We start from the raw sequence: 72089 nt of genomic DNA on the forward strand, positions 1-72089 counted from the left end.
AAAAGAGTGTTTGTTGACAGCCTAAACTGATATATACTAAATATATGCAGAATTTGAACTTAATCAGTTGTGGCTGATGTGCTGAGCTTTGAGAAGATCTGCTGCTCCCTTGGCTTGTGCTGCTGATGGAAAATCACTTGCCATTATGGCACGTGTTCTCAACTGTACACAAACTGCACATATAACAGTCAAATGAGAAGCAAACACATTTTGGATTTATAACTATTTTTCCTTAGCAATATCACACCAATTGACATATCAATAGATTTGTATTAACAACTTAAATTACATTGCGTGCACATAAGTAGTGTATTGTTACCATAGTTTTAAAGTTATAGCTGTTGTAATATCCAGGTACCTGCATCTTCACCACTCTTCAAAATGATACCAGCCCAGCTTCTGGCAAACTGTTCCAAATGAGAGCAAAGTAACACCAGCCTTGTGTATCTCTTCTCATGACTTACAGGTAAAAATTATAGCAAGTATGCCCATGCTACCTTGCTTTTCCCAAGCTATGAATTCTGCTTTTAGAAATCTTTTACTCTCTTATTCTTAGGATATATCATTTCTGACAGTCGATGTTGTTTAAGAGACAGATTTAAAGTAATGTACACACTGGCAGCGATTGTGAGTTTTAATGCAGTACTTATACTACCCATAATTGAATCTCATCTCATTGGAAAGCTGCTTATTTTATTTTTACCCATTTGCAATTTGTGAGAGATACAATCCATTGGGAACTCACAGTCATGATAGGGGATGAAAATTTTACTCTCAGTTTTAGATTTTCTTTGTCACTTTTCACTGCAATAAGAATTTTTTTTTTTTAATCACATATTTGACAGAGACATGATCTATAATTCATATAACACCTCCATCTCATTTTTTCTAATTCTGGTTTTTGTTCTCATAATTTCTGCTAAAGGATTTTTCTCCTGGGCTGTACAAAAAATGCATGACACCATAAGCATTGCTCCAATAGCAAGGGCAATTGAATGAACAGGACTTTCTGGTTGTTTTTGCTGTGAATGTCTTGGTTAACTATAGGCAAAGAAAAAACTACACAGCGTGAACAATTAATAAGTACACAAAGTACACAAGTGTGTTTATTACATTTTTGCAAGCACTTTGTTCTACATTTCAAAAACGCCACCATCAAGCTGTTGGCACATTTATGTACAAAACAGATTAATTGTAATGCCTGCTACAAAGCATTCTTTGTGAAAATACAAACTCTAATACCAGAGAAGAGCCAAAAGCATTAACATCATTACATGAGTTTAAAAGACATAGTTTTAAAAATCAGCACAAACGTTTTAAGACACAAAACTGAAACACTACAATATAGAATCCAAAAGAGGTTCCTAATACTTTTTGCAGAACTGTAATACTGGTACTGCACATTATGAGAAAACTGTTGACCCTGTAGGACAGCCTAAGTGTAAAAAAAAAAAAAAAAAAAAAAAAAGAAAAATTTTTTTTTTTTTTTTAAAAAAGAAAACAAAACAAAAATTAAACCAAAACTCCAAATCAAAACCACAACCAAAAATCCCCAAAACAAGCAAAAGAAAAATAATCAATCAACTAATACTACCTAATGCATTATCATGCCACACAAATAACTATAGTAATACCCTCTACTTACTACAAGAATTGTTAAAAATTACTGATGATGCATGACTAGTAATAGTACAAAGAAGAGTTTTACTCAAGAAGTTTTATTAGAAATGCACTTACACTGAGAGAGAATTCACAATGGTCCAATAAGTGCACAAACTACCTAAGTTTTTAACACTGACAAAAATGTCTTGTCAGGCTACATCACTTTAAAAGACACTTTACAGCATTCTTGTAGCATTAGAAATAGGCAAAAAAAAAATTAATTAATTAAAAAAAATCCATCAAATTTGGTCTGATAAAACTGACTTAGTTTAAGTAGGGCTTTTTGTTTGGTTGGTTGCTTGCTTGCTTTTGTTTTTGATACAGGAAATTCTTTCAAATTAAGATGACTTATCTTTCTGATAAAATTTTCCTATCAAAATAAATGTTCAAATATATTACTACACTTTAAAATAATAAGCTCTGTAGTGGTCTTTCACCCAACTTTAACGTAATACAGGTAAACCAATATGAGTAGGAAAGCTAGAAGCCAAGCTACAACATTTATGGAAGTCTCCTTTAATATATCTTGTACAGTTCAGACAGGTGCAATCCATTTAAATTTTTAAAGCAGGTAAAAAGACTTCTGATTCCTACGATCACTGTATTTTTGATATATTACTTTCATAAATGTAGCTAAGCAGTAATTTCTCACATCATCACATGAACAACTCCAATTTAGCATAACCATCATTGAATTAAAGAGAGATCATTCTGTAAAAAACTATGGATAACTATATCACTTAAGTAACAATTGTCTATATACCATAACTCTTTAACAGGTAACCGTGGTATTGAACTCCTTCAAAAGGCAAGTGTCCATGCATTGTTAGCACCACGGTCGGCATGCTCACAATACAAACAGGAATTATCACCCATGGAACTTGGAACAAGAGAATATTCTTTAAAAACATCAATAATAATACAATGTTAACAAAGATAAGAAGCACTTTTTTCTTTTTTTTTTCTTTTTTCTTTTTTCTTTTTTTTTTTTCCCACTTTTTTTTTTTTTTACCCACTATTACAAATTTAGAAATTGCACCTTTGATCGTTTAAAATGTTCTCAGGACCTTCGTTCAAGTTGACGAGAGTCCGTCTGGCAAGATTTCCAAATATAAAGGAAAGTCATCAGTGTTTTCTTTATATATTGTACATCATGTACAATGGTCCCTTTGAAGTATACCTGTAGTTAAAGTAGTTATTGAACTCAAAACTAAAAAGTATAAAAAGCTACCTTTTTTTCAAAAACATATAAGAAACAATGCAAAAGGTGTTATGCATAACACATACAAAGTGATTAAAAAAAGCAAACACATTTGTATTTGACAATAGTTTAGTATCTTTCATCTAGCGGAACTAATTAGCTGAATAGGATTCAGGAGAGGCTATATAGGAGCTCTGTGGTGGAGAACGATCACAAAAAGTAAAAACTAATTTAGAAACCAAGTGCTAGACAACCAAGAATTGCACATGGGTGATATGTAAGTCACCCAAACTATCTTTTGTGAGAAGCACTTTCAATTGTTTTTGAAATGGTTGGATGGCCTTGAGTTAAATGACAAAGCATTCACGTGTTAGAAAGTAAAACAAGGTTTCTTTTATGTGTAAGCGTTGAGCCGCTCTTTAGAGCGAGTGGAATGAATGTCATGAAGCTCTTGCTCCTCCTTTGACTTAATATCCTCATATTTTTGCATTCTGCAGGCATCTTTCACATAGGCCCAGTTGGCAGACAAGACCATGAGATAATGGACCTGTAAGAGAAGTAACATGCAGTTAAGCATCAACAGACCTAATCAAATTCATGTTCAAACTTCAGAAATTACAGGGCTGAGTTTGTTGTCAATTGTGTTACTCTTGAACACTTACTGGTCATCATTTAATATACAGGAAAAAGAAATCAAAGTAAATCAATCCAAAAGCTGGCACCATGAGTAGCATCCAGGTCTGGGATTACTAGATCAAATGAGAGATGATGATACCCAATTTCCACAATCTCCATTCAGATTAATTGAATGCCTTACCTTTTTTTTTATTTTATTTGTTTATTTATTTCTTCCCCCACTATAAAATTCTTGACAAAATTCGAAGAATGTGACTGGAAGTTCTAATCATTTTGTCATCTCAAACAATTAGACCATTGCTATTCTTTGGACAGTATGATTTCAGTTGAAAAATGTAATTTGAACCTCTCAAAAATTATACCTGAGCAGGTAGACAGATGAGAATCCTACAGGCAGAGAGTATCTGAGTGTTCTTACAACTTCCTTTTTAAATCCACCAGCCAGAAAACCTCACTGCTGAAGATCATGTGATGAAAATGGGACCATGTAGGCCCTGATTTCTTGACACAAAGTATTTGGTTAACATTGCACAATGATGCTAGAGCCTTGCATTTTCAGGTGGCATTTTACTTGGCTTTTAAAAAGTACAAAAAGCCAGACGAACTACTCTTAAGATACATTGTGCACAGTTGGGCATTCATTTAACTCCAATTTTTCTCTCTTCTCTCTCTAAAAAAGTTACAGAACCAAAGTTCTGGCATAGCTGTTGAAATCTCTTGCATGTCCACTCACTGTAAGTAGGTTGACTTTCCTGGAATAACTACTAATAACTACTACATCTAAAAAGAAAAAAAAATCTCAAATAAATGTTTATGCTACATAATTACATATTGGTTAAAGAATCCACCACCTCTGTTTTTTTGTTTTGTTTTGTTTTTGTTTTTGTTTTTGTTTTTGTTTTTTTAATTTCACACCAAGTTCCCAGATAACGTTGACACAGGGAGGAGGTCATCTTTAAGTGGCTGTCTAATTGCATTTCACACTTCCCTGACCCGAATAGCCTGAAGCCAATGGGGCCCTGTCAAGGCTTATTCAAATTGAAATAGGGCAGCTTCCTCAGTTTGCCTCGGGACGTTTCAATTACAGGCATATGCAAGATAGTACAGGGTCCTTCCGTCGTCTATGAAACATTCTTGCTTAATTTTCTTCCGAAGAAGAAAGTACATTTTGACCTTTCAGATCTGTAGAATTTGGAACGGATTTTTTTTGTTTGTTTTGTTTTTTTTTTTCTTTCCCTCTGGGACATTCCACGATCTCAGCAGGGTAGAAGTCTGAAGAACTTGCTTTTCTCCTCTTACCTGCATCTAACATCCTTCAAAAGAACACAATTCTATTTGGCTACAGGAACGAGCCTGCTTACGTATTTCCCTGACTCTTGTTTGACGTTTTCCTTCTCTATAAGTTTTCCCTGCCATGTAATCCTGAGAGTATATGAGTTTTTCTATGCTCCAACACTAATTTACATACTTTTTGATTCCCAGAGTGCATTTCCTTTTGGAGACTAAACAGGCAGCTAATTAATTGAAAATAATAATAATAATAATAATAATAATAATAATAATAATAATAATAAAATCCATGTACAAACAAAATAATAAAAAAAAACATCTATGTACAAACCTGAGACCAAAAGAGAGATTAAAGTAATAGCTATGGAAAAAACATGACTTGTGACCACATGGTTTTGCAAATTCTAACAATTTTTTGCTTGTTTTTGCAATAAATGCTTACATTTCTCTACTACATATATGTTTTTAATCCAGATTAATGAAAAATAACTTACTCACAGATGGTCCTGACATGTACAAGCAAACTACTTTCTCTGGAAAATTTCACAACACTTATATCAACTAATTTGGGTCTTGCAAGTGTATCTCCAGAAGTGATGAAGTGAAACATATCAATGGAATGATCAAAATGTCATTTAAAAGAGGTGATTTTAACCATTTCAGTTGTTCAATTGAAAACAACTTCATGGATAAAATAGCGTTATTGCTGAATGGTAAAAATACAAAATGCTTACTACTTCAGTCAGATGAACTACTCTGTTTTAAAGTAAATGTCTAATAAATGTTTTCAACTTGCAATGAATTCATAAGCTTTCTCCTTTGTAAAAGACTAATATTTTGATCTCATTTTTCTGTTAAGAAGAACTAAATTTCACAAATGTAGAGTTTTGCTACTACTATGGATTCGTACAAAGACACTAGAGTAACTTCAACTTAGCATTGTTCTGATTCTTTTTGCACACATGAAGAAGGATGTTGATTCTCCAGTGACTTAAATTACCCCTATGCAACATTTTTGATACCCTAGCCCACTGTCAACACCTTCTGATTTGGAGCACAGGATCTTTCTTCGTACTGATGAGGCATTTCGACAGAAAGTACAGACAGTACAAAACCTCCTTTTTGTGGTTTAGCATCTAAGCATCAAACAGCTGGTCAGTCGCACCCCAGAGATGGTTGGGGAGAGAAATGAAGGAAAAAAAAGAAAAAAAGAAACTCATGTGCTCAGATAAAGGCAGTTTAAAAAGAGAAAAGAAAAAAAAAAAAAGGCAAAAAAAAAAAAAAAAAAAGCTAAAAAAAGAAGAAAAGCTCAGTCCTCCTGCCCAGCTCCTCCAATGTTATTGTTTTACATGACACCATATGGGGTCAGCTGGTTCTGCCCCCTCCCAGTTCCTTGCATATCTCCAGTTCCCCACGGGCAGGCCAGTATGAGAAGCTGAAATGTCCTTGCCTCAGTACAACCACTGCTCTGCAACAATAGAATCACAAAAGTGATTCTAAGAGAGCAAACAAACAAACAAAAAAACAAAGTATGGCTGTAGAATTCAGTGACAAAATACTAACTGCAATTGTGAAGCACACACCATCACTAAAAATTCTCAGAGGTAAAAATTCTCATCAGTATCAAGTAATAGTCATTTTTCATTCTCTATACCAATTTTTATCAGGGTTTCAGTAGAGTACATCAGTACAGGGAATACAGTACAGAATCCCCACTCTAAAAATATCTTGATATTTGGACAGACACTGCAGGCAAAAGGCAGAAAAGCAGGGCACTGTCTCACACACTTTTTATTCCTTGGAACATTCTCACTGGCAAAAATCGCAAGTAATCTTTATTATAAAAGTAAAAATAAGTACAAAAGTATAAAAATATGTCCTAAAAGAGAAACTAAAATATTCACATATATGCACAGAGCAGACAAATAGATGTAGTTCATAAGATAGCAGCATCGTAAGCCTGTGAATATCCAGAAAGGCATTGATCATAAATGGATTTGGGTCACAAGAAAGACACACAGATTCTTACACTTGTCTGAATATAGCAATAAAATGATAAAAATTCCTATTAGGTACCCAAAGGTGTATCTTATTCAAAGTAATCATGACACTCTACTTAGAAGGTAATCCAGCAATAAAATTTAAATTTACGTATAGGTAGTAGTATTGAATTACAGAATTATATTATACCAATAGGCACACAAACTGAATAAGTAACAATCAGAACGTATTAGTGATTTAAGTGACAAAAATAGAATAGAATAAAATAGAATAAAATAAAATAAAATGGTGTGCAGCTTACCATAGCAATGACTGCTGCTCCTGCTCCAGCGAGTGCCACAATGAACAAGTGGAATGTCATGTTTAGCTGCAAAAAGGGACAAAGAAAGGGATCTTTATGCATTTAATGCTAAATGGAAACAGAACAAAAAGCCTAAATAATGCAGAACAAAAGACTGCAAACCTGGTACCACTGTTCTACAAAACTGGTGATTACTAATACTTCTTACCAAAAGATTGAAATTACAACGTGACTTTGTTACAATACTCATATTAAGGACAAAATAAATAAATAAATAAAAACAAATATTTAAAAATTAACAGGACTCAAAAAATAGTTTACATTTGCAGTGATACAATATGATAGTCATTATGATACTACCTAACTAGCTTTTCAAAACTTTAGTTTCTCTAGTGGCAGAGAGAGCCTAAGAATTTGTTTCCCTCTGCCAGCTGTAGCTTTTCATATACTCATTTGCAGATTTTCCTCCAAATTTTGCCAATAAAATTTGTTTACAGTGATATAATATAAACAAACTTAAATAATCCAAATTATCTTCCCCACTCTATCCCAAACTAAATGACTGCATCTGTTTTTCAGATCAGTGATCTGGTTTACACTCACCATACTGACTGTACAGCAAAGGTTGCATTTTCTTAAATGCTTTTTTATATAAAGAAGGGTGATTGTGTAACTGCATTCTAGAAGATTTATGCAGAGTAAGACCATGTGATACACTTAATGAAGCACCCTCTGACTTCAGATTGATCAAGATTTTATTCTCTTATAGTTTTAGATATACATTTTGTTTGCCCCGTTTTCTGCCTTTATCATTTAAAAACAGAACCAAAGATCTTAGTTGTACTGAAGTTGTGGTCTTTGCCTGAGAAAAAAATAAAAAGAGGTGCATTTATCCTAACCCGCTGCAAAATTTGGTCTAATCCATTTGAAAACATTATTCTGTCACAACAGCAACTGAGATCTTCAAACAGTAATTATATATATAGTCTTCTTCATTGTGCAGCAAGGTGCATTAGCGTTCAAAAACACGTGCACCTTGTTTATTTCTTAACAAAAACAAAATACAAGTATGCTTAAAAAAATAATGGCCAGAGAAGATGCAGTGGCTAAATGCAGTATTGGTAAAAAAGCAGGAAAAGTACTTGATTATTGTATTTTCCACTTTCCACACCATTTTATCATTCTAGCTAAAATCAGAACATAAAGAGTAAGAAGAAAAAACACACACACCAGTTACTCATGGATTTGACAAAATATCATCACATTTACTCACCTCATTCGAGTCGCACATCTTGATGAAACTTTCTGATGTGGTACAAACCTTCTTTTCCTCTCCAATTGTTACAATACCTAGAGCAGAAAAAATATTCACACTATTTAGTTCTCCTAGTCCATAGCAGTCTACTTCATGTGTGCCAGGAAAGCTAAGAAATACCAATTTTTGCCTCCTACATAGAAATCTAGTTAATAACAAAATCATTTTTTCCTAATTTCAGTCCTCAAAAAACCAAACACATCATCTTAGTAAAAATTCTACTAGGAAGCACGTGGGCAATGATTTTTGTGCCATTAAAAAAAAAAGTCTTTATTCTACATCTTAATCAGCACAATAATTGAAACATTAGGAAATAATTTGCAACCAGTGTGTACACATATCATGCTGGATATTCATAAATATTCTCTACCCTCATGTTGAGAACTGTGCTGTATATTGTATTCAGATGTGTTGACCTGGTGGTACAAAGCTTCTTCCGAAACTTATAACCAAGTATTACTCAAACACATATTTGATTGTAATAATAGTTTCTATCAGCAAGAATAACCAGAATTTATGCTGCTTGCTTCAGCTAATGTTGAAGTCTAAACTAAATCAAAGACAGCTTGAAGAAAATCCCTATAAATCATTTATCATGAAAACCAGTAATGTTCTTTCTTATTAGAAACAAATAGTTTTAAAACAGAATTTATAGGAAACAGATATATTCACAGAATATACATTTTACATGCTAGTGCTGTATGCAGATTTTAAATAAAAATAAGAATAAAAAATAAGTATGAACAAAATAAATATGAGCAAAAGAAAAGCTAAGATAAAGAAGAATGAATACTTTGGTGAGATCTGTACAGATAACTGTCTTTTCAACTCGCCTATCATGCTGGGGGGGGGAATTTTTTTTTTTTTTAAATAGATCACCCCTGAAAACAATAAGGTGAAGTATTTTGTTTCAGGTTAAGTTAAATATTCAATATATTCACTCCTATGCAGTGCAGCATTTTTTCTATCTTAAGACATCAATTAAAAACGCACCACATGTTTATATTTGGCTAAAGAGACAAAGGAATGAGACTCACAGAAGTGTCCAAGAGGAATAAGATTACCCAAGGCTCTGCGGGCTGAGAAACCACAGAGTGCAGAGTATCTAGTCTCAAATCAGTCTTATGAAAGAAAGGAATCAATATCAAATCCAAGAATTCTCAGACTTCTATAAAATTCCAAACCACTTTATGTCTAAATTCTCCACCCTTCAAAAAACAAAAATATTTCCACATTTTTTAAAACTCCACAGCTCATCCTGTAGCCCCAGATTCTTTCTCCAGAAGCCTCTTAGAAAGTTCCTATTTGTATTGCTCTTCACCTTCACCAGGCCTAATAATGCAGCAAATCTCTGATAAACTGCCTTGACTTGTAGGTAATAGCATAGAGACAGGTTTGGTTTTCTTTTTTGAAACATTGGTTGGAAACATTCAGATACTTGGAAACAAAGCAACATGATATTTTCTATTGTGAAACCTTGCTGTATTTAGTATTCCTCACTCACATACCATACTGACGAAGATCCAAGCAGAGATTAGTTCCATCCACTAAGGTGGCATTTCGGCAAATGGTCCACAGATTGAAGTACATGTAAACAGGCAGAGAAGTGAAGGCTGTAACTCCAAGCCAAGCCAACATAAAGATGTATGTCAGCATAATAAACTGTAGTAAAAGAGGGAAAAACAAGTAAGTCAGAATTTAACTGATACTCAAACGCAAGAAAAAGAGAATGAGAAGAGAGAGGGAGAGAGAGAAAGAGGATTTCTGATTGTTTTTGTCTCTTTCTTTGTTAGTATTATGGTTTTGGTCTCATTAGAAAAACAGAGCAGTTACACTTTCAGAAATGCAAGCTTACTCCACACATTTCTGTCACTCTTGGGTCTGTGATCGTTGCAAAGCATCCCACCTGAAGTACTGACAGAGCTGCACACTTTTAGAAGAATATCTCTACCTATCTCTAATCTTTAGTTAAAACAAGAGGCAACAGTAACTGGTTTTACTACTATTGTTCACAGTAATACATATATAGTGTAATACTATATTATGCTGTACTTGCTTTTGCTATTAAAATCCAGGTCTTAAAAAAAAACCTAATCCGTAGCTACTGCAAAATTTCACTGGTATTGAATGAGACCATCTATCTGTCATTTTGTTATTACATTTAAAGAAACCTGAGATCAAAAGAAATACAAGGGAATTCATCACTGTGGACAAACTAGGGTGCTTACCTCTGTTAGCAAGGAATTAAACTACATGTTTTGTAACACATTTCCCAAAGGGTCAACACATTTCCTTTTTTAGCCCTGAGCCTCGAGAGTGTGGCATTTGTTACTTGTATAGCAATACACCTGTAGGAAGCATTGAACTCTATTTGCCTCCAGGGCTGGTAGTTATACTGGCACAAAGCATAAATATAAAATAAATAAATAAATAAGCATTCCACCTCAGACAACAAGAAGACATTCATCAGTAAACTTTTCATTTTATGCCGTGGAAAGGATATGAAGATGCTACCCTGCTAAATGTGGAAGAAAGTCAACCTCTAAATGTTGAATCCAAACAGTCTCAAGATTTGATGGTTTCAGAAAGGTTGATGGATCTAAACACACTGCTGAAACAAAAAAATATTCAGCACACTGACATTTTTTGAGCTGCTTACCACAGCAAAAAAAAAAAAAAAAAAAAAAAAAAAAAAACAACCAAAAACAAAACAAAAAAAACCAAAAAAGTCCAACAACATGGAATCTGAGAATAAAAAATAAGACCTATTTTTGAAAGCAGAATAAGCTAGTCCACAGAGTGCTTAAAATTAAACATTAGAGAGTAAATAAAGTGAAAATTTAATTTTCTAGTTATTCTAATGAAAGATCTCATATATGAGGTCATAAAGGAAAAAGCCTAATAAAAATACAATTTTTAGTTCTTGAAATCAAATAATATCAGATATAAAGGGTTGTAAACGGTACTGAAAATTGCTCCAGGCATAGCTTGTCCACATGTACCTGTTCAGGAAAAATAAGCCCAAGCAGAAACTAGCTTTGAATTTCAGGTGAGATAGTTTTATTACTTTGCTGGTATAGGATGGACATTCTCAAGCCATATTAAAGAGACTGTAATTTGATTTACCTTAACTTACTTCCAAATAATATTTAATAAAAGCCATTTTGCTTCTGAGCAAGTGTATTTACATAAGATTTAATGTAGCTTAATTAATCCAGTTTAAAATTTAAGTCAGATTGATTTTCCCGATTGTCCCTTGGTAGATGAGTCTTTCAGCAGTATTTTGAAAAGCTGGAGAATTTATAGCTCTAAAAATAATTATCAGAAGGATTCAAGAAACAATAAGGTAAAGTGGAACAATGAAGAGAAACATTTTTTCTTTGTTCCATCTTACAGTCTTAAAGCTGATGAGGCAACATCTGTTTGAACCTTGGGCATTTATTTACAAATAACTACTCAGAAAATTACTTGGAAATGTAGACTCACTTAAGGACTATGAATTCCCAATTAACATGCTATGTCTGATCCTCATTTATTATCATGCTAAAGAGTTACATGCAGAAACAACCAATAGGAAAGAATGTTCTCTGTGTGTTCTCAGAACAGCCTTAAAAGTCTCCCTTTACTATTTTATATTCTATAGATCACTGTTTTTTTGAAGCATGTTAAAGGAAGGACAGCTTCCTTAGTATATATCCTATGAGTGTGCCAAACACAGCTATATCTGCAGCCATACTTTTTGAGCCTCCTTCCATACCTTATGAACTAATCAGCATTTTAAACATTTAGCATAGTGCTCAGTGTAGTACTGCATAATAATATGACAGAGAGGACAGGGAGGAAAAAGATCAGCCTTAGTATGAGCATTACAATCTTTGTTTAGTATTTGTGAATTTTTTGATCTGTAGGAGGAGTGGATCTCTCTGTAGCATAGAACAGGAAGCCTGCTTAAAAATCTGTGCTGAGATAACACAAAGCATCGGCATAGCAAAGAGGAAAAAGCAGAGCTCGTTAGCCTCTAATGAAAAAAAAAAAAACCCACAAAAAACAGCCTGCCTCTGCCTGGGGCACAGAATAAGAGCAGCAGAATTCTGTTAGATGAAGGCTGGGAGTCATAGGAGCTATTAACTCAGAGAGAAACGTCCGCTTGTTTGTGGAAGGGATTCTCTTTTGAAGACATGATTACTTGTTTTAGTGGCGCAGAAAAAGGGAATCAAATGCTGATTTAATTTTAAGAAATAATTTAGGAAAAAGAAGAATTTCTTTTTTTTTTCCTGCCAGCTTTGACTGAGGAGCCAGTGGTCAATTATGTGCTCAAATTTTTGTCATAATACACTAAGCACAAGGAAAAGATAGATAAATTTCCTTCATCTCACAGAATAACTGAAATGCAAAAAAATCATGTTAAATCATGGTAATTAACAGTTATCCCTGGAAGATGCCATCACTGACATCTGTGAGGCAAGCTTTGTAATCTGGACATTACAACAATTTCCACCCTAGGGGCAGTAAAAACCAAAAAAGTTAACCTTGCTCAACAAATTATTAGTTTCTGGCAAAAGGAAATGTTACAAATTCCTTTTATTATGGGGTGAAAATGCAAACATATTTGTTTGAAAACCATAGATGAAGGACTAAAGTATTTTTAAAAATAACTTCCTATGCTATGACAATCTACCCTCTGCTGCAGACGGCTTGTAAGAAATGCTTAAGGAGCCTGTTCACTGCAGGAATTAAATTCAGAACTTAGTCTCCAGAGATTCAAAGGGATCATTCTGCTTTGAAGTAGCATTCTGCTATATGACAAGCCAAAGATTTATGAAATAGCAGTACAACATCTTAAAGAGGTACCACAGTTTGTTCTTTACTACTCTGTGCATTGTATTTATAGTGATGATGTGGTTCTCTGGTCATCTCAATTGTCTCTGTAAGAAGGCAAACATACAAAACAAAGTGGAAGTGATGGAGAAATTCATTTAACTAGATCATAGTTTCGAAACAGATATTTAATCTATGTAGCAGTTAAGTTCTTGCACCAAGTTCTTGCTCTGTGACTGGTAATACCTTCGGGCCAGATTTTACAAGCTTTTCATTGGCAACAAGGGCTGTCTTGAATCATGATGCATCAAAGTAATCAAGCCACCAACCCTTTTGGAAGGCTTTTATGATAAAATCTGTTTCGCAGATCAGCATCAGGAAGCAGAAATTTCACTGTACATTCTAAAATAACACCTATATGGCAGAACAGCTTTTATGGCAGTCACAGCTGGGTAAAATCCTGTTTCCATTGAAAACATTACCAAACTCTATCTGTTTTAATAAGATCAAGATTTCAATTACTGCTTTCTTTTTAAAACATATGGATACTGGTCCCATGAAAAGCACTTTGATTGACTCTCTAATAATGTTCTTATTTTAGTTTTGTTATAAATATTTTAATACTCTTAAAACAACATTTTATGACTACTTCAGTCACCGTGGAGACAGACTGCAAAGTCATGTTTAAAAGTTCTGTTACTACAAAGAGACGAATTGAAATGGAAATAGTGAACTCCAACTGTTACTCTAGTCATTTTATTGCATGAAGAAATTTCTGCTACCTATTACATATATACAAATATAGCAGTAAAATCAGAAGTGCCTGAAAATATACTTAACTCTTAAAAAGCTCATGGTGCCATGTAATCTCATCTGTTTGAAAGCACTCATATTCTTGTTTTATATGAACTCCCTGACATAAAGCTTTACCACAGAGTTAGGAAAAGAAGTACACTTCGCACTGTTTATACCTAATTTACACTTATTATCTACTGTGACACATACTTAATATTTTTTATTTTCAGCTTGGCAATCTAAGGCATTCCTTCCAAACTTCTTCCCAGACCCAGAAATTATCATCGCAGTTTTTGGTGGCAACTCAGAAGGATGAACAGGAAGATTTCAACTTCTTCCTAAAATGTTCTGTCTCTACAACACCACATTTGAATTTGACTACCTATAGATCTTATTTCAATGCTAATATAACCTCACCGTACAGATATCTTTAAACTCACAGATATATCAATGCTTAAGTGGTTGCAAATCATCCTTTGTCATCCTAGCCATCCTCATTTTCTCTTTTTACACCCAGTTTGAAATATAAATATAATAAAAGAAGGACATTTAAGTAGATCACAACCTAAGGGACTCCTCTTACATTCTTTGATCTGTTCTAACTAGCATCTCCTACGTTCATGCCTCATGCCCCACTCCTGGACAGAAGTACATGATGAAACATACATTTTTCAACCTCTCTTGTTTTACAAACAACACTGCTGGAAGAAAGAGCCTGATGTTCATACATTACTACTAAATTTGCTACAAATCAAAGGAAATACACACTTGTAAAGACTTTTCTGCTTGGTCTAGAATATTGCACTCACTACTCCTAGCACTAACTTGTTGGTCTTTATTATTGCCTCTACAAAACATGTTCATCCTCTCTCTCTCTGACATGTTATATGCCTAGGCACAGCTCCAAGACTCTTGCTGAAACATGGATACATTTCATGCTATGTTATTACTGTTCTGTGGTTAATTCTTCTTGGCTGGCATTCAAATCAGCTGCTTCAAGAGAAAAAGAAAGCCAATAATATTACAATATTGGTCCAAATTTCTCTTAATAGCAGGACAGACTCTGACAGTCAAAATAACTTCTCAAGTTTGCCTAATTGCGATTCATTTACACACTAAATACTAGCCAAGGAGACATTCTCTAGATTCTTAAAAACTGTTAATGATGAAATCCTTGAAATTTAAACTTTTGAAGCATTCTTTTTAAGGAACTGATTTTTTTTTTTTTTCTAATTTTTTTTTTTCTAACATTTAACTTTTACGGATAGTTTAAATGGATGAAAAACTCATCTTGTTAAAATTAAAAGCAATGATTATCATTACTGTTCTCTTTTCATTTAAATGTATATTTTTCTAAAATTCCTTTAGATGTGCCTTTCAAGGCTGATATTCTATATGTGATATCTGACAAACTGAAATATAATTAGCAGCCTATAAAACAACTGTTTAACTTTCTGATTTACTGTGAAATTAATTTATTGGCAGCGGTAGGGGAGAAGATTTTCACAGCTGCATTACAAATACATTATAAAGATTAATTAATCAATATTTTGAAATTAAATAGAAAAAATTTTAAAAAAGAAAAATTGATATTTTGAAATCCACTAGCTATGAGCCACTCAGTTTGAAGAATACATCTTTATAATGACAGATGAATAGGTTTTCCCTGAAGATTTTAAAGTTTATCTGATACTTTCTTGTAAACCAACCATACCCCACATTTTATTTCTGAATTTTCTTTATGATGTTGGTGGTTTTGTAGCACTAGGCTGCATAACACCTTTGACGTTCAGTATTCCACATGTTTTTTAAGCAAGACAAAAGTCTTTAAATCTTATCTGGTATTTAACACCAACAGAATTTTTCATCTAATTTTAAAATCTTCCAGATAGGATTTTTAAAAATTTATTTATTTTTTTTAACACGCTGGTGTTTTCAAAATGTCTCTTTCTCATTGACCATTTGAAATTTGGAAGTTCTTTGCCTCAAAATGCGTATACTTACTCTCAAACCTTTCCTTCTCCCTTTCTATCTCTTTTCAGTGATGTTTACGAAACACATAAACTTGAGTCTGAATCAAGAGATATGGATTTTCAGTGAAAGTCAGTGATTTGGCTATTAATCTTATGGTAGATTCTAAACATGTGACCATCCAGACTTCTGAGAAGTATTACCTTTCTGAAACTGCAGAAACTATGGTCAACTGGCCAAACTGCTAAGATTTCTTTGCTAGCTTCTAGGTCATTTGGAACAACAACTAATTATTCTAAGAACTATGCAATCTGAACGGTCAGAGCACCATATGAAGCTCATCTTGATCACTTTTCTTGTCAGTAGACAAACTGTTTAAGGAATTCACCATTTAGCATATATCAGGATAGGAATTTTGTTAAATGCTTTCTGTATGGAACATTGGATTAAGGCAGTTTAGACTCATGAATACATCTTTCTCTCTGTTCCTTGTTTCACACAAAGAATCAAATGTCATTATGATGCAGCTTTGCTGTCTCTGAAATAACTGCTTCAGTAAGGACAAGATGAAATGACAAGTTCACACCCCTCATGTATTTTTTCAAGGCATTTGTGAAGCTTTCATGATTTTCCTTGCAAAATAATAATAATAATAATAATAATAATAATAAATTGGTAAATGCTTTGGACATTTCAAGTTTTACTTTAAGAACTTGAGAATCATGAGTAAGATAGAACATAGGTATTCAGGTAACTAATACAATTTTCAAAGGCAGAAAAATCCCTTTCACTCATTCAAATACAAGGTTCCTTAGCTCTAAACATACAGAAGATAATGTTAGTGACTTAAACTATTCGCAGCCAAAGTGCTAAGATCACACAATGACTTTTGATTGGAACAACCAATATAAAAAAGATGAAAAAGTAGCATTACTGTGGAGCATGTTACATCTGCGTAGGAATTACAATATATTCTGTGTTTCCTAATTTCTAGTGTGTAGATAACCTGTGTACACGTTTACTATTAAGTGTCAGGATTTTCAAAGTATTCATTTTAATAGCTACTAGTTTGACAGGGAGATGTGACAAGCCTATACTTGTTCCTAATCTGTATTCCAATTTAATAAATGTCCAGACCTCTCACCTGACATCCAGAAGAGTCAAATAACAAAATATGTAGTTATTTAATTGGTTTGGAACAGGCCTGCCCACCAACCTTAAAATAATCCCAGCCCCAAAAAGTCAGCAATTTCACTATGAGAAACCTCTGATTAAGTCCCTGTAAATAAATCAGATTTCTCTTTATCTTTTCCAGGGTAATAAGTGAATTGGCTCTTCAAACCAGAGATAATGTAGGAATAAATAATGGACTGCTTCTTGTTCAAAAATGAAACAAAACAAAATGTGATGAGAGAAGTCAGCTTGTCCCAAACTGGAATGGGTAAGATTTCTAAGTGCCTGTGAAAATAGTAAGAAAAGTATTTATTGCCTAGTGCAGCTGAAGGCATTATAATCTTTTGGCCTTTTTGGTCAAAGAGCTTATTTTGCTGAGAGAATAAGCTTTCCCACTCAGATGGTAGAATTAATTTCTTCCTAGTTATTTTACAATTAACTGACACGGAGAGCATTTCAAACAGCCTATTATACTTTGCTAGGATTTTTAATCACTGAAATATCAGAAAATATTAAAGAAAAAAGTAATAAAAACATCACAATGCATTACAAACACACAAATTGTATTAAAACTACAAAATCTTATCCACTTACCCAGGCACTGACACATCTGCCACAAGTGGTGATTTTGAAATCTCCATAGAGATCTTTGATGGCACCAGTTGTAAAGAATCCCTCCACCATCAGCAAAATGCCATATACAAAGAATGCAGCTGCTACACCATATATCACATACTTGAAGATGTCAATCCTGTAGAGGAAGAGCAAAAGTTACTTATCCTCATAACTATTTAAAGCTGACTCTGAAATTTCATGGTGAGATAATTAGATTCAGCATCAAAGTTTCAACTCTGGAGTCAGCTTAAGTGTTGATACACTATACCAGCTGAAGCTGAGTGCAAGAGTGAACTTCTGAATAAAACAACATCAATATAAAAATATTTGGCTCATTTAATTGAAAGAAAGACTAAACATTGAATCGTGCAGGTAAGAGAGCTCAATTTGTCAGAAAAATTTGAAAATTACATCTAATTCATTTCATTTTTCATCTAGATAAAGTGGCAAAGAAAAAACACAGAAAAAGGTTACATATCCCCTGAGAAACACATTGCACCTAACACTGAGGTTTCACTTCATTAGTGATGATGTATTTTGTTATAATCTTCAATAAATCTACATATGCAAGTCGTTCTCAAGTTGCAATATCAGTCACTGTTATCATCTCCTCACTATTATTTTTCTGCTTATTCCTCAATGATCAAAGTCTGACACAAAATAGCAAGATCTTCAGATCACTAACTTCAAACCAGAAAGATATGCTTCTCAAACAAAAGCAACAAAGACAGATCATCCAGAGATTTTCTATAGTGGAGTTTAAAGACATCATTTTATAAACCCAAAAGTCAAGAAATCAAACGATAGTTTGCAGTGTAACATGCAGACCCCATAAGACTGAAGTGATTAAAAAGATTTAATGGGCTGTGCTGTGGTTGGCCTGCCCAGCACTCTCTGCAAACAAATAGTGCTGGCAAGGAGATACTGTCTCCTAAACGTTCTGATGAGAAAGGTTTCTGAAGAGATGCTCAGAAGGATTTCTCTGCCCTAAGTTTCTTTCCAAGCATAGACTTCTCATGATCATTACCTTGAATTATCAAGTGTCACTGTCTTATACTTGGACCTCTCTGAAAAACTAGCCACAGTGAGCTTTCAATTTATTGATGTAATTTGGCAGGTTATGTGACGTTTTAGAAGGTTATGTATAGGTTTCAGGTGTTAGTAAGTTCCAGTCAGTTATTAAGTCCAGGTCAAGATAAAACAGCTCATTAGGGAGTAGGATGAAAAATAAATCAGGGTGCCACGAGGAGCTACAAGATGAATTTTGACACGCACTGAACAGCTATCCACACTGAAAATCTCTCAAGACACCAATATTGATACCTCTATTATTATGAAAAGAAACATTTAACAACATTTCTTTGGGTTCACACTTTTAATTGTCACCCAAAAATGAACTCTCAATTCACAGTTGACAATAACAAAGCTCAACAGCCCATTAACTTATCTTTGAATTTGAATGGTTTTTAAGAAACTCAAAGTCAGATTCAAGTCTACAGCTGATGTTTAAGATGTACCAGTGCGTCAACAGCAGTGCCGATTTTATTTTAAGCTTGCATTATTCTCATAAAAATTCAGCTAAACTTATGACCTAGCTGAGAGGGTGAGGGATGGAATGTGTACTAAATTAATGCAATAAGCTTGTTGCAGCATTTTTGCAGGGCAATGACAGAAGTGTCCTGGGAATGAAAATGAATATACTTTCTCTCTTACATCCAAAAAACAAAGTCTTCTTTGTTTCTTTTCACATCATCCTTTATTTCACAGCCAAGTGAAAAATAATGCAAGTGGAAACTTGTGTGCAAGAGATACATAAACTGTTCGCAATGGTAAAATAAATCTAGCACTGTAGACAATACTAGGTAGTGCAAAGATGACATTTATTTTAATAGATATAATTACTGATTATCCTGTAAAAATACCATCTTCCTAATTTTGTAGTAATTCACTCAGTGTAACACTGTTTTAACAGGAAAATGATCTTTTGAGCCTATCTTGCCATTAGTGATGAAAATAGATGTATTGTATGCAACAGACAACTTTGTGATCATGCCATTGGATACACTGCCCCTCCTACATTATACACCTTATAAAGGACAACCTCTGCCAGTGGCTGAAGTGTGGGAGTTATGCCAGCAGCAGCTCCTCACAGACCTCAGTGTGCTCAGTGCTGTAGAAATTAGAAGCTATCATTGCCCCGAAGGGATTAAGGCTTTTGGAAAGTCCAGAGACTATTTCAGCCCTGGCAACAGCTCTTTAAACCATCTGTGCTGAGCCTCCCACTGAGCTGCTCATATCAAGTAGGGTACCAACATATCTTTTGTTTTTCCCTCAGCCTTATGTGTAACCAAAGGAATAGCTTTCATTACTCTTTTAACAACAAAAATATAAAGAGATAAACACTAATCAAATATATAATATATATTCAAATAATATATATACTAAATAATATATATTCATATAATATATATACTAACCAAATATATATTCCTCATACACTCCCATCACACACTCAGAAAATAGAAAAATTTCTGCTACATGAAATGAAATAGCCAGACTTAATGCAAGGAGATGGATCTTGCATAATGCAGAGAGTAAGAAGTAAAAATAGTGAAACAATGATTTCACTACCTTTTAGGATATCAGAGAGAATTGTATTGCAATATATCTACTAGGTACACTATATGTAAACAAGATATATTACAATCATTGCCCTTTAATCACACATAGTTTAGAAGATATTACTGGCATATTCTACAGCATTTATAAATTTCACATAAACTTTGATCTTCCAATGAAATTATAATAGATAATAAAATATAGGCCTTGTAAAACAGAGATTGACATCCTTTAAAAATAAAATTTAATTCTTCGTGAATGAACTCAGAGAGATCAATTGCCATCTGTGTTTCAGTAAAGTCTCAAATGCTGCAGACAGAGCATCAGAGCAGCCAGGGAGGTAACAGTGAATAGCAGAAGGAGCATTGAACAGGAGCCAATGGGCAAGGGGGACAAGGGCACAGCAGAAGGACAAACAGGGCTCACACTTGTGCAGGCTGGAGTGGGTGGAAAGAGATGCCTAAGCAGCTAAGGAAGCGGAGACAAAATTAAAGAGGTAAAGTCTGTACCTCTGATGGGACTGGAAAGATACACATTAGGTGAATGCTGAGGCTACTCCAAATGAGTGGAACAGTAAGAAATCTCAAATAGTTATTCACTAAATGCAGGAGTCCTAAGGATATTACATAACGATACATTCACAGCCATGGAAGCATTTCTGCTAAAAGACAGCGCGTCAAGATTACAAATTCAAACTGATAGTGCCGTCTTCACAGATTAATGTAGGTTGCTGGATCGAATAAGCTGTTGAATTATGTAAACATAACTTAATAATGAAAAGCATCCTGAAATCAGACATCTTCTTCTTTTTTATTTTTATTTTTTAACAGAATAATCTAAAATGTACTTCACGTATTATCTGTGTCTGGAAGAGGCTGTCGTAGGGTCCAGGCTTGATTTACTCATTACACTGTGTTCTGAAATACTAACAAACACAAACATGTCATCTTTTAATTTGTAATTTAAATCAAGTTGATCTTTTACTTACTTGTCTACTGCTGGGACAATAATCATTCCATATTAAGCATACTTTCTAATTCATTAATCTGAATCTGGATTCTATCCAACCATATGAATGTTAAAATAGCTGTAGTGAAAACACTTTCTTTCACTAGCTGAAGCTGCTGATGGAAGCCATCAGTGCTAACATCTTAACAGGCTGTAGCTGAGTATAGAGTAGACAATCCCAGCAGACAAGTCAGAGGTGAGTGAAAATATTCTTATTGAGTGAGATAAAAGTTGTAGATTCCCTGCTGTGCATTTTTGTGGTGTTTTGCAAATACAAGGATAGAAAAAAATCAACAAGCAATAAGATTAATTGCTGGATGATCATGTCTATTTATAGCACAATTTGGGGAAGAGAGTTTTAATAAAACAGCTATTAATATTCTTTGAAACTCCTTCAGACAACTGGACTGGTAACTATTGTATCCTATTTTGAATGTATTTCAATATTCAAAATTAGCTCCTGTTAAATACTGTGTCTTTAAGTAACAATGCTTTGGGCTTGAAGAACTTGTTGCTTCACTGGAGTTAATCAGTATTGCTCTGTGATAACAACTGTATTTACTACACACAAACAGATAAACCAAAAAGAACTTTTACCTTTGACCTTTTATCTCTTCCAAAAAGGTTGAGTGTAGAAAGGTTACATATTGTAGGAACTCTGAGGCGTTTTAACTGCACTAGTCTAATCACAGCAACCTTTCTACACTCAATGTTGAAGATTGACATTTACCTAGGACATACAAACATATATATTTATATCAAAATTAATTAATATTCTTTTGGAACAATCAGCATATCATCTAGGGATATTTTTATTCAACTCCACTAAAATATGACTGCATTACAGACAATTATTTGCAATTAGTAGCAACAGCAACTACAATAATAGCAACAAACAATTTTTTCTGTGACACGTGATCGTCATGTTTCCCAGAAACCTTTATATCTAAATGTGTTCATTTCATGCTGAACATATCACAGAGGTTTGGGTTGGTCTGATCCACCAGGATACCAGGTATTTACATGGAAAGCAGTTTTTCAGGCTTCATATTTCTACTTCACACTTCTCTTCCTGAATTTATAACATAACTTCTCCAAATGCAGATAATGTATTTGGATACTACAGGTGTTGAATAGCACATAATTGCCATCAGCCCATACCCATATTCTCAGTGTGCAATTAAATTCAGGCAATTATACCTATACCCAAGAGTAAAAATAATAATACTATAAGTAAAAGATAAATTCAAAGATAAATACAACACCATCAAATACAAAGCTAGTTAGATTATCACAGTAAAATTTCTCATTTACAATTATAATTTCTTTATAACTGGCATAGAATAATGAACGTAATCATCTCCATTGGTTAAGATCAGCTTTGCTGTTTTGTTTTTCTCTTCATATTTTGTTTTCTCATCACAAAGAAATAATCAATGCTGAATGCCTTTATGATGATTCTTTCACCCCCTGAGAGACAGGTCCTCAGAGGTTGCTAAGAGACTGAGAAAGCTTTCTGCTCTCTCAATCTATCTCAAGATCTCAGTTTTGCAGTGTTTGTTTTGTGGTTGTTTTTGCTGTTGTTGTTGTTTGTTTGTTTTAGATAAACAAGGTGCAGAGGACTATTTGTAAGCAAGAAGTTTCGTATGGGGTCTGCAGAAGTCAAGTTCCAGGGAAGTTTTGGAAAGAGGTGCTTAGCCTGTCCTGCACACCAGCTGGGAACAATTTATTGATGCAAGTTCATGATGCTATTCACTTAAATGGTTTGAGAAAAGAGGTTTTGGTGCTACGAAGCACAGGTCGTTAAGAAGGAGGGGAGAGACAAGCAGGGACAAACTTCAGAAGGAAAAGATATAGCCAGCAGGGAAAAAGGAGGATTAACAATTGTACACAGTAGTGAGTAAAAAACTCTAGGTAACACAATACTTGAGGTAAAAAGAGACTAAAATATTCGCAATGTAGAGAAAAGAAAAATGAGACCAGAAAAAATGTCAGCATAGCTCCATAGGGGATTTTTCAGAGATTAATTTAATACAGAATCTAAACTTGCATAAATAAAAACTTATATTAAACTGTATAAAATACAGGTGGGAAACAAACATATCAGAGTACAGAGCGTTCAATTAAAGTTTGTGAGAAAATGATAAATGGAGAAAGAAAGAAAAATCAATGAATGATAAGAACAATGAAGGCCCGAAGGTTGTTTTTTTTAAAATTATAAGAGAAATGAAATGTACTACACATGAAAACAGTTGACAGAGCTGTATTCTGTCTCTGTATTCCTGAAATAAGTTTCGTAAATAAGCATACAAACATTTGCTCAATACTGAAGTCAGACTGCTGGGATTATATAATGAAAAGATCACTGTATTATAGGATGCAAGATGCTCTTGTATTCTGCATTTTGTTCTTTTACTCTGAGCAGCAGATAATATCACATATGTTCCCACTGTTTTTAACAGATTCTTTTGTGGTATACAACTACAAAAAATGCAGAATTCTACCTTAAGTCAACCTCCTTTAAAACTGTGATGGTTGCATCCTTCCCAGGGACAGGAAAGTTGAGCTGAGATTCAAGGAGCATTCCTAAAATCAGCAGAGAAATCACAATCTAATGGAATAGTAAAGTACTGCACAAACACTAGGGTAGATAATTATTTACATAAGACCACTCTGCTGACATTCATATGTGCTCATGAACTTCTTATTAGCCTACTTTATGAAATGAACACATTTTTACTGGTACCTCCCCAGTCTTTGAACTATTGTTTCCAAACATATTATAAAACAGAACTGCATAAGCTTGCAATTGATAATCCTGACAGAGCCTTACAACTTTTTTTTTCTTATAGTATAGAGTGTTTAAATGTTCACATTTGTAGAACATCAGTCTTTTGTACAAGAATGAATACACACAGTACTATTATATACTAGGTAGATGACTAAAACAGAAATATCACATGATCTAATTCAAATATTTATAAATATTGTATTTCATATCAGCTAGCCTTTACTGCAAATCTCATTGTAATACCTTTCACAGAATGCCATTAATATTAATGCAATATTAATAATAAAAAGGCTATTGTCAGTTGTACCAATATTTAACTTTTGATAACTGCAAAATCAACACAAATGAAGAAAAACAAAAGATCAGAATAACACCCATTCATTTACCTTCCTAAATTCTGTTTTCAAACAGTAGGAGTGCATGGTAGGGGGATATAAAAGCTTCTATGAATGCTGTTCTTTTTCTTCAAATCAAAACAGCTGCACACACATATGTCTTTTATTAAATATTACCCTTTTAATGAACATGAATACACTCCAACTGACAGGAAGATTATCAGCAAGATTCAAACCTGGATGCTTCAGAATACAAACCAGGGGCTTTAGTATTTTTAAAAGAAGAATTTTTTTTATCTGTAAGATGGATTCTGTGGAGCATCCACAGTGCATACAATACCAAGGATAGTAACAATGGATTTACATATAGTAATTTCATTAGTTTACTACTTGGTATCACAGCTTTAAAGCGAAGTGAATTTGCCATGACCTGAAGTAGCACTAACTGTAGTAGGAAAAGGTTACTGTTCCTACCAGGAAGGTTTCTTCATTTTCTACTCCAAGAGCTTAATTCCCTTGTTTCATGGTCTATATTTCACAAATATGTGACAGATGGTACTAACTGGCCTTGCACAGTGAAAAGAGAACTGTGAAAATATGCTGTTGGGAAATACACCAAATGTATCTTGTGCTGTTGATTGCCTAAAGACTGTCTTCTAGAATTTGCTCCAATCACCAGAAAAATGTAACAATGGAGTTCAAAAAAATATATGTTTGACAATTGTCCAATTTCTGCTGACTTTGGAATCTTGACTAAGTCAGTGATAAAGTGAACCAAGTACCCATAGCTTTGTAGATATACTGTCCAGTGCAGGTTATTAAGCTATTAGAGTAACAATTGAATACCATATCTACCTGAAGTACATTATTCATTCTCCGTGAAGTCTGCATAACTGTTAAACTGACAAAGTATGCAACATAAACCATTGACCTCTTATGGTTAGAATGCTATAAAAGCAGTTTTCAGGATAAATTAAGCTACCTTATATATATAATATTATTTTATATATATATAAAATATTATATATATGTATATTTTTTTTTTCTGAGAATCTCTTCAAATCACAAGAAACTGAAATTGTTACTCCATATCAATTTGAAGGAATTCACACCTCAAACACAGAGCTTAGAATATCTGTTTTGCCCACAACGCCCTGAAGTAGCTTAAGCCAGGCTGCAAGCCAGTACTTCAGAGACAAAGTTCTCTTAATAAAATCCTTATTGATTTTTAGAACATAATGTTTTTAGAACCTATTGTTTTTAGCACATTATAGGCAAAGACCGCTTGTTTGCTTTCCAAATAAGCAATCAAAAGATCATGCATTACTGTAACTCATTGCTCTAAAAGCACTACCTCCTCCCCACTCAGTGTCTCTGCAGGATGTCTCAAAGGTCTAAGAAGTACTGACAATGATGTTCCATATTTCAACTTGGAAACAAAAATCACAAATTTGAGGAAATTAATTTCACTGTCTCACATTTAAGGAATTTTAAAACAAGATGCAAAACTCATACTCTTTTTTTTTTTTTTTTTTTTTTTTTTTTCTCCAAATTGTGAATATTTACTACTTATTAATATTCCCAAAGCAGTTTTGGCTGAACCCCCAATGGCAGATCGCTCAGAGGGGACTTGGGACACTCATTGTAGATCATTAATCAATTCAGGCCTCCCTATGCATCAGAGTGCTGTGTAGGATGCGGGCCACAGGGCTAGTAAGGCTAAACCTCATGGCCAGGGCACATCCCAGTGCCCCAGCCAGGAACAGGGCAGCTGGGGCATCCCCAGGCCTTCAACTATAAGAAATAATAACTGACTGAATTGAGCAGAGTATGGGAGGTCCCAGAGGAGGCCTTTTGGGGACAGTAATGGATGGCACTTCCCTCATGGCTCTGATATAAAAATTTTTCTGCTGCTGCTGTGACATGGACATTTCTGAATGGCTTTGTTGGATTTAGGTACTTTGGGTTTTATTTTCAGAAACATAAAGGATGCTTCAGACCTCCTTTGTTTATTCTTTGGAGAGAAGCTGCATCCTCTATAGGGGTTTACTCCTTTTAAATTGCAATGAGTAACTATAAAGAATGCCTTGTGAGCTGTGTTATTTGAGCTCAGAACAAATGCAGTTCTAAGTGTGGCTAAGAAAGCCTTTATCTCTCACCACCTGCATAAGTAGTTCTATGAAAAATATGAATTGATTTTTACACTGAATGGCATTCAAAATCCAGCAGGCTAATAAAAATATAGATAGCAATCATAGGTGTGAGGAAACAGAACACACTTCATTCCACTGGGACATTACCCGCACACATTCATCACTGAGGGACAGACTCCAGGTCAGCTTCGGAGTAGCAGAAACTTTAAAGAGCCAAAATATCTTAAATAGTCTAGAAGTAATTTAGCAGAACACCCTGCTGTATCTTCTCATTCTTATTATTTGAAATAAAAAAATAAACAACTTTGTTAGATGTCCATTTTTAAGAATGTAGAAACTACACTGCTTGTTCTAATTACACATTTTTTTCTCTGCTTTTTGGTCTTCCAAAGGAATATAATTACCATAGAACTTTTGTATTGCCAACTGTTATTAATCAATAATTATGACAAAACAATCACTGTTTCAGCATACGAGATTATTTTAAAAGAGTACCATCCCTTTAAGTATGTGGAAAACTGATAAGCAAACATCTTTGAGAATCACACAGTTTCTCCAGTTTAAACAACTTTAAGACATAATTTCAGAAATATTTATCACTATTCAGTGAACAGAACTTTTGATTCTAATAGGTCTTCCAAGGAAATAATTAGCTTTAGGATGTATTTAAGTAAATGAACAGATGAAAAAAAAATCTCATTTACAGTTCCTTAGTCATTTCAGTGAATTGTCTACTTTTGAACAATGAGGCTTCCTGACTGATATATTTTCACTTAAGAATTTGACAGAGGGAAGCTGGAAAATGTGCCATGAAGAGAAAGCACTGACTTGTGGCTGTTCCACACTAACGGCTTCCTTAGGGACTAATAAAATAAGTTAGAGCCTAATAAAAAGACTGACCTTTTATTTAGGATAACAATGAACCTTAGCTGCCAAGTTAAGTCAGACCCATTATTCTAAATGACAAGACAAAAAGCTTCAAAGAAGAAGTCACATACTTCCCATGAACCTAATATATTATCATACAAGAACACTTAAATTTCTCAGTCCTAAGGAGAATACATTTGTATGCGGTGAAGCAAGACATATTTACTTGGTAAAATTCTCCCTTCTGACTGCTAATTTCAGAAATAATACTGCTCGTATTTTCAGAGAAGCTCTGGGGTGGATGTTGATGATACAGCACCACACAAGATTTCGGATTCATGAAACACATGAAATGTTGTGAAAATCGTGGCACCAAGTCGGATTGCACAATTTTCTTGTTCAATTTCTTATCTCAAAAAATAGATGTAAAAGCCTAAGAACACAGAAGTCAATAGGACAACTCCCAGTGCTCCTCCAGCCTTTGGGACTTCGTAGGCTGGGTAAGTCTGTTAACTTAATTGAAAAAAACATCACTTGTAATGCCTTCTGAACTGACACCTACTAGTTTCCTCTGATACCACCTCTTTCTCCATAGCAGAAGAGAGAAACAGTTTATCGTTACATACACTGTGAATCACAGCATCATTGAAGTTGGAAAAAGACCTCTAAGGTGGTCTAGTACAACTCAATCCATGTCCACTAAACCACATTCCTAAGTGCCACACCTACCCCTTTCTTGAAAGTCTCCAGGGACTGTGACTTCACCACTTGCTGGGAAGTTTGTTCCAATACCTCATTGCTCCTTCCAAGAAATTTCTCTTATTCTCCAACCTGAACATTCCCTGGTGCAACTTGAGGCCATTACCTCTCATCCTGTCTCTGTTACCTGGGAAAAGAAGCTGATCTCCACCTTTTTACAACTGCCTTTCAGGGAATTTGTAGAGAGCAATAAGTTCTTTCCCAAGCCTCTTCTTCTCCAGACTGAACAATGCCAATTCCTTCAGCTGCTATTCATAAGACCTGTGCTCCAGATCCTTCACAGCTTCGCTGCCCCTCTTTGGACACGCTAGAGAGGTTCAATGTCCATCTTGCAGTGAGGGGCCCAAAACTAAACACAGTACTCTTGTACTGCTATTTCTAATTCAAGCCAGGATATCATTAGTCTACTTGGCCACCTAGGCACATGGCTGGCTCATGTTCAGCTGATTGCAGACTGATATCTCCAGATCCTTTTCCACCATGCAGCCACTCTATCCTAAACCTGTAGCAATGTATGGTGCTATCACTCAATGCAATGGATGATCAAATCACTTCTTCAAAAAACATTTAAGAAAGAAAAGGCTTAAAGAATTGTGGATAAGATTCTTCAGCTTCAGTTAGGAGTATGAGCCAGACAGGATTTTGGAATTCAAATAACCAAGATAAAAATATTTTAAAGAGGCAACAAGATTATAAAGTTTATTTATAATTTACTTCATTATTAAATATAGTTAATTTACTAAACTGAAGGAGACTCCTGACAAAAGTAGTATTGCAAACTTCATAGAGACTTTCCGGGAACAAGTTTTTCAGTAGTAGCAAAGCATGACCCCTTCAAAACACATGAATTCTAAGAAAACCAGGGGAAACATTTAACACTTCAAGAACTGAAGTTCTGTAGAGCACTTCAGTTACTTCCTTACTGCATTTATTCACAGAAGTAATCTGCTACATGATACACACTCCTTCTGCATCTATTTGAACTGCAAAGAGGAAAATTTTACACATTTCGGTGAAGACATTTTCACAAATGAAAACAAACGTATTGAAAAGGTCTATTAGTATATGAAGTAATTTTGGTCCTAAGTGATATTAAAAAGCATTATAAATTGTTTGTAATCAATCAAAATATCAGCTCTATCAAAATTTTATCCACTAAGCTTATCCAAATTTTCTACGATTTTTATACTGTAACACATTTTCTTGACTCAAATTCATATCCCTCCGTGGAATTTTTCAGCAGTTTTAAAAGGAAACAATTAAAAGAAGGTACTAACTTACATAGTAAAGACATCAATAACATCTCCTGCAGCTCTTGTCATCTCGAAGTAGGTTTGCAGAATGTTGACAGTTCCTGAAAGTGCTTCATGTCCACAACCACAGAACAGTGCAACACCAGCATACAGCAGGATGGTAGCAATCAAAGATGCATAGGGAATACCTCCCAGGCATTTAATGCAACACTCAAAGCACCCTACAAAAAAAGGAAATTTTTTTGTTAATATATTATATCAAGAAGAAAAAAGTTGGGTTTTTTTGTTTTGTTTTGTTTTTTTTTAATCTTGAGAAATGCATAAATCAAAGGTGGCAGGCCAAAGACAGATTAGATCAGATATAAAAATCCATCAGTTCAGAAAATCTGTGAGAGGGCACAGGTTAATTCAACTTTTGAGCTTTCTTAGTTGTTATTTGGCCTATTAAATGTAGACACGGAACATGGAACGTTCAACATTGTATTATTCCTTGTGCAGTTTCAAGAGCAGATTACAGAGTCAATTCCAGGTTACACCAATATTCACAACTCCTGTTTCTCATTGGATTTCTGAGAAGAATCCTCAGTAATGGGAAAGCCACAGGGAGCATCCAATTCAGTTCCCTCCATCACCATACATTTTTTTCATCTGCAGAGAGTGACAACAGAATTTTTCCACCCCATAGCACCATTTTGAGGATGCAAGCAACTTTTCACATGTCACTAAAATAGCTAATAATAACAGAGGAAGATACCACACTAAAAAGGCACAGATTAAGACACCACTAATAAAAAGGTACAGAATAATTGCAGAAGCTGAATTATTTCCCAACTTATTTTACCCCGTGGAATGTTTCTAGAGAGAGAGCAATTGCCCTTTGATTATACCAGGCCAATCTTTCCTCCATTCATCAAGTTCTAAGCTCAGCTTGGACCAAGGGTTCTCAAATTTTTGGCAGTTCCTTGCCCTGCTTGACAAGTAGTTTCACAAATGCAGCAATCTCTCATCCTGTCAAATCTCAGCAATCCCATAACAACTTTCACATCCTGTAAAGCCCTGCCTGTTAATTTTTGGAAGAACAGAAAAGGCAGGAACCTATAGTAGGGAGAGGGCAGACAGAACTGTAGGTATTAAGGAATCTGATCTGTAATGGGAGAAAATCCTGAAGAAAGGCACTGACTCAATAGCTAGAAACTTTATTTTCTCCTAATAATTGCTAGCTTGTGCCACAAAAGATTTAGATGAAAAACAGGGTGAGGCTTACAGATTTTACATGGATGTGTCAGCGATTGCCAATTAAAAATCATATATATGATGTTCAGCAGGTGTCAGTGTATTTTAAGACGCTCCCAAAACCTCAGGCTACACTAAATCATAGGAATGCCAGAGTTACAGTGAAACAGCAACAACAAAAGTGCAAAAAGACATTTTTTTTTAATAAAATATGTCTACCTCACTCAAAGTACATGTAGCCTCTACACGTAATTTGTATTTTGTTGTGCAGACTCTTGTTTCTTTCTGTCCAGATAATCAGAATAGTCATTTCTTCTGTCTGTTCAAACATTCATTTTCTGCTCTTAATAAACACATGCCAATCTGTTTATCATATATATATTTAGCAGCTGTTTATACACATCAAAATCTCTGATCAGTTGTCCTGGTTTCAGCAGAGACAGTGTTGATTTTCCTTCATAGTGTCTGGTACAATGCTTTGATTTGGCTTTAAGAGAAAAATGTTAATAACACAACGATGTTTTAGTTGCTGTTGAGCGGTGTTGCACAGAGCCGAGAACATTTCTGTTTTCTGAGCTTCTTTTGTTGCCTTGCCAGTGAGGGAGCTGGAGAGGCTCACTGAGATTGGAGGGAACAGAACTGGGACAGTTGATCCAAATGGGTCAAAAGGATATTCCATTCCATATGAAATTATGCAAAAACAAACAAACAAACAAATGAAAAAAACCCACCAAACCAAACGTCAAGGGGAGTTGCCAAGGGGACAGCCACTGCTCAAGAAGTGGCTGGGGATCATTTGTTAAGTGGAGAGCAACTGCTTTGTGCATCACTAGTTCTGTGTATATGCATACGTGACTATATATGTGTGTGTATATATATTTTTTCATTGCATTTATCTCTCTTCATTTTTTTTGTCCTAGCAAATTGTGTTTAGCTGCTTGCCAGGTTAAACAACAATTTAGGCCAGTTTCAAACATACACGTATTTTAGTTAAATAGAAACCTCTATAGATATTTTGTAAATACAGATTACCTGAAAAGCAGTGCTTGAACTGCTGGATAATTTCTATAAGAAAAATAAAATAAAAATATACTAAACATACACAAGACATAATCAGACTTCATAAATTAATGTAATTCCCAAATACATATGATGATTTCATTACAACAGAAGCAAATATTGTTTGAGACTTGTACTTTACAAATTATATCAGCAAATCATCCATCTCCAGTTGCCATAACACATTTGCATGATTGTAACACTGCCCTCCCTTGCAATATTTTGGCTGAAGGATACATCCTTCTCTCTACTCATGACACCCTACTGTGCTGACAGGAGGTAGATTTCCTTTTCGGCAGCTACACAGGGCTTTCAACATCAAGAAATCACTTTTTGTCTGTTCAGTGACTGTAAAAGTCCAGAGTTTTATATCTAGGAAATCTGGGGGTTTTTCATTAGTGGCAGGTTTTAAGAGACTAGGAAAACAAATGCTTGTGGAGTAACTAGTTCTGCAAGCAGACAAATTACTCAATCTTTTAAAATTCTCTCATTCCCATTTTCTAAGACTACCCCTAGCCATACCTATAGCTACTTCCTCAGAGCTTAAAATCCAACACAAATACTGTGTGTGGATCCTGCACTGGCTAATCTGCTCTCTAATAGGCATAGAAAATAAGAAATACGTATTCAAAATATAAATATATATATTTTTTGCAAGGAAGACAGGGAAATAGATATATGTTTGATTGCAGAGATTAATGAAAAATGCCCATTGCAATTATCAGTGCAGCATAAGGGCAGAAAAAGCCTTTGGAAATTAGTACTCTATACCTCTCAGCATTGTAAGAAATAGTAATGAGGGAGAGATGACAGTAGAGTGACACTGGGAGTGAAGTACTAGGGCCTGGAATGTTAAAAATGAAAAAGCAAGCTGTACCTAAGTAAGTGTATTGCTGCATCTCCATGCCCTCCTCCCCCCTTCCCCTTCCAAAACTGGGCTGCTGTAAGTCTTACTTCTGTCTGCCTTGGAAGTTAATTCTGTGATTCTGTGATTTACAGGGACACACGGACTTTAGAGAGCATTCCTTAATATTGCAGTGGTGTGAGGCAGGGAGGAAGAAAATTATTTCCAAAAGCTTTCTTTTTCATCTTCAGAAACAGGCAAAATGGGAGTGAGAAAGCTAAAGGAATGAAAAGATAGGCACAAAACCAGCTAATATTCTGAATTAGAAGAAACATGATTGAGATACGACTACTATATTAGTTCTATGAGTATTGTTATCAGGAAACAGTCACCCTTGCACTGCCTCCTGAAGCTGCTGAATCTGACCAACCAGTCTACTGACAGCTGTCACAATCTGACCCTATAAACTGCAACAGAAATCTCATGTAAGTAATATTACTTTGGCTCTATTACAGTAAAACATATACTACCATGAAATAGCATAGCAAAGTGATATATATGGCATAGCAGAGTGATATATTGTAGTGACTAGTAGAGAATGAGCAAAAATGGATGTAATAAAGTGCTATCTAAATTTTATCAGAAATTAAATCTTTTTTTTTGTTTAAATTCTAAAAGGTAACTGAAAAATTTATAATTTGAGAATTAGAAAAATTGCTTCTGTTCCTATCTCACATTACAATTTCTCACATTTGTAAGCCCGTGACAGAAACTTCTACAGCAGTCTATTTTACCCGTTCAAGAATTTGTTGCTGACTGAGGAATCGTCAGAAAATTTCCTTTAAACATGTAGCTTTTCAAATAATTGTTTATCCTTTAAGACCTTTCTGATTTATGCAGCTCTTCCTCATGCCTATTACCTTTCTAACTACTTACTTCATGAGTAATGCTAGAGTTTTCAGTGTTGTCAAACCAAATGAAAACTAAAGAAAAGCAGTGTGTCAGGAATAAGGTGTTAAAATGGATATTGCTCATCAATCATACACCACAAAAGGTAATGTGCTGCAAGTTACATTTCCTCTGATTCTTTTTTTCAGCTATTCAGAGTGTGAAAATAGATGTTTAATAACACAACAATAGAAATGCTATTTTAACTAGCACAATACTATTGAACCAGTACAGAGTATGACTCAGCTGTACCACGTGTGTATAGTATGTGTCTGTGTGAGAGAGACAGTCATTCAGGGCTCTGAACATCATCTTCACAAGATAGAACACACAGCCACAGAAATAATTACTAGGAAAGATAAAAAAAAGTGCACACTGCTTTGATGTTTGTTCTCCTCTGGAAATAAAGACATAAGTGCTTTCAAACAGTTTGCTCTGCAAAATGAACCTATTTAATCTCAAATATCAGCATTTAGTCTTATTATGATGCTTTCCAATATCCTCTCTCAGGCAAAAGTCTAGATCTGGTGGAACTATATATTTCTACATAAGCCATAGGAAGTAATGCAAATTAGCATTCTTCTTTGGAACTTCCAATATGAAGAACTGCATCGATCACATTTTTTGGTAAGTCATTGCACAGAGAAATCATAATAACAAAGATGGCAAGACAAGGAATTTTATGTTATGTGGATAAAGTCAAAATCCAAATACTGACTATATTTAGTTATCCAAACAGTGCTTATTAAGGTTGCTTTTCATATATTTACTTTCCAGTCAGCAAAGGTCTCACACACAACCACCTCATCTCCTCTTAGTACAATCCTTACTGTCCATTATCAGTAATTATTCTCAATAAGAGAAAAAACTTCTGCTTTAAAAGGCTTATAAAACTTTCCTTGTACTGTCTTTGTCCAGACAAACCATTCACAATTCTTCCACTTTATAAAATTTTATTTCTGGCCAGTACATTAAATAAACAGATAGACAGACAGGTAGATGGATAAAAGAGAGATTTAGGACATACCTTCTACCTCATGCATTTGTGAAAGTGAAATTTAGATCAGTGGTATAACCAGATTCAGAATGCAATTATGTTACTATCTTCTAAATAAACTGTTACAGAAAACCCAATCAACCCAGAATTTTATGGAAAAAATAAACAGAAGAAAAAAAACAAACAGTACAGAAGGATCTTTCAGGTTTGTTTCATTTCTCCTTCACAAGACATTTTCAGCTAGAACTTCTATGAGAGATTACAAATAGAATGTTCAGCAACAAGGAAAAATCATAAAACTCATTTCAAAGGAAAAATGGGGGAAAAATACAATACAGTAGTCTAAAATTAGGGTGTTTGAGATGCACAAATTGAATGCATAAGTGAGGAATCCTCTGGCGACAAAAGCAACATCATTTTATTAACATTTATAAGAGCTGATGTTTTCTTAAGGGACAAAATGATGAAAAAATAGGAATTGAAGAGGCAGAAGTGAAATAGTTGGCCGTTCATCTGACTTGAATTCCAGAAGGTATATGAGAACTTGTCTACAGTCATCACAACAAAAGGAATCAATTATCAACTTAGTTTTTATTTCAGCTCAGTTCTAGTGTTGTTTTATCCTTAGTAGGCTCAAGGAAACAAAACTGAAATAGTGAGCTCTTATTTTCTCTACCTTATACCAATGTAAGAATGTTCTGCATTTTTACTTGAAAAGTAAAGGCTCGCAGTTACATTGCTACATACATGCATACATAATAAAATCTAAATAATATAATACACATTTTAGTATTTTAGATGAACTCACCTTAAATTGCCAGGTGTCACAGTTTTGACAAAGGCTTTAATTAAGTCAAATTTTGAGATATTTTAGTTACAGATTTGAGAATTAAGACCAACTTATGCCAGTAGTCCAATGCAAACTCGTAAGTTCCATAAAATGGAAGATTTTTTTCTTTAGTTTGCAAAGTCTTCTTGTGGAAGCACCAACTTCTTTAAATAGAAAACAATGCACTGGAAATCTTTTTTTTTTTTTTCCAATGGGAAAACAGTAGCAGTCACTATTATGACCTTCAAATAACTGCCTTACAAACCCATTTAAGAACACCTTTTTTTTTTTATTCTGAGTGCATACACAAGCTGTGAATTTCTTTCTGTTCATAATTATTTTCATTGGACAGTATGGAGCACTGCAGACTATAGAGTGTTTTAATAATACTATTAGCATAAAACAAATGAAAAAAACAACAAACAAAAGAACTCTCCCTGTCTTACAGTGATAGACTCTTACTCTGAGTCATGAATAATGGTAATTGAAGTTTAACAAGGACAATAGAATTTGTAATTTTTGTACACTGCTTAAATATAAAATCTTAGAGTTGCTTCAGTTGGAAGGGACCAAAGGGAGTATCTTAGTTCCAACACCCTGCAGTGGGCAGGATTGAGAAGCATTAGATCAGGCTGCTCAGAATCCCATTCAACCTGGCCTTGAGCACCTCCAGGATGGAGATCCACAAGTTCTCTGGGCAATCTGTTCCCATGCCTCACCACCTTCTGAGTAAAGAACTTCCTCCTAACATCGAATATAAATGTATCCTTTTCTAGTTTAAATCCATTCCCCCTTGTCTTATCACTATCAGACTATGTGAAAAGTCAGTCCTCTAGCTCTATACAGCTCTGCTTCCTTCCTGTACTGGGGGCCCCAAAAACATGGTTAAATGCTATGCCTTCACCGCGTGCACATTGTATGGTCCATTAGGGCCTCTTTCATCCTTATCAAAGGGAACACTCACCTTCTCGCGTTTCATACAATAAGAAATTAGCTATAACTTCATTCAGAACTGCCCCTTAACATTATTAAGTACTCAGAATTCCAGCTGAAATTGTCATGTTTGAAAAAACAAAAATTGCTAGAGAAAAAATTCAGTTCAGTCATATGAATAATGCATCACAGTACATTCTATATCAGAAGTGTAAAATAGATTTTCATTTTCATCAGGGCATTTTCATATGCCTTCAAAACATTTTTCAATTATATTCAAGGTAATTAAATCATGAATGGATTGCTCAAATGGTTTCCCAATAATTCTGTTTTAATGTACCATGATATTAACATGAAATAAGCTACCTAGAGAAGAAATACTATTTCAAGAATCTTGCAGTAGAATAACACTGTGCAATTCAAACAACTATATTTAGCAAATCCACCTGGCAGAGAGATGCATAATTTCTGTGTTTCTACTCTCTGATACAATAATCTTTCAAAGACAAATTGAAGTCTTGTATCTGGGCTAACTCATATTAAAACAAATACAAAAAGGTTTTCAACTAAATTTGGAGACATATCTAACGTAAGTAAACATGTCTTCAATCTTTTCAAAGCACGCAGCATGGCCACTTACACATCAAATAAGAGGAGATCCTTTATTTGTTCTAGATTAGAAGTCACATATGTATCCTTACTTAGCCCAGACATCAAACATGCTTCTGTTGTGCTTCATACTTCTGAATCTGGAAAAAACAAAAGCCACCAACATCTTTTCCTGGGAAACTGATACACACTTACATCACAGCACCCAATATGAAACTGAAAAAATGAGCTGTTGAATATATCTACAAAAAATAAACAAGAATTAACCAGCACATACTACAATTTCAACTCCTCTTTTTTTTTTATCTTAGCCATACTTCAGCAACAATCAATTACGTGAGTACAATGTACTCTCATAATAGCCTGCACTCTTTTTATCAGTAAGTAAATAACTTGCTGTCTTCCCCTGTTGTGCCAAAGTAATCCAACAAAGGTTTCGTGTTTTTGTTATATATATTGTGACAATTTTCTATCAAATTATGAGAATTACTTGATAGCAAAACATTAACAAAACAGTACCATGAAACAAGCTACATAATTTGTCCCTTATAGCAAAACACAGATCTAAGCTATTGTGACAGTAGAGAATCAACAAGTTGGCAGTAAAATCTTATTACGAGAAATGTCCAAAGATCTAATTTCGCATAGTGATGGCAAATTTGATCATTCACTTCATAATATATACTAAACAACTACTTTGCATCACTTCCCTACTTCACAGGTCTCAACTACATAACAAAACTATTCTGAATGGAACTGTTTAAAGCAAAACATTTTATTACCCTTGCTAGTCAGACAGGAAGTTAGCCTTTCTTTTCACTACTTAATTTTGTTCATATTATTATTTGATAGACAGATAAATGATCATCCTGTGTGCTGCATACTTCCTTCAAGGTATCTGTGCCACCTTTCTCAACACTGTCAATTGTAGCTCTAACAAAGTGCTAATTTAAGTGAAAGCTCCTGGCTTCACATCTCACACCTTGTCAAGGAAATTGGCTCATTTATGCCCCTACACAAGGATTTGTTTTGTAAGAAAATGGGTACATGCTTGACTGTAAACATGGCCTCTCTCATCAATTTAAAAGGAAATTAACTCTATAAATTCAATAAGATATGCAGAATAGGAGATCAGGAGGTGACATAACACCACAAATATTCCTAAATACTATGGTGTCATCCTAAACTTGAATTCATTGTATCTTTGAGTAAACCTTAAGAAAACAATTGAGGGGTGAAGTCCCACTAATATAAGTGAGAATAAACAGTACTAGTTCAGGCTCTTTATAAAACACTTCCCATCTCCTCAACCACAATTGTTGCTGCTGTTCCTTAGAGAATCATGGAATGGCTGAAGCCTGAAGGGACATTAAAGATCATTTACTTCCAACTCCCCTCTGCAGGCAGGGTTGACGACCACTAGATCAGGCTGCCCAGAATCCCATCCTACCTGGCCTTGAACACCTCCAGGGTTGGGGTATCCATAGATTCTCTGGACAACCTGTTCCAATACTTCACCACTTTGAGTAAAAAATTTCTTCCTAATACTTAATCTGATCCTTCCCTCTTCTATTTTAAAGCCATTCCCCCTTTTCCTATCACTATCAGACTGTATAAAAAGTTGGTGTCCCTCCTGTTTATAAGCTCCCTTCGAGTACTGGAAAGCCACAGCAAGGTCTCCTCAGAACCTTCTCTTTCCAACTCCCTTGATCTTTCTTCATAGAAGAAGTGCTCCAGCCTCCTGATCATGGCCCTCCTCATGGCCATGTGGCCCTCTTCTGGAACCACTCCAACAGCTTCTCATCTCCTGTAGTGGGGCTGGGACATGATACCTTCAGATGTGGCTTCAGAAGAGCAGAACAGAAGAGGACAATCACTGCCCTCTCTCTGCTGGCTACTCCTCTCTTGGTGCAGCCCAGGATAACATCAGCCTTGCAGGCTGCAAGAGCATACTTCTAGCTCACATACAGCTTTTCATCTACCAGTATCCCTAAGTCCTTCTCTGTAGGGTTGTTCTCACGTAGTTCTCCTGGTCATTACTTGTATCTGGGATTGCCCCAACCCAAGCGCAACACCTTATGCTTGGCCTTGTTAAACCTCATTAGATTTCTGTGTGCCCACTTTTCAAGCATGTCCAGGTCCCTCTGTAAAGTGTCCCTCCCCTCTATTGTGTCAACAGCACCACAAAACTTGGTGTCATCAGCAAACTTGATGATAGTACACTCAATCCCACTGTCTGTCATTGAAGATATTGAAGAAGGACAGTCCCAAGAAAGGTCTGTGGGGGACACCACTCATTACCAGCCTCCACTCAGACACAGATACATTGGACACAACTTTCTGGCTCCAACCCTTCAACCAATTCCATATCCACCAAATAGTTCACCATTCAGATCTGTATTACTCCAATGTAGAGAAAATAGTGTTGTGATTAGTCATGTTCTTCTCAGTACATTAGGTTTATTGCTGCTTAATTAAGCAAATCTTACTCTAACAGTTCATAAGCATTCAAGTTATTGACACAGAGCAGTCCTTTCTTGAAATACAAACCAGTCAGGCATAACATAGTCAGTCTTTGTTACCTTTAAAAAAATACTGCCAGCTGAGTTATCAGAGACATCCATGACATCCTTCAAAATCATTCTAAAGTTAATGATACAGGAATGAAAAAAAGTAAATCCATAAATATGACACTAATAAAGAAATATTTGTTTAAATTCTTACACTAATAAAATATAGGAGTAATTTCAAATGTTTTGTCTACGTTTTATGTCACGTAATTTGAATTTGAATGATGAATAAATTAGTAATATATTACCATTTATAAATAGATTATAAACATTTAATATGTGACAATAATGCATGCGTGATGATTGAGTCTGATATGAACGACTATAACCATGTTTTTGATCTGCTTGAAACAGTAACAGTTTGTAAGAGCACTAATTCAGAACAACATATTGAATTGTACCACTAGCTTTAAAATGAGAGTAATGTTACAGATCAAAAGACTAAAAAAGTATCCTTTTCATCTCTCTCTTCTGGAGTTCATAAAACTCACTCCACCTCCTCATCCTTGAGCAAAGCTGTTTCTCCCAAATGGAAAACTACTACCAAAAAAATGTAACGAAATGTAATCCTGCAGCATCTCTTCTCCCCTCATTCACAAATAGGCTGAGTTCCACTGGGCTTTAAGCCACTTCTTTTTTTAGTGCATTATCCAAATCTTGCACCTCAAAAAACATTCCCCCATGAATTTTCTGTGCAGTCATCTGTTTAATTGGAATAGTCCACAAACCTTTTACGTATTTAAAATTTTCTCATTTTAGCAGAGGTAGCATCTCCCTTTTTTTGCGTAGCAAAAAAGAGAGACAAACAGGTTACTTGCAAATGAGCTTCCATTCTTGCATTCCAGATAGCATGATTTCTCAGAATACCTGTTCTTATATAATATATAAATAAAATCAAAGCACACCTTAATGATGTCACTTGCAGTCATGTGTGCTCAACACTTAGAAATCATGAAAATACAGTTAGAAAATTTTTGAATGCTTTGTTCTCAGCAGCTGTTCAGGACATACAGGAAAGAGGTATCTGAAGATAATACAAAATACTCAGCTGCCTTAAATGATCTGTTTCCTTACAAACACTTACACTGTTAGGGATAGGGTGCATAGGTTGTGTAACTGTTAACTGACAGCAGTGGAAAAATTTTCAGATTTTTCAAACTGAAAAAATCCTAGGACCTTCGGTAAATTAATAACTAAAAATTTATTTTCCTTGGTATCACATAGCTTATGCTCTTTATTCCACATCTCATGCAACTTCTGAGCCCATGTTTTCCATTGCTTTTATTTTAAAAGCCTCCCTTCATTTGTAGGCTGTTTCCACCCTGGCTACTTCTATCTCCCTTACATGCATATTTGCCTGAGAGACAAACAACAGATAATCTCACTCATCCTCTTCAAAGCTGAGAGAGAGCAAGCTCATCTGCTGTGTGGGATGAGCAGTGGGAACAGAGTTTCACCTCCCTCTTCCCCTGAAATCTTTGTCTGTCTACTGAATTCCATATTTCTCGAGGGCACCAAGATACTCAATGAAACAAGCACGTACAACTTGTATTTATTACCCAAAAGAGCAGAATAATTTCAACTAAAACAGAAAAAAAAGAAAGAATACAAAGCTCCTGTCTGAAATTTTGACTATTCTGAATATTTCAGTTTGGAAATAAAACCATAGTCCTTTAATGGAAGGAATGCGTTACTTTATATATGTCTCTCATTTCAACACCTCAGGAAAAAAAAAAAAAAAAAAAAAAAAAAGGTAAAGAAACAGGCAATGATGGGGCAGGCAACTGTCATCCTCTAGGAGCATCTAGATAACCCACTCATGCTGTGTGACCAGTTTTGAGGAACACGTTTCCATGAAAATTAATGAATGCCATCCTGTATGTTTTTCAAAATAAGTATGTGAATGTGTGATACATTTAAATGTACTATTTACACCTGTGTATATTAATGCTTTTAATCTCATTTAAAATCACAAAACTTTTGAATCCATCAATAAAGAACGTTGTAGACCATTGCAGAAAGGTGTCTCGTATTTGGAAAAAAGCAAAGATAGTGGCATTAAATGTTACCTTCAAAAAATTGCTATTAAGTCAATATTTTGGGGGGTTGGTTGAGGGATGGTTCTTCTTCAAAAGTAACAGAATTTTTTTCTTGAATTTTCAGTGTAGTGTAGTTATTCTGTTTAGATATCAACAACAATGAGAACATACCAACAAGCAAAAAACTATGCTTAAGAGAATAAGACAAGTTAATGAAATTTATATTTTGAATGAAATTTTTCAACAAAATGTCAAAGACAGCAAGACAGATCTCTAAACAAATTTTCTATTGAATTTCTTGAAACACTGTTGATATGAGAATTTCCATTTTGTGTATAGCATACTATTGAACATGGGAAGCTATGTATAAAAACTAAGACAAGCAAACTGTAAACAATGTTTGAAGTATTAATAAAAGTAACTTTCTATGATTTATACTGTTATTACCACTTATTTATATACTAAATGTAAATCCTAAGCCCTTTCCATTACACACAGCCAATCTAAGACCACCTGAGGGGTTGAAGAATGCAAGTTCTCTCCAAAGCCAATGATCTCTTCCCTACACAAAGATTTCAGAGCTGTATTGCTGCAGGCAAACATCACTGGGGAACACTTGAGAAAATTGCTCTAGCTGCTGCTGTAACAACTATAATTGTCTACAATTCCTCGTGCTGCAGATGAACATCATGGGAAACTTTCACAATTATCCTCATTGTTAGTCATTCCACTGCATTCTTAAAAAATTGAAATCCAATATTCAATTTCATTTTAACTCAGGGAACAAATCAGTATGTTATGTGCAATGGCAGAAAGGTTTCTGTGAATTGTTTTTCAGTCATGGATTGATTTTAATTGAGCAAGGTTCAAGCCATAGAACAGGGAACAAGAATTCAGCTGCCTCTAGGGATTTAATCAGTTTCCTGACCTAACAAAATTCATCCAAACAGATGATGGAAAAAAAAAAATCAATTTGTGGTAAATGATGCCATCACTCAACAGCCAGAGTAGAGTCACTTTTTGAATAGTTACCCCGTTCCTAGGGGGCAGTAGGGTGGCTGCAGGACACATGGTCAGGGAGGGAGCTGCATAACTACAGACTATATTGAAAGGTAAATAATTAGAGTACCAGCAATACCACAATTTTACCTTAAAAATAACAACTAAAAAGGCTTCAAAACTAGCTTTTACATTGAGCACACAAACATATTTAAGTCATACGCAAACAAGTATATAAGCTAAAGGCAAAGCCTTTTCTATGGTTACGTAATTTCTCACGTCTCCACTTATCTTTATTTCAGTGTTTCACATCAAGAGAAGGTTTATACAGCCAAAAAAAAAAAAAAAAAAAAAAAACAAAAACCTAAAATTACTTGTTTTTCTAAATCTTTAATACCATTTTTTTTTTTTTCCATCAAATTTAGAAATCTGACAGTTCAGGCTAATTTCAGTGGACTGAGCTATACAGTAAGTTTTTCAAAATCATGGGGATTTTTTTTTTTTTAGACACGTTCACAAAATTCAAATTTTTAAACAGACAAAATAATCTGAGCTAAAGTGAGTGGAGACAGGACAAGGGGAAACGGCTGGAAACTGCAGCATAGGAAGTTCTGCACAAACATGCGCAAGAACTTCTTTACAGTGAGGTGACGGAGCACTGGAACAGGCTGCCCAGGGAGGTGGTGGAGTCTCCTTCTCTGGAGATGTTCAAGACCTGCCTGGATGCCTACCTGTGCGACCTGCTGTAGGGAACCTGCTTTGGCAGGGGGGTTGGACTCGATGATCTCTGGAGGTCCCTTCCAACCCCTACAATTCTGTGATTCTGTGATTATGCAAATTATATCTTTTCCTTAAAGAGACAGTGATGACTGTGTCACAAAACTTTAAAAACTCAAAATAAAAATAAAAATGCAGGAGTTGTGAATTATCCCAAGTGCAACACACTGCACTACTGAAGCAACTTAGTCCATCATTAGAGTCTCAAGAATGACTTCTGAGAGATATTCACCTTGTTTGTTCTCTTGCACTCCAGTACAGGGAACTGCAATTCCTCAGGGTTCCAAAGCAGAGCAAGTTACTTCAAAGTACTTCAAGGCCCTGATAGCATTTGGCAGGAAAAATAAAGGAGTATTCTATATGCTTTACCAAACACTCCTTTAATTTCTCCTTCAAATTCACAAAATTCATGAGTTTTTTGTGATACAGAGGCAGCCAAAAATCAACAGAACTCAACTGCTAACATTAAGATAGAAACACCCACTGTTTTCACACATCCACGAGTAGGACCTGAAGCAGAATCTGAAGGAGCCCTTAAATAAACCAAGCAATGAAATAATGCAGGATCCAGACAACATAAATGAAATGGAGACTTTCTTTTTTAAGGCATCACCTGCTACTAGGTCTGAAGAATACAAATACTTCTCATACAACAAGGTAAACATGAATATTTGAAGGAAGGAGAGGGAAGAAACCTAACTGCCCTAAAAATCCATCTTCATTCCGGATCTCATCTCTCCCTGTGGTGATTGATTTAGTTTTACAAACTCTGAAACACAGACACGTCCATTTCACTTCGCTGGAAAAAAAATCAAATGTCAACAAAATACAGATGAATAGCAGCATTTCTCAAGATCCACAAGAAGGAAGTAGACTCATTATGCGTTCCATTAAGGTGAAGGTCTTCCGGGACAGATAATGTGCTTGATGCAAAGAAAAATGGTCTAATTCCTAAGGGCTGCCAAATATAACAAACTTGTATTTACTATCATTAGGGAAGACTTCCAAAACAGAACAAAGTTACAACACTGGCCAAAACCCATGAGGTGAGCCTCAATGTGAAAAACAGTTAAAACAATACTTCTATTTTATTCCTGCAGTTTTCATTTCCAGATCTATACTCTTGCACTTCACTGCAATACATACACTGCAAGCCACAGGGATTTCTGTGACAACTGTAGGTAAGAAAATGATGTGTAGCATCAAGAGTCTCTAGGAGCAGCATAATCTAGAAGATTATTAAGTTTCCATTGAAACTCAATTTTATTCTGATGCTCTAATAGGAATTTACTTGCAGGTGGGGTTACCTTAAAAAAAAAAAAAAAAAGTCCTAACAGAGAAAACCAGGCTAAGCATGTCACCACGATTTTCTCTGTTACAATGCAAACAAGTATTTTCATGATTTTTGTTATTTAGGCTAATGAAACTGATTTTATCACCAAAGGCAGGATTATTTGTCAATATATTTCATACCTGCATAGAATAAAGATAATAATAGTGCTCTTTCATCAGATTATAGCTATTCTATTCTTTACCATGCCCCTAACCTCAGGTGCTTTTCAGCTAGGACTCCCTCCTTTCATCTGGAGAGTCCTCATAAATTGATTCACAGTGTCCGGCTTTTCCAATATCCCTGATTATCTTGTTTATCAACACAGCTGTTTTCCATGGATTATGTACATTCTCAACCAATGTACTAAAGAAAGAAAGTGAAAGGACTGTGAGGAAAGTAGGACATAGCCAGGGATTGAAGGAAAAGCCACTGTACTTACACAAGAATAAGTGGTGGGAGAACAAGAATGAAAACAAGATGATGCAAGTTAAACTTCAGGTCCTGTCTCAGTGAAACCCTGTGGTTCAAGACCTCATGACTTGTTTTAGACCCAGAAATGTAAAAAGTCTGGACAAGAACATAAAAGACATGAAAGGGAAAATATATTCTTAATAAATTTTTAGGAGGATTACATACACTTAACGTTCACTATACAAAACTTTGTTAGAATGTTTCAAATACAATTCTTCCCTAAAAACAAATTTTGTGCCAAGGTCACAAGCCAAATTCTATCTAGTTGAAAACCCAATAAAGATACTTAAATTCTCTTCTAATTTTAGCTTTCATATTTATGATTTTCTCACAACATTCCATCCTCTGGCTTGTCCATGTGAATACATTGATGCTATGATACCAAAGTGCTTCAGGATTTTTTTTTTAGAAAAATTACATAACATTAACCTACATCATTCTAAGATAAACTAAGTCTGTTGGAAACATGTAACAACTTAGCATATTGCTTATACTGCGTAGCAGATCAAGAAAAGACAGAAGATTCCAGAGCGTAGAAGAGAAAGTTTGTCACCAAGATTTTGACACTAATATGATGGAAAAAGATCTAACTTCACATTTGTGTCTTCAGCTTTAAAGAAACACTTGCTAATATAAAAAGAAATCTGAATTTTTTCAATATTAATAGTAATTTTTTCCTCTAAAAATCATTCAAAAAATGCCAGTTCAATGGTTATAAATATTTTGCAGAAATATATTTGTTTAATTAAATTTATTTTACAAAAGTTTCCTTCTGTCATTTCTAGACTGGAACATCTGCTGAAAAGTATGGTAACTGCAGACAACTGGTAATATGAAAACATGAATCTTTCTCAAATGGCAGGTATTTACTATTCATTTTCCTGAATAATTTCTGAGTCCTAATTTCTGAAGAGTGGAAAGCTTGCTTCCTGCTTCATTCTTCTCTATAAAAATCAAGTGTTCTCCAAGTGCAAATAGTAATAATAGTACAGCATTTGGAGCGCAACAGTTCAATAGCTGTAAAATGCAGTATTGCAGTAATTCTAACTAACATAGAAATATATTACAGGTATGGTCAACATGTAGCAACACAAACTCCATAATGTTCAAGAGAGATTCACTTAATTAGTTGGTTAGTTGGTCCACGTTATTTGCAGTAAGTATTTATCATTATTTCTACGTGAAGCACAGTCAGAAATGACTCCCAGATGTAGTTATATTTGAACTTGTTGTTTCTTCTTCCCCTTAAAATTATAATCATTTATAGATACAAGAAAATCATTTACAAGAAAATCCTGTGTCATCGCAGAAAGTCTGCAGTCCACAAAGCAGGTGCATCAATCAGGTGGCTCAATTTGAATATTTTTTTAATCTATACCCTGTAACTTTTTTGACAAGCTTATTTTCTATCTCAGTAGACATAAAAACATCTATTTTTGCTACTGATAGAGCAAAGGATTTTTTAATCTATCTATAGCTCTCAAGCATAGATTTGCTATTAGATCTCAGAGGTTAAATGCATTATGTCTTGCACAAGTGAAAAATTTTGATGGTTTATGTTTTGTCTAATCAAAATGTTGACAAAGTCCAGATGTTCAAACTAAACTGTACCTCCTAAAAGAAGAGAACAAAGAAGAAAACTATTGCAGTCTGAAAAATAACTATTCAGTCAATGTTTTAGTCAGTGAGCTACTATAAAGTGACTCCTAGCATCACTTTTAGATTCCTGTCCAGACAAACACCGTCAGTACAGAAATGATTTAAACAAGTAATTGAATAGACCAAAAATTGGGATATTTCTTTAAACATGCAGAACCCAGACGGGTTCATGTAACACATTAAATTATAATTCACCACTCTTTCCTACCTCCGCCCAGTTACAACCCAACTTTATAGTTCTATATTTCTTTTTCTGGATTTTTTCCTTCAGGCTCAAGTATTAGGATTTTCTTTCTATGGAGATGTAAAGTACTGCTTTTCTTACTGTTTCCGAATTTTAGATCATCTGCCAAGGTTGGAGAATGATGTGGAATAAATGAACACCTGCTCTTGAAAAGGAAGCTATCTCAAATGCCAGGCTTTGGCATGATGACAATAGAATGAGCACGTCACCCAGAAAATCTGTTCTAATGGCCTCTTGCCAACACATTTGTTCCCAGTAAAGTAAAGGTTAAAATTGCTGTCAATAGTTTTTGTTTCTTTCTAGAACACAAAGAATTGAGTAGAACTCAGCCAAAGTCCGTGCGTGTGTGTATGAGGGAGGAACACGCGCTTTATTCTGGTACTCTACATGTGTAGCATTTAACTCACTTAAGGAGCTGTGGTTTACAAATAACAAAAAGGAAGTTCAAAAAATTCTGTTTAATCTGAATGTCAACACCAAGATAGAACTGACTAATGCTAAATTATGGGCTTAATATAAAGCATTCAGACAAAATGCATGGTCATTTCCTGACAGCACACTAGCAAACGTATTCAGGAATCTTAAGAATTATATTTCCAAATATAGAAAAAAAATGAATGGTCATCTAACAACTTTCATGAGAACTGTACTTCTAAAGAACAGTTTTGAGCATCAGAAACAACTTTTAACAACTTAAAATTTAAATGGGTAACATATACTTCAGGTCTGTAACTAGTTCACAAGAATAGTTCTCAGAAGTCTACATTTTTGAATACACAGTGACTTCAAAGCCATATACAGTATATTTTTGAAGTCTTATTTTCAAAACTTTGGATTATTCACTCAAACAGGTTTTCAGTCAAATACAGTGAAAATTAAATATAAGATTATTGCTCTCGGACATTTATTCAGAAAGTAAATGTGTACAAAACTAATCAAAACATTCTCCATACCTTAGAAAAAAGATGACATTCATAATGGAAAAATCTAAGAAAGTCTGTCGTAAAAAGATGTTTCTCTAAGTAACAGTTTACTGAGAAAACTTCAAGTAAAAGGAATAACTTTTTGTATATTTAATATTGAAACTAACAGGGAAATTATGTTCTCTGATCACTGTCAGACTTGTTCTGCCTTAGTACTTGTGTAAAGACAGTCTTCTGTGTCAGTATATTGCAGAAGTGCAGCTTTCTTGGGTGTTTGCAAAAAAACAAACAAACAAACAAAAAAAACACCAAACAAACACAACCGTAACTTTCATGGACCTGTTTGGCATGTGTAAATACAGAATCTTAAATTTTCTTTTGAAGAAACCAGAGGGTATTACTTTTTCTTGTTTATGAAGGACTGTATTAAAAGTAGCTTTGTTCTAAAAATGGAAACAATTATTTTTCTTCCTTTACTGACAACAGTTAAGGGGTTTTAATTTTGGTTTTTAACTTGATAAAAACATTATTCTATTCAAGACTAAATGATGAGATGGCTTAGCTGACTTATTTTCAACCAATGATCTGTCAATAAAGCTTTTTCAGAATTTCACCAAAATCTCCTTCTCCTGTTAGTTTTCTCTCTCTGTACTGGGTTGAGTCAGAGAGCCCCTTAAAAAGATGCCTACAAATTTCTTCCACAAAATACGTTTCTTGATGATCATAAAGCCAGGTCACTGCAGAATTTGGCTACATAAGACATATCATTGGCATCTTAACCTGGAATGATCTGTACAAGATTTTAAAGAGCACAAAGTCTTGCACAAGAAAGGAAACTGAACAATAATCCATTTCCATCATTTGGGGGAAGGAAGGGACTTTGGGGGCTGGAGTGCTTTTCTACAAATAAAGAGGCTTTTAAAAAATTTTATTCCTTGTCATATTTCATTGCCATATTGATTGATTTCCCCCAGACTTACTATTTGCTTTGGGGCAATTAATTCCACGTGTCCTCTGCTACAGAAGTAGAACACTAAATTTCTCAGAGACCACTAGAAATCAGTAGGGTAGATGTTGATTTTAAAGATAATAGCCTAAAGATATTCCAGGACTTCCAACTGAAAAATTATGTCAAATTTCAACTTGTATGGATTCCTAGTTGTGACACCTCACTTTTTCCTTGTAAAGCTGATCTTGTTTTATTCTGTCACCATTTTGTCAAACTTCTTGTCCAAAAGATTTAACAGTTCTACCACTCAAAACAATTCTATTGGTCAAAATATGGCCTACTCATCTATACCTCAGTAGATGCCTTTTTTGCTTTCACAGCCATAGCAGCTATAAAAGCAATCAGGTTCCTGGCATTTCACAAACTGTGAAGAGCAGATTTTGTGCTAGCTTTTTACTTCTTCACACAGTTAAAAGAAACAATGACCTACCAAGCTAGTACAAGATATGGGTTATTTCCAGTGCAAGCATACTGATGGCACAGAGCACTGAAATACTACTAAGTGTCATGAGACACATAGAGAACAAGTAACACCTGCTGATCTTTTTTTTTTCTCTCCCTAGCCAAGAAAGAAACAAGAGTTGTATGAAACATGTACTCTGAGTACAGTGTATTTGGGAAGTGGAGATTTTCACTTCTATCCTAAAATAGTAAATGAGTAATAGTAAAAAACAAACAAAAAAAAACAAAACAAAAAAAAAAAAAACACCTAAGTTTCTATCCTAAAATAGTAAATGAGAGAAAAAGAATACCTACCTGCAGAAGCCATCTAGACTACTTCTACAATCACAGCGAAACCAGTCATACCTAACCTACTCATATCAGCTTTGTTAGGCTGGTCACAAAACCCTCTACCAATGAACATTGTCACCTCCTATTAAGAGGAATTGCTACATATAATGCCTCAATTAACTGTAAATTGCAGCTGTGAGAAATAAATCTCTGTACTGCACTCAAATGATTGAAGATAATTCTTTTCCTAGACAAATGTCTAGGAACATCTAGAAATTAATTTCCAGAAATTAAGCACTTTCTAAATAATGAGAAACATAATCCAGCATTCAACAGAATCAAAGTATTTTGTTACCTGATGCCAGCTGCTTCGACTTCATTCATTCCACCAGTTCATCACATATCTGGCATCAACACATTTCTGTAACTACTTTCACAGAAACTTCGAAGAACATCTGACAATAATCCCAGATACCGCTAACATTACAACTTTCCAGAATATATTTATTTCCTACTTGTGTCTATCTGACATGTGCTGTATAAAACACAGGAATCTGTACAAAATAAAACTAAGTTCTTCAGCCCAAAATAAATCTTCCAAAGAGGTTATAAATATTTGTGATCACTGGGGACTTTCTTAAAGAGCGTCAATAAAATAAAAGAATAAAATTGTAATTGTTCTGGATCATGATTTAAGAAAAAAATAAGAATAGATGGATCTTCTTGTTTTTCATGCTCATTTATTCAAATACATCATCCTCCAATGCTTACTACACAAAAATTCAGAAGCAGTAGTCATCCCTCTTTATACACAATTTCCTAATAGCTGAATTCATGGACAAGCTGTAAGTAGCACAGCTTTATTCCCGAAATCATTTGACTGGCTTCATTTCAGCTGTCACTGGGGATACGAATAGAATATTAAGTCTCTCTAACACAACCTACTTGTATGAGCTTTCCCTGCAAGACTATCTTTGCTTGAAAATTAGAATTCAGGAGTGAGTCCTATTATAGTGGTTAAAATAAATAAATAGATTTCTAATGAAGTATTGACTGTAAAAAATAATCACAAAGATACACTCAAACTCGCTATCACTGGGCTCTTCTGCATAAATCTTTGAGGCTTTTTTTTATTATTTTTTTTAATGCACCAAAGCATCCATAAAAGCATTTATACATGTGTATTGCCAAATACACAAGGTCATGCAGCTATGGAAGACTCAAAGGATATCTGTACCTTATAAAGACCTCATCTGATATAAATGAATGTAGCTTATTCTCAGTCTGTAAAACATTTTAACATACAACCAGTGTTTTATTAAATATTTATATTTCTTACCTAACATGAAAAGAGAAACTCCAACATTTTATTTTTACATTCACAAGAAACTAGGACAAAAATGTTTTGGTTGTTTTGTGTTGGAAGATAGTGGGATGGATGTGACACCTGAGTAAGCGAGGATGTGCGATAATCATATCAGGGGGAAAGTTCTAGCCCTGCTGGCTCTCAATTAAGTCCTCTTACATAGATCCATGATGGGTTGTTTCCATTGTCTCACCTAATAATTTTGGTATGATATGTATTTTACAATTATGATATCAGTAATATCTAACATGAATATACATTTACAGGCACGGTGGGTTTTTTTAGATGCAAGAAATTTCAACAACAAAATGTGCATGCTGATGTGAATCATTAATGAAAATAATCAGAACTCTAAAATGATGTGAAATAAAAAAGCCCTATGGTTTCTGTCTTACCATCAGGGAATTCTACTAACATACATATTGAGATGTACTTCAGTCCCATCCCACAGCAATCATACGTTACTTACCAATTTCCCCTTATATAAATACTTCAGCATGAAACAAGACAACAGAACATTGGGGAAAAATTAAAACTCAAGCCTTATTAGGATTCTAGTCAGATACACTTGCTGCTCTGGCTTCCTGCTTTTTATTTGCAGATTTTTTTTTTTTCTAAGCTCCCACAGCTGTAAAAAAAAGACCAGAAATCTGCAATGTACAGCCAGACTACACAGAAATTCTTTTGGAAATAACTGAAACAGGGTTCCTGAGATTGTGATCAGGAAAGGTATTTTTTATTACCAGTGACTGTGGCTACTGGGAGGATTTCTGCTGTAACAACTGGCATTACTTTCAAGACTGGTGATTCTAGACATGCAATAAAACCTCTGTGTAAACAGCTTCTGCACAATCTTCAGACAGTAACATCTACATATCAGTCAATAGCCATTTTTCTTGCTACCACGTGCCTACAAGCATTTCAAATTAAAACTCCGCAAACAGAAATTACAGAAATTCCTACATATTTCATTACCTTAGGAATTATTTTTATTGCATAAGCCTTGGAACTAAATGTACACTAGCTAAGAGAGCCAGTAGATGCCAGTTTATTCACTTCATTTTTATTCTCAGTCAACATGTCCTCACTCAGCTCAATCATCAGCAAATGTAATAGGGATATACAACCACAAGTGTCTGTTATGACATGTTTTGCTCTAATCTATGTGCAAAAGATAACCTGCCCACCCCTAGATGGTTGCATAACTGACCCACTAATGTGTCCCTTGAAAAGCATAACAAGTATGACACCTAAAACCACGAAAAGCCATGTACTGCTCAAATATAGAATTAAATATGAAACTCACAAGATTTAAACAGAACTTACCACAGTTGATAAATGGATTATATAATATAAACTCTCAATCACAGGAAACTTAGTCCTAAAAAGGTCTTCGCTTCCAATACACATCACAATTTGTGAAATTCAGCACGTACTGGACTTACAATACTTGAGTGACACTCTAAGTGCAATTAAAATAACTCTCATACCTTCTAGAAGATTTATATATAGCAAATTGGCGACATTTAAGACTATGCAAGATTGTAAGCATTATCTAAACAAATATACAGGGGATTGGTAAAATTTTGTTAATAAATTCTGACTTGAAAGGCTAGATTAAGATTAACTTTGCTTAGATCTACACACACAAAAAAAAAAAAAAAAAAAAAAAAAAACCTTTGGTCACATTCTTCCATGCTGTGAACCTTTACGAAATGCACAGATCAGTTTATCTGCTCATTGTGAGTGCAAGCCAGATTTGCCTATGAGAATAAAAGGCAAATTTTCAGAAGCAAAGTTTCATTCCTGGGTCTTACATTGAGATGCAGTTCAAAGTCATCTGACAGACCTTTTCCAAAAACCAGCTGTGTTATTTATATACCCTTGGGACTAGCCATTGGTTTCCATCACATGCTAAGTAAGCTCAGACTGCCTACTGCTGGTTGAACCTTTTGGAAGGCATTAGGGGCACCCTCATACAAATGTCAGTCCTTTGAGGCTGGTGGCACAGACATCCTGGAAGTATCAGCATGGTGTAGGAGTGCACCCAATCCTAAACACTAAATCATTCTAGAGAAAATTTTCATTTGAATAACCAATTCTGCATGTATTTGCAAACGCAAATATTACAGAAAGGCAACTATTTTGTCCTTGAGGCCCTGGAAGACTCCCTGCATTAAAAGCGCATGCCAACTAAGGGAGAGCACTGATAGATCCAGAAGAAATCACAGTGCTACAACTCCAAAATTTTGACAGATGACAGCCATGTAATTAAGAGAGCCTACAGTGATGCTTCATGTGGTTGGAATAAGCTGAATTCATTCTGGCTTACATAAAGATGATATAAATGGAATGCAAAAATGGAATGTGTAAGCTTTTTTTCCCTCTACAGAAGTCCACCTGAAACCACAACAGTATGTAGCAGCATTTCAGTAGATAAAAAATTTAAGCTATTAGATACATATGCAACAAAACCCCCCTAAGGTTGCCTAGGTCATTCATATTCAGATAACTTCAACTTGGGATTTCCCTTACCAAGTTTCTTAATGAAAAGCCACTGAAACCAGATAGTAATTCAGCTCATATCTACTTTTAACATGGAAAAAATGAGTGGAGTGTGAAGAATTTACGGATATCAATGACTTCCACATTCAGCAATTAATCTTACTCAGAGAGAGAAAATGTTTTCTATAATCCATGAAGTGAATTTACAACAGAGGAAAAAAAGGACAACTATTCATATGGTATCTCACGATCTTTGTATAATTACAAGACAAGCAAAGAAAGTAAAGACTCAGTCATTAAATATTTACATTAGTCACACAAGCAGTAATAAATACAGTCCAGAGCACAACTTCTAGTATTATCAGTATCACATTATATTATCAATAGCATTATCATCATTATTATAACCGCGGGCCAAATATCTCTTTGAGTACTGAATAACTGAGAAAGTTACATGAGGCACTTGGGACACTATTTCTACAGCCTTAATCTTCTTGTGATGATCTTTTAAACAGTAAATTCAGCAATCTATCCTGCACACAGAACGAACACTCCTTTACATTTTGGGAGACAAATAGTTGTGTGAAAGGGATGAGATTACCATATTATTTTAACTGACTGGAAAGCACTACAAAACAGATGTGTTTGTTTACTCATGCCAGAAAGTCCTTTTGAAACTAAAATGCATACCAGAGAGGAAGGTATCAAAATCACAGGCCTATTTTATATTTCTGGTTGCCCACAAAGACATGGTTCTACTGGAAATTCGGTACAGAGTACTCATTATCTTTCTAAATGAGTATTAGTAAGTTTAACCCACTGCATGTCACCTTATTTGTCTCACATTATAGAATTAACAATATTAAAATATAAAATGTTTATGTTCACACAAACAAAGTCAAGATCTTACCACAGTGCAATACATAGCCATGTGCCCAGGCAACAGGACCTTCTCCTGTTCAGCCAGGGCAGAGACTGATGACTTTGGACACCCATACAGCTATGCACAGCATTCATACATGATTTGTATGCCCACAGCAATCTAGACTGCTGATGCCTTTTAGGGACACATCAAAAGAAGGAGGGTATACAGAGCAGAAAAATAAAAGACTTCAAACACTCCATGCTGCAGCAATGACAACAGCAGTATGATTTTCACTAGCAGAGGGAGTTTATCACAAAAGAGAATTAGGGAAGAGCTGCTCACATTTCTTAGCATGCCAAACAGCAACTGTCTCCTATTGACGGAAAGAAATGAAACAATTTCAGGAAAACAGAAGAAACCAGTCAAGACCTCTCAGAAGACTCGAAAGGTCAGACTGCCTATAAAAAGCTAATCACCTCAAAATGGTGAAATACATGCTATCATTTAGTCAGGAAGCAAGTAAAGCAAGATGAAGAGCCTTATGCATAGCTACACTGACAGATCAACTGTAGAATCTGTTACATTTATCTAAACATCTTATAATCATTTGTTCTGCCTGTGTTAAGTGCTTTATTTGCTTACAGTTGCATTTTTATTTCTTTTGATTTGAGTATGATTTCAGGAATTGAATAATAGCAAGTAAATTCTCTCAAAAAGACATGGAAAATTTAAAAACCTTAAATGCCTTCTATTCTCAACACACTTTCCACAGTATCAAACAGGTAGCAAAGCAGGGCCCCGCTGGAGCTGCACAGGACAGGTATAATATGATGTGGCAGAAATCAGAGAAGCAAAAGGGACTCGATAAGGTTTCAGAAACTTTGCCATTCAATAAGCTAGAACACATTCTAGAATCTCAAGTGCCAAGGTGACAGAACAGGGCCAAGGGGACAGTAACCAATCCACAAGCCAGTCAGCAAGTTGAACCACACAGATACAACAGGTTCTCCAGTAAAAAAAAAAAAAAAAAAGAGAATTTGTGTTTTGTCTTGCTGTATTCAGAATAATGGAAAGTGTACTATAAATTAATTATAAAACCACCACCAATGAATAATTACGGTTCTTCAACACTTTTCCTAGTGTTCTTCCGGTTCCATTGGTTTGGAATTGGAGGGTTTTGGAGCTGGCGTTAAAAAAGGAAAAATAATGGGGATTTCTAACAGTCAGCCCCTATTAAAACAAAACAAAAATTCTGAGCTAAGATGCCAATTCTAAATGTTATGAGTTACAATCTCTTTGGGATATGTGGGGAGAAGGGAGAAAGGGGAGAAAAAAAAGACTTTATTTTAAAATTGAAAAAGTTTTTGTCAAATTCAAGATTAATATCTTAGGATTTGGAACTCTATCATTTTATTTTTAAATAAAAGATCATAAACTACCTCTGTTATTTAATCTAAGTTCTATTTTCTTTTTATCCATCCTTCCTTTTCTAAAGGCTTTTCATATATGTCCCCTTACTTTTTCACTGAAATGAAATCATTCTGCTTTTATTCTCTCTTTTTTTTTTTTTTCCTTTCCAGTTTAACTCATGCTGACATTGTTTTTATTGTTACTTGGTTGCTTCCCTTTTCTTTCAGGAGCTATTTTTTCTCTCAGCCTTACATCATTAAAAAGTATCATGAAGGCACTTGGCTTTTCTCCTGCTTCTTTCATTCTGTTCACTTTAAGATGTGATCAGTCATGCCTTAACTAGTGTGCTTTTTAAGACTGCTCAAATGTGTTCCATTTTGCAGAATTTTCTGATTTTCTACTGTACTAATTGAATTCCTCAATGCCTTTCATGTTTGCTTTCTCAGATTCTAAAAATCTTATATGGCCATATGCTATTATAGCCTTCATTTCCAGGTTGAATTCGAGATGATTGTAAATACAGTAATTCTGTCTCCTGATTTCATACCATTTCAAGTAACTATAATGCTTTCTTTTATAATAATTTTCAATAGTATTCTTGTTATTCACATTTATTGTAATTAAGTTTTCCAATGGAGCTTAAGACCCTCAGAATACTGGAATTTAAATGATTAAGCAAATAAATAAGCAAATGTTAATTCATACAACAAATATATAATCCTAGTACACACGCTGGCAACATGATACCATAAACATGATATAAAAATAAAAACTAAAAATAAAGTACTAAAAATGTATGCAAGTAAAAAAAGTCATAACATTAAAAAACATACAAAAAAATTCAATTCCAGTTCCATAAAAATTTTAGTAGAGCTTTTCTGTTATTATTCAGATAGCACCATTACTGTGCTCGGCACTTTACAGATGTCTTTGAAAATGAGGTCACTGCCTTGAAGAGCTTATAATTAAACCCCCTGTGAATTATATACTGAGTAAGCGAGGGCAGTGCATCTATCTGCCTGTGAGCTACACAGACAGCATGATTCAGTGTTCTATATTACATATTTGCATTACTGTAGGTTCCAGGTTTTGAATTACCTAGCATGAAAATGTAGATAAGTGCCAAAGATTTAAGGAACAATTCTAGTCAGGCCACTGTTTCCTCACTTGCTTTTTCATAGATGTAAGCAAAAAAGTGGGTTACCAAGACAACCGTTTCTAAAAATCAGATTGTCAAAACCTGTTAGGAAACAAGTACTCTATAAAATCAGCCTTTGGCTAAACAAGTCAGCTGATATGAGGCAGCTTTCAAATTACTTATTAATTTCAATTTAAGCTACTTGAAGTCTGTGAATGTTGACTGTTATCACAGTCCACAACTGCCTTTATCCAAATTATTAGCACTGAAAATAAATATAGTCTAGGAAACTTAAAAAAAAAAATAATAATAATATCTCAGCAGTTCAGTAGTTCCTTTCCCCTACCCACTGTTCCTCAGTCTGCAATGCTCAGTACCAGTGGAATACCTCTGCAGAGCTAGCAGAAAAAAGGTTATTTTTTTCCCAGCCACAAAGCTGAACTGAAGAGATTGTTTAGTATTCATAATATCACTTCTTCCCCTACTTACTCTGTTCAGGCAGCTAGGGACTTAGATCCTGAGTATGTTAACCAAAGAGAATAGTCTGGGAAGAATAAAGGCTCTGAGTTTACATTTATTTTCTCTTTCTCAAATTCTCTCATCTTAAGGCATGAAGTTTTCACTTGCCAATACTAAGAATTGGGAATCAGTATTACTATCAGAAGAGCAACATGCTGAAAACATCGTAAACTAAATCTCTCAGGGAGTATACATCAGACTTTTTGACATCTGTCCTGGATGCCAACCTCTTCACAACCCAGAAAAAAAGGCTACAGTACTACGGTCTATTCCTATACGTTTATAATGTATCTATATATTAATGTAACATTTATATATTAACATATTTATATAACAACAGCCTTTTGTATGCACATAAAGAACTTAACAGTACTAGATACATAAAAACACATACACTCATACACACAGCTTTCGAAGGATATCCTTCACAATTCTCAAAGGAACTTTCCTTTTAAAACAAATATATCAGCTTAACTTTAGGCCCTGAAACACTCCAGAATTTCTTTTGGAAGAGTTTCTGGAATCTCTTGAAAACACTAAGAGCTCCAGATGGAAGAATTTTTTTTTTTTTAATGCTTGATTCAAAAGACTTCTGAATTTTGGCAAATAAATGCTGCATATGTTGTTGTGGAGGTGATCTCCTGTGGGGGACAGGAAGATGATCTCTTAATGCACATTCACCAACTGTCATAATGCATGTATTGTACAAAGATACTTATTAAAATTTCCAGCCCATTTTCTAGTGCAAAAGCTGAAAGAAATCCTAAAAATGAATTGTCACTTTCTTAAGGGGATGAACTTAATATGCAGTTGAGTCTGTATACAACTGAGAATAAAGGCCTTTACCCCATATTTATATCTCTCTCACTCAAAAATGTACCCTTTTAGTAGGGGAACCTAAATCTTAGCGTGCCAGCATCACATGCTACAATGCAGTTGGGATACTTCAGCCTATGTGAAGGTGACAATTCTAAGTTGCAGGCAAAATAGCTACAGTAAATAATTAAGTTGGGACAAAAATGCAAAAAAAAACACAAAAACAAACAAAAAAACAAAACCAACAACAAAATTACATTGTATGCTAGCTTTTCCACCTAAAATTTTAACTGATTTTGATGTGCAACGTTTAAAAAAATTCACCAAAAAAACCCCAAACCAAAACAAATCACCTCCTGTGGGATCTTTCTATTGCAAATACACAGAGTTCTCATTAGGACAAAACCAGATTTCAGTCTGATTCAGTTGTGCCAGTTCCTGTTGATGATGTGCATGAATTTCCCTCTTTATCCAATAGGCCAAGTCACAAAACAAGGATGCAGTGGCACATAAAACTGCTATGGAGAATATTAATAAGTATGCTTTTCCTTAGAGGCCACCATATGCTCTTACAGGACATGGAAGGAGTATCTATATAGCTAATAAGGATTTCAGTGCTCACAAGGAAACATCTTTTGCCCCAAGATGGCCATGTAATTCTCAATAGTGTTCTGCAAACTGTCAGTATATTCATCAAGTCCTGCTGTTATGCAGAAGTATACACGATTGGTAAATAGCTTTTTAAAACAAAAAATCATTAACACAGTCAACCTACTGCAGTTTTTATTGTTGTCAAGTTTTTGCTCTTTATCACAAAGTTCTGAATTCCTTGGTTTTCATTACTTCTGTAGATATTTTGTTGGCTACTTCCCCAGTTAGCCATTTCATATCTCCTGTCAGAACAAAATGCCCTTTTTTCATAAGTGCTCCTTTGTGAAAGCTAGTTAAATGAAAATACTGTTTCTTAGATATTGAGATTACACATGCAGCTTTTGTTACTTTTCTTTCAGAGCACTGAGGAAAAAAAATACAATGGGTATTGCATGTACCTGATGATCTCATCTGAAAAAAAATAAATAGATAAATCAAGATCATATGAATGGCCTTGAAGCAATGGCTTTTATTCCACAGAGATATTCCTGATGCCTTCGGACATTAAATTCATCTTATACTCTTCTCTGCAAGAAAAAGAAAGCTTCCAAAACAGAACCCAAAGATTCAAAATTTAGGGAGGCCTCATGCATCAATCCAGGCACTGTGAAAAAGCTTCCAGAGAAATGCAGAAGCTTATTAAGGCAAACAACATCAATGCTTTCTTTGCACGCCACTATTTTATTCCACAGAAAGCAGGCAGCAAAAAAGGCTTCTGTCATTGACTGTCGTCTAGAAAATGGAGCCACAACACCAAGATTCCTGCACATGAATGTGAAAGGCAGAGAAACTTGAAAAATAGGTACTTGTCAGAAAAACATGCTCTGCTTTCAAGAAGTTATGGTACAGAAAGAAGTCACAAGAGAATCAATCTTGCAGCACACACTAGAAGTCAATTATCCATTATTGCAATAGTAAACAAAATATTCTCAAAATTTGTAATAAATTTTTCAAAAATGAATTTAATCTTTCTTTATTTGAGTTGTAAATGCATTGCGCATTGAAGAAAGTGGTTGAGGTATAGTATTTTAGCATCTTTGGTCTGTTACTAAAATCCATTCTGAAATAAACTCGGTCAGCTTGTCTATACCGGAACGTGAAAAACTAGTCTGAAAAGACATAATGCCAATAACTGGCAATTGAACTTGTATGGGGTTATGAGGAAAATCCAGTGGAATATACTAAGTTTTTGTACCAACATGTATCTAAAAGCCATACATTAAAAAAATATTCAGGCAGCTTTAAAAAAAAAAAAAATCGATGTTTTTAAACACAAAATTCTGGATTATTTGCACAGAAATCAAAGCAAGCAAACATCCTATTTATTCAAGATTATTTTTTCAAACATCCTTGTTTAATTCCGGTCAGAGATCCCAAGGCATGAGCTATACAAACTACTACTGGCACCTCAAAACAAATTTTGGAAACTTCCCCTGGTTTTTATGCTTTATGCAGGGTAATTAACAGAAATTACACTGGAGCTGCCACATTCGTTCCCCTTCTTGACTCTCTTCTTCGACTTTCTCCAGCCCAAGTGCATTTGTAACAGCAGTTCAGATACATTTGTCTGCAATGTTGCTCCAACAATTGTTAGAGCTAAAAATTAATTGTATTCATACAAAAAACATTAAATTGAATTGATTGGACCATTCTGTCCACAGAACTTAGATTACCATAAGATATAAGAGAAAAAGGCAGCAGTTTCTATAGTAACAAAGCTGCAGATAAAGCACATCTTGCAAATACCATTCCGCTACAAACTCACAAAACAGAGTCATGTTGTATGGTTAAGCACACAATAAGAAACAGCAGCAAAAGATACTAAAATTACACAATTACAGAATCATAGGGGTTGGAAGGGACTTCTGGGGATCATCAAGTCCACCCACCAGCTACAGCAGATTCCCTACATTACTGTTTCTAAGCTATTAATATTTCAAATTGTGACTCTGAAGTCTTATTGTTTGAGCCAATGACTTCAATTTACACTTGCCATGACTGAAATTCAAGTATTTGAAAACTAGCACAACCTGAAAATTGGTCATATTACAGTACTGACCAAAATCTTTAATGCCCACTCCCTTGAATTTCAAACCATGGCTACATTAACTGCCTCAAGGAAGCGTGTGCTTCCTTTTGGTACTAAATCTAGTAGTAGCACCGTATTTTTCATTCTTCAAATGATATTTCCAGTATTCAACACTTGATTATTTAATAATACTTCAGTAGGTCTTTAGTCAAGTTATGTTTTTAAACCAAGCTTTTATCAGTTTTAATTCCATGGATTTTTTTATTTTATTTTTTTATTTTTTTATTTTTTTTTTAAGTCCCACACAAAGAGATTCTTTAAACAATCAGTGTCACAAGCACAGAGCTTTAAGAGCTGTGACTATAAATAATGCCAAGAAACTATAGTTAAATGAATAGAATATTCTAACACATACATAGAAACACATCTTTTCTTATTTGTAAAGACATTTGAAAAGACATTTAAAGAACTGGATAATCTTGTTTATTCTGTCAGTAGCTATAAGATCACAGAAAGAAGGACTGGACAAGATCTCAGGTCACTTTGCACATCCTTTTCCCTTAAGACAAAATAAAGTCAGCTTTAACCTCTTCACAACAAAAGATCTCTCTTGCTAAAACTATAGTTTTTAAATATGTGCTGAAATTTGTCAATTTTTCTGAAGACTCTACACATAGATTTTTTTCCAATACTCTCCCCCACTCCATCTCCATGTCAGTGTTGGAACAGAAACGTAAATCTGAGCATGCTGTACCTTGATGCATTCATACATCTTTCTATACTTCCTTCTACATGCTAAATGCTTTTTACTTTCTGTGGCCAAATATCTAGCTGTATTCATGAGAAGTAAGTTGTATATGTTGTAATGCTTCATTTCCAGTGTATTAATACTCTTTCCTTTCATCACGAAAGTATTTCTTCCAACTGATTTACAGGACAAACATATCTTCTGTGAACAGAATGCTTGATACTCCTGGTAGGTGGCAGAATGCCACCTGCCTCAGGAAACAGACGAGCAGCTACATTCAGAGTGTGGCAGATCCAAGGCTACCACAGGGCATGATAAGACTGTGTCCAGTATGTTCCCTCGAGATGCAGAGATCAGTATTCTTCCTCAATATTGAGAAGTTACCAAACAAAATAATAAAGTTGCAAGATTTAAAGAATTTCCTTGCCTTGATTCTCTACATTTGCTTTCACATTTAAATTACGGCAGGATCAAATTATGCAGAGAGTCAGAATGCCTAAGTGTGTGCAGGCATCTCAGAAGGCTGCACCCGCTGACTGAGTATACCAGACACTTCAGAGGTTTGCCCCCAGCAATCATGAGAGAAAAGGTCAAAAAGTCATTTACGCCTTTATAACAGATATGCACCTCAAGAACAGCTAGACAAACACTTTTTGCATATTCCTGATGTACATGAAATTAGTTTTCTGGAGTTAAAAGAATTTGTGAAGTTAGGTTGATTTCAGCAAATGCTACTGGTTAAATAGGCAAAAACTTAAGCTCAAAATTTCAATTGCACATAGCAATTTGAGTTTCCCCTCAAACAATGAATGTCCTAATTCTTAGCATTTTAAGTCATTTTGCTCTCTTCCTGAATGAAACCAAGGTCCCCGAAACCCTTCTGTTGACCAATTTGTTTCATTAAAATTTCGTTACTGACAAATTTAATATTATCTCCTTAGGATTAAACACACAAATTGAACTTTGGAAGTCGCCAAAAACAGGACTGTTTTGACATGGAAAAAGATGTTCCATACTCTAAGCCATGATTATTTATCTAGTTCCATCTTTCCTTGAGCTATCAACATTTTTAAGTGTCCAAAATAGGTTAGACATTACAAGTTGAGATATGTACTGTTTTACAAACCCAAGTATTTCAACATATTTCAGCAGTTACTTAAATACAAAACTATGTGTATAGAAGCCTACAGAAATTTACAGCTAGCAAGATGTATAACTTCTGAGTTTCACGGAATCGCAGAATGGCCACGGTTGGGAGGGACCTTAAAGATCATGAATTTCCAACACTCCCCCCGCCACCACATTCAGGGCCACCAACCTCCCCATTTACTACTAGACCGGGCTGCCCAGGTCCCCATCCAATCTGGCCTTGAACACCTCCAGGGACGGAGCATCCACAACCTCTCTGGGCAGCCTGTTCCAGCACCATACCACTCTCTCTGTAAAGAACTTCCCCCTGACATCCAACCTGAATCTTCCCTCCCTCAACTTAAAACCATTTCCCCTTGTCCTGTAGTTATCTACCATTTCAAAGAGTTGATTCCCCTCCTGTTTGTAGGCTCCCCTTTAGGTACTGAAAGGCTGCAATGAGGTCACCCTGCAGCCTTCTTTTCTCCAGGCTGAAAAAGCCCAGCTCCCTCAGCCTGTCTTCATAGGAGAGGTGCTCCAGTCCCCTGATCATCTTTGTGGCCCTCCTCTGGACCCTCTCCAACAGCTCTGTCTTTCTTGTACTGGGGGCTCCAGACCTGGACACAGTGCTCCAGATGGGGCCTCACAAGAGCAGAGTAGAGGTGGACAATCACCTCCCTGTCCCTTCTGGCCACTCCTTTTCTGATGGAGCCCAGGATACCATTTGCTTTCCAAGCTACAAGAGCACACTGCTGGCTCATGTTAAGCTTTTCATCCTTCAGGACCCCCAGGTCCTTCCCCGCAGGGCTGCTCACAAGGACCGCTCCTTCCAGTCTGTTTGGATGCCTGCCATATGAGTCTGCATATACCATTTGGAAAGAAAAATAGGCTTATCTATTCCTCTCAAGGATTTTCAAAGTTACTTTTTGAATTTACTACTTAAGCTGTGAAGTTAAAAGAACTTGTTACCAGTAACAAAAGCTTCGATATCTTAAACTTTAAGACACTAAATCAAAAATTCTACAGCATACATTTACTCTGAGTTTTAAAGTAGCTAATTCAAAGTAACTTTATTTTACAGAAGAAACAAGTTATCTCAGAGTAAATGCAGTAAGAAACCAGTAAAATTTAACTAGCCAGTCTTATAATAGTGGAAATAAATTGGCAATGATCCCAAAACCAGAGGAATTTTGATGCTAGAATAAACCACTGTATAGTATAGTATACATTTTACTGTATAGGCATGATGCAAAATCATGATACGTTGTCTTAAAGTAGAAAGCCACATCAACAGGAAAAGCACATTAACAAATGCTTTGATTCTTCCTCTACAAATACAAATTAACAGTCTCACCATCACATGCAGTAGTCTTATACTGGTAAGTACAAGGGAAGTTTCAGTTGAATAAGATAATTCAAGCTTCTTCAGAAAAATATACAAACCTCGAAGTCTACAAGACATCTCTTTACCAAACATCATGCAAGTATGCAGTCTATATGTCAATATGCCTATCATATCTCTACATTGAAGCACATTTACAGAAAATTAAACTGATTCATATAAATGGATGAGAACCAGTAAATGCCAAAATGTTACAAAAAAAAAACCTGATCCAGTTAGAGAATAAATCAGTGAAAGATCTCCAGGTCCAGATTTCCAAGGAACAAGCAGATTGTGTATGGTATTTTTTAAGCTGAAATCAGCTAAATTAAAAAACAATATCCTGCTTTTGCCATTGAGCAGCTATTGCAATAGACAGAAAAACATAATAAAGTTTGCTATGATTTTACCACATTTTCACTGCACAATTTTGAAAAACTGAAAACCAGACTTAGTTAAGCCACAGATTTTATCTAAACACTTCAAATAAACCAGCTAGTGATACGTCCATTAGCCATCTTCAGGGTGACTGAAGTCTGTGTCAAGAGCATTATAAAATTTGACAAGGATTAATATCATTTGTCTGATGGCTTTTTTAAGTTATTAAAGGTAACCAGAAATGTAGGCTCCCTCTGAGATTAATTGCATGGCTTTGAATAAATAGACAGGGTTAAAGGAACAGTTTGAGGACTTTGATGTCCTGACGCAGGTGAGATTAAATCAACAAAGAGTACAAGGATGGACTCTACAGGATGCGAAGGGCAATACGCTTTCCTGTATTAGTTGTTTATATCAGATATCACTGAGATCAAGACAACTAAACTCAGAAAAAAAAATTAAATGAAGAAAAGACTTAGCTGAATAAATTCCTGAGGAACTTACCTGCTTTAGCAGACCAGATCAACAAAGTATGCCAGTAAACAAAAAAACATTGCAAGCTTAAGCTGGGTGACTAAATCAACCATGGTTAAACATTACAGATTGCTCAACAGTTTGGGAAAAGGCAGTCATATCTGCATAACTGTCTCAAAACATAAGTAGATCTAACAAGCCAAATAACAGCGAGTGTATTTTTGAGCCATCTAATAAGTACTTGCAAATTTTGGCTTAATAGTGTAAGATACAGTAAGCAATAGCTTTTCAACTAGTTTTGACACATGCTAACATTCTTTTGTTCATTAAAAAGGCCAATGTCTCATCATACTTATTGAACCTATTTACATCTTATCTATTTACATAGATAACCTTTTAATAACAGCAACAAATGAAGCAAAACAATATATGCATACATACCCTATTTTTAAAGGGATATATTTGATTTGAAGGTTGTTTTAAGTCTTTTTATTGTCTTGATAATTCTATAATTTAGTCTTGTGTATTAAAAAACTCTACCAGGAATTTAGCAATGCAAATACAAAATGTTTTGAAAATCTGTGAAGATTTCAAAGATGCAGCAGTGAAAATGCTTATAGTATCTAGCCTTTATTTCCATCTATCAGAGTTGATTGAGGCCAGCTTCTTACAGCATGCTCACATCAGCAAATTCAGATAATGTAAGAACAAGATGAAAATCATAGTCTAATGAAGAATTGCAAAGAATGGAAATGCAGTCACTAATAGCATAAGTTAAATAACAAATCAGGAAATACACAACAGTCATAACTAATGTTAATTATGTCACTTCTTATAAGACACTGACTTTGCACAGCTTGTTTAGGAGTTCACATTTTCTGGCTATACAAACCAGCAGCCACACACAAATCCATTCAAGAATGTGCTATGCTTCTGTGAGTCACATTAGACAAATAAGTGTCAGGCAGCATGCAAACTGATCATTAATATGATTTACAATTTTTCTTGCTGTGTAAGGATGATGAGGCGGAAATAAGGTGCTTTCAATGCACATTCAGCAAATCATCCTATACTTTGGAAAACTGTACGATGTCATCTTATGCATTTTTTCACTGGTAAACTAACAATCTTCAGTTTAATTAAACTGAAGTACTTCTTTGTATTTTGTGGACACTTCCAGTAAAATGAGACTATAATTTTTAAATTTCTGATAGAAATAATGATCAGTGTCACTGAACTTTTCTAAAAAAAAAAAAAAAAAAAAAAAAAAAAAAACCAAAAAAATAAATTCTGATCACAGGAAATTCTAAGAGCAGCATGAATCCAGGTGATGAGGATTACACTTGAATAAATTAGCTACACACCTTTTCAGACCATCAGAAAACTGGTAAGCATAGAGTAATAATAATTATAAACCCAAGTATTTAAGATATCTTCCCTTTTCTACATTGGTTTGCTTCTTTTATAAACTCACAATGAGTCATTTTGGATTTTTACCAGGCCATTTTCTTCTCATCCTATTTAAGTCCAGTAATTGAAAAAGATGCTTAATGTGATTTGGAATGCACTTTAATAAAAAAACGACCTAGACAATGACAAAATAAAAACCAGCAATTCAAACTTTATAGAACTTTGTTTCTTTATTACATTTCACTGAATCATTCAAGCCTTTCTTATGAATACTTCATTTAACAATGAGCTCTAAATAGAGCCAACTTCACATGCAAGATACAACAACGAGGATTTGCAGATTTGCACTGTTTCATTTACTGTCTCACCCATTATGAAAGCTTGTTTTTCATCTTAAAAAAATCTTCGATTAAATACTATGAACTACTACTGTTTATCTACAGTTACATCAAAGAAAAATGCTTAAAATATTAAAATGTCTATTATTTGCATGGGGAAAGTGTCAACTACACATTTCATCTTCATCTTGCATTTTTAATTTACAGCATCATTAAGATTTAAGCTGTTTAGGCAAGAGGTTACATTTTATTACATATTTGGCCAGATTGAAAGTGCTTAAATAATACACGCAAAATGCATTAAGATGTGGAATGCATTGTCCTGTGTGTCCTAATGTTATGAAAAAGAGTGAACCTAGTTGTGCATGCTGAAATGAACCCTCCCATAAAAATTTTAAAGGAGTAACAAGCACAGAAGCTGGGCATCTGAGAGTACCAGAAGTATTTTTAGAGCTCTTCACATTCATCATCGTGCATTTTTCAAAAAGCAATCTCAGAATACCTTTACAATGCACAGTGGCTAGTAATCCTACATCACAATTGAAACTGACAGATTTTTTTTAGTTCAGGTGTCTGGACTTACACCAAGGTACAAGTCTAAAACAAGCCTTGTTATCTCATCTGTTTTACAGTACCCCAAAATCCTCTGGAGATGCATTTTCCCCCACACAGGGCGAGGGCATGAATTGCAAGCGGGAGATCATCATAGAAGAACCCAGCACAATAAGCAGACTTCGAAATTCTTACTTCAATAATTAATTTCATGACAGTTTAGATAAAATATGCACGCAAACACTGACTTCATTATTACACACTCTTTACAGTTATGTTTTTTTGTTTGTTTTTTCCTTTTAATCCACTGAATATAAAATCATTTTCAGTAAAATCCAACAGTTTCAGGAGAGATGGGAAGGGTCTCCATTTCAGCCTGATCTACAACTGAATTGTTAGAATATATTCAGGGACCTAGGAGATGTGAATGAGGAAAAAAACCTCATTTCTAGCCATTAACTTAGCACTCCCCAACTCCAGTGCATTTTCAGATCACACTTCACAAGCTAAAGTGCACACAAGCAAAGCAACACCCTTGATGGTCCTTTACAACCCTGCACATACGTGAACTGCACGAAGATGTGAAACCTGCTAAACCACTTTCAGGGTGTCTCTAATGCAGCTTAGATATTTGGGTAAACATAGATTTTAGAAGTCCTCAGAATGAGACAAAACCTTTAGCAAGGATCAGAAATTTAAACAGTACATTCTAAGTCCCTTTTGGATGAATCTTGAATCATCCTCTTGTTTTACAAGGACAATTGCAGGAGATTCAGGCTGTGAACCTAAAAATACAGTGCTACTGTCCAACACAGCCTAATTTAACTACTGCAACAGATTCCAAGAAGCCTTCCCACCAGTTAAATCCAATGCCAAGTTGTGGGAAGCCATGCAGGGACAAACATCTAGGAAAGTTTGGGAAAATGAGAATGGAAAAAAGAAATCAAACAATACAGTCAGAAGTCTTAGATCTTATTGGTATCAAATAGCTTCTATACCTATGTTTTCTTTCATACAAGAATACAAGTAGCTTTTATTTACCCCAGATAGATATTCAATAAAATTAACCTCTTGTTAAGCTTTTCTGGATGAAGACTACATAAATTTATGCATATTTCCACTATCTTCTGCATATGAACTGAAGAAATTATGGTCAAGCACCAGCATCCTCATTCCAGAAAGGTATCTCAAAAATAAAAACTAGCTGTTCTTCTTTTCCTTTCATGTTGTTTGCTTATTTTTTTTTTTTTTTAATTTTGTCCTGTGACAGAACAGAAATGGAAGAGTTTCAGTTTCCAAGGATGCTTTAAAATAAAAGATAACTGTGTGATATTTTCCAGTAATACTCTACCTACTGTGCAAATAAGAAATTAGAAGAGAGATGCTTTAGTCCCCGTGATGTTTAGATCCATTGGGCTGTGGGCTATTTTCTCAAGAACTAAGCAGGAGTCTCATCTAACACTTTCAATGTTAAAGCCAACAATAAATAGAAATGGAAAGTACTCCATAAAAAGACAACCTGCCCTGCCAAATCCCAGTACAAAGAAAGATCTTCCAAATCTCTCCCACAGTGCTTTAAGTTTCTTCTCTGGTTTACCTTTCATTCCTAGTAGGCTATTAAAAAGATATCTATTGAAAAGATGTAATAATCAGATCAAAAAAGCACTTCATCATGACTTAAAAATATCAAAATAACTTTTTTTTTCCTTTAAATTAATCACAATCTCATTTGAAAATGCTGTTCTTGTTGTTTTGAAAAAATATACAGATTTTAAGTATGCAGTAAATTACTTGTCAAAAATTAATGTGCTAGGATTTTTAGGCTTATTTATTTTGGGACAACTAGGCATTTCTATTGTGGGAAATGCTATTTTCCTTAACATCTTAAAATATCCTTATCCCTAAAAGCCTTTACTTACTGGGAGCTGACAACAGCATCATGTATGCTCATCATTGATTGGCAGCTGATACCAGCTTCATGTACAGTCACTGCTGCCCACTCTTTAAAACAAACATTGTGTGAGTGTTGAAGGAGGAGTAAATTACATTGCTATGGGTAACAAAATCAAATTCCCAAGTCTTCTGTTAATCAAGAGTTCACTTTGGAAATATGTAACACATTGGAAGCTATATTGCTACAAACATGAAATAAAAGGTAGAGATGCTGTGACATTTAAGACTATACCATATGTCCTCTGCTATCTTGTGCATCCACCAGAACATAAACTTCTTAATCACAGCCTCTAAAAGTCTGAGGCCCTCATGCAGAAGACTGGAGTTGTGGCACGTTTTATTTACTGTTCTGGCCTTTTTGCATCTCTGTCCCTCACATTCTTTAACTTCCTCCAATTATGTATGATGTATTTATTCTTGGACTGAAGAAATTGAAAGCACTGCAGAGGTAGATAATTTAAGGTCTGACTATAAAACCGTGAAGTCCGTGCAGTTTCAACACGCATTTCAGTGAAAACTGCACTGAGCTCTTAACCACAAAGGCAAAGTAGTCCAGGACTACTTGGATTACACAGAAGAGCAATATGTCTGCCTAATTTACTCAGGAAAGACAAACAGAAAATATTGAAATAACTTACTGAAAATAAAACCTACCTATGGAAAAAAGAAAATGTTTCATAAAAACAGTAGTAAAAAGCTGAATAAAAGAAAATAAATCTTTTCCAAGGAAAAACTAATTATCTCAAAGGACATTTCCTCCAAAACACGCACCCAAAATAAATGAGAAGAGTTTCCTATGCTCTTTTGACCAAGGGAAACAAGCTAATACGCATATACTGGATTTTAAAAATGCCCATGTATGGTAGCTTACACTTTAACTGAATAAGATCTTTAATTGCCTAGGAAACAGTGATGCAGTAAAGGTGAAAGGTTAAAAATAAGCAACTTATACTAGATGAAAAGCTTAAATTGCATTAACAAAAACTCTACTGTCCTTCTTGCTAAAGCTTTTTCTCATTAAAATAATCAACTAACTTTAAAACTCTTCTATTCAAATGTTGGTTTACTTTAACTACGCAGAGCAAGAATAGAGTCAGACAGGGATTGTTCTTAAGAAAACAAGGAGAACAGTACTGAGAAGACCAAGACTTGCTAGCACCACTTCTTCCACTTCTGTCTAAAATACATGCAGAGCATAAGTGGCATTGCACCAGATCATGACTCAATGTTCCTCCACCCTCAGTTTTAAAATTTTATAAATATCTTTTCAGCCCCCATTTTCAGCTATTTTGAGTTGAAACATATCTCCTTATTTCTCCAGTGTGCCATTTCATGGTAATGAAATGTATGAGTATGCAGTTTGAAATATTTTAGAACTCCTCTAAAATCCCCAAGTAGTTTCAATTTTGTTAATATATGACAGGGTTCCACAGCGTATTTTTTTTAATGCTACTTCTGAAACAACTACAGCTCCAAGCGTGAAGTGTTTGCAATGCAGTGTGAGTTAGTTCTTCAGCAGAAGCAAGTGATATTGAACAGCTTATAGGGCTGTGAAGCACAGGAGTTGTGAGAGTGAAAAGAGTTTCATGCTCTGTAAAGTCCTGATGTGCAACACTATCACGCTGGAATCAACAGCGTATTTGAACATCTGAGACTTATGCAAAAGGTACAAGGGAGCCAGGCTCCTTCTATGAAATGGGAATGATGCTACAAAGCTGCTGCAACTGTAACCAGCACTATAACTACTGTCATGAGAATACTAATTATGGCAATTCCTACCTGATTTCATTTAAACTAAATAAAATAAAAACATTCTTATCTACAGAAAGTATGCCCCTCAGTTCACTGCAGTGCTTTTATGAGATTAGCAGTGCCCATCATGTTGAATCATCCTCACTTGCATTTATCAGCAACTCCACCATCACAGATGTACAAGTAGCCAATGGAACAGCGTTGCTAAGAAAGCTAGTTTCCTGCAGAACAGGATTTTCATTGATGCTCAGGGAAAGATTTCAATCTCCATTCAATTATAAAACTCCTTCCTTTTCCCTTCATAGCCCTTGTCTTGCAAAGCCTTTTAGTGCTAATATTCAGTCTTCACCTTCAACTGCAGAAATCAGTCAATTAGATCAACCATGAACTTGTGGATGTTTAAATCTGTTTCCGTGGCACTTGAACTACTTTTAGGAAAATGAATTCAATTATCGCTGATCTCTTTCGAATGTTGGATGATTGTTTAAACTAACCAAGACAAAATGACAATTCTTTCTTCTCTGGGCTCTTCTTACTAAATCAAAATAGCCAATTTATAGTGTAAATGCTAATAATAAATAGAAAGTGCTAGCAATTTATATTCTATTTGAGAAGTTTAGAGTCTTCCATACCTTTGAGAAAAGCTAAAGCAGTGATGAACAGCTCTGCTCATTTTTGTCGTCTTTATTTGCTAATGAAGATTCCTAACTTACGGAGAAGCATCTGCACTATGTGGTATAAATGCATTTCTCACACATTTCTAGTTGTTTAAATGGAAACAAAACTGGTTCAAGAGTCTGAAAATAATGATAAAAATAATTTACATTATTTAAAATAGAGAAGCATTTTATCAATTGTGTTTTTAAAACCTACAAATAATTTCGCATTTCACGTCCTAGATATAT

General features: G+C 34.9%; 1 protein-coding gene and 1 non-coding gene across 2 annotated transcripts; both read right to left on the bottom strand.

The window, feature by feature from the left end:
• Positions 1-1535: 1535 nt before the first annotated feature.
• On the bottom strand, positions 1536-32760 carry GPM6A (glycoprotein M6A). Its single transcript, XM_042870590.1, has 7 exons — positions 32733-32760; positions 29592-29784; positions 17758-17914; positions 9915-10068; positions 8365-8441; positions 7092-7157; positions 1536-3410 (listed from the first exon to the last, which is right to left on the bottom strand). Exons 1-7 carry the CDS (start codon positions 32758-32760, stop codon positions 3258-3260), a joined length of 828 nt encoding a protein of 275 aa, XP_042726524.1. The 3' UTR covers positions 1536-3257.
• Positions 32761-36346: 3586 nt separating this feature from the next.
• Positions 36347-36459, bottom strand: LOC122180564. Its single transcript, XR_006179160.1, has one exon. It is a non-coding gene; the product is annotated as a U6atac minor spliceosomal RNA (small nuclear RNA).
• Positions 36460-72089: the final 35630 nt, after the last annotated feature.

Source organism: Lagopus leucura, unplaced genomic scaffold (assembly GCF_019238085.1).
Source record: "Lagopus leucura isolate 7727_CA_CO unplaced genomic scaffold, USGS_WTPT01 Super-Scaffold_100004, whole genome shotgun sequence".
Lineage (NCBI taxonomy): Eukaryota > Metazoa > Chordata > Aves > Galliformes > Phasianidae > Lagopus > Lagopus leucura.

What these genes read in the sequence shown, in the direction of transcription:
- GPM6A (XM_042870590.1), bottom strand. Translation starts at nt 32,760, where the DNA reads ATGGAGATGCAGCAATACACTTACTTAG. An exon ending in GCAGCAATACACTTACTTAG is followed by an intron (nt 29,785 to 32,732) that starts GTACAGCTTGCT and finishes CTTTTTTTGTAG; the next exon opens with GGTGCTTTGAGTGTTGCATT. An exon ending in AGATGTGCGACTCGAATGAG is followed by an intron (nt 7,158 to 8,364) that starts GTGAGTAAATGT and finishes CCCTTTTTGCAG; the next exon opens with CTAAACATGACATTCCACTT.